Source organism: Pan paniscus, chromosome 8, assembly GCF_029289425.2.
Source record: "Pan paniscus chromosome 8, NHGRI_mPanPan1-v2.0_pri, whole genome shotgun sequence".
Classification (NCBI taxonomy): domain Eukaryota; kingdom Metazoa; phylum Chordata; class Mammalia; order Primates; family Hominidae; genus Pan; species Pan paniscus.
The window spans coordinates 17,749,434-17,821,522 of NC_073257.2; the positions used below are offsets into that span (position 1 = coordinate 17,749,434).

Here is a 72,089-nt window from a genome sequence, read left to right on the forward strand (position 1 = left end):
GATTTGACGTCATGCTTTGTAGCAAGCACTTTTCAGAATCCACCTTTCCTAACTGGAAAGGTGTTCGTCCATGGTTTCCTGGCACTATTTTTACTTCCTCAGGTTTTCAAAAGCTACCAAGGATATGAGATGCTCTCAGGGAGCTCATGGTTTATTGGATAAGAGGTGGGCAGATGGCAAATTGTTCCCCTGTGATCCCTGCCTCCTGGTATTTATGGCCCTGTATAATGTGTATAATGCCCTCTCATCAACTGTGACTAGTACTTGTGTCTTTATTCTAAACAATTGACTATTGTAAAGAAGAGTGATATTATTTCCATCATTAGGAAATACAAAATTGTAATTTCCATTGTGCTAGGAAACTCTACTGTTTTCTCAGTTTTCAAACTTTGATAAAATTGGTGGCAACATAGGAGAGGCTCACATGGAGAGGAGCTGAGTGGGGCCTCTGGTCACCAGCCAGCTCAAAACTGAGGCTTTCATTCAGACAGTCCAGAAGAAACCAAACCCTGCCAGTTCCCCCCTGAACTTGGAAGCAGGTTATTCCCCTCTAAGCCTTCAGGAGACCCTGCTTTAGACTTATGCCTTTACTGCAGCCCATTGAGGATCTGAGCAGAGGTACTAGATCAACTCTACATGGCTGCACACAAGTCACTACAACCTTAGCAGCTTAAAACCTACACAAGGTGACAGAGTGCAAATGGCAATTATAATACAGCAAGGCACCCAAGGAAACAGAAGGACACGTGCAATTCTGGAAGAAGAGGCAGAAGGAGTGCCAGAAAATATGTTGCAATGGCCTCCATGGAACACATTCAAGAATTATATGAAAGTGTATTTCATTCAAAAATAAATAGTGAGTAGCTATAATGTGCAAGATACTGTTGTTGGCATTAAAAACAGACAAAAATCGAAGCCTGCATTGAACTCACTTTCAAGGAGACAGAAACAGACAAAAAACTAATAATTACATAGAATGAAAACCATGTTGTATGATAGGAAGCACCGTGAAGGGAAAAAAGTAGGGAAAGGTGTAGAGTATGGAAAGAGGGCAGGGACAATTGAAATTACAAATAGCTTAATAGCTTAAGCAGGGGATCCTCACTGAGACAGAGACATTTAAGAAAAGACCTGAAGGAGTGGAGGAAGCCAGCCTTGCTGACAGCTGAGGGAAAAGGGCTTCAAGCAGAGGGATCCTGAAGGGCATAGTCCCTGTAGCCAGGGAAGGCCACGTGTGATCTGGGAACAGCAGGATTAGGAAAGAGGTCAGAAAGGAAGGGAAGGCCATGTTTCGGCAGAGCCCTATAGGCCACTGAAAGCATTTGGCTTTCACTCTAGGACAGATAAGAAGACACTGGATGAAACTGAGCTGCTGTGTAGAGAGTAGAATGTAGGTTGGTAAGGGATAAAAGTGGAAAACTAGTTAGGAAGCTACTTAATAACCAATGTAGGAAATTGAGTAATTTGGAACAGGATGGTTGTAAAGCAGGTGAGGAGAAGTGGTCAGATTCTGGGTAATTTTTAAGGTGAACATCGGAGGCCTTGTTCACAGATTTTATATTGGTTATGAGAGAATATTAAAAGGCAAGAATCACTCCCCAAATTTAGTTCTTTATGATGGAAAGAAAGGAATCATTGAGACTGTGAAAATTTAAGGTGGAGCTAAATTGCATGGAGATTAAAGAAATTTTTTTCTGGGGCATCCTGAGCTTGAAATGCCCATTAGACCCTCAAGAGGAGGTGCTGAATGGACAATTTGTCATTCCAGTCTGAATTATTGGGGAAAGGTCTGAACTGGAGTTCAGATTACAGCCTGCTGAAGGTTCAGATGATTGTTAGCATTTTGTAACAAAATTTTTTTTAAATTAAGGTATGTACATTGTTTCCTTAGATACTATTGCTCACCTAATGTATTACAGAATAGTGTACGCATAATTTTTATATGCAGTTGAAATTTAAAAATTATGTAATTCATTTTTGTGCTATTTTTTATGTTGGTGGTCTGGAACCCAACATTTAATATCTATAACGTATGCCTGTGTACTATGTCTTCATTATCTCTTGTCAGAGTTTTTGACTAAATTGTATTGTGTCTGGTCCTAGTATAGCTATCACAGCTCTTTTTTGATTACTACTTTCATACAATACCTATTTCTGTCTTTCATGTTCACATTATTTATGTCCTCACCTAAAGTGAGTTTCTAGTTCAGAACATAGAGTTAGGTCCTAGATTTTTTAAAATCCATTCTGCAAATCTTCCTTTGAATGTGAAAATTTAAGCCAATTTCATTCAATGTACAGTTATGAGACACACAACAACATTCTGATAAAGGATGAAACACAGAAACAATGGTGGCTTCCCCCAGTTAAGTAGGTGTCATCCCTGGGATTCAAGGTTGACTCAACATACACAAATTAAAAATGTGATTCATCACATTAACATAACTAAAGACAAAAACCACATAACCATCTGCATAGATGCAGGAAAGGCTTTTGATAAAATTCAACACTACGTCATGTTAAAAACTCAGTAAACCAGATATTGAAGGAACATGCCTCAAAATAATAAGACCCATATATGACAAACCCGCAGTCAATATCATACTAAATGGGCAAAATATGAAAGCATGCCCTTTGAAAAGTGGCACAAGACAAGGATGCCCTCTGTCACCACGCCTATTCAACGTAGTATTGGAAATCATGGTTAAGAAATCAGGCAAGACAAAGAAATAAAGGGCATCCGAATAAGAAGAGAGAAAGTAAAACTACCCCTGTTTGCAGATGACATGATTCTATATCTAGAAAACCCCCTAGTCTCATTCCAAAAGCTCTTTAACAAACTGATAAACAACTTCAGTGAAGTCTCAGAATACAAAATCAATGTACAAAAATCACTAGCATCTCTATACACCAACAGCTGTCAAGCCAACAGCCAAGTCAGAAACACAATCCCATTCCCAACTGCCATAAAAAGAATAAAATGCCTATGAATACATCTAATCAGGAAGGGGAAAGATCTCTACAATGAGAACTACAAAACATAGCTCAAAGAAATCAGAGATAAAACAAACAAATGGAAAAAACATTCTATGCTCATGAATAGAAAAAATTATGTCATTAAAATGGCCATACTTCCCAAAGCAATTAATAGAGTCAATGCTATTCCTATTAAACTACCAGTGGCATTCTTCACAGAACTAGAAAAGAACTATTTTAAAATTCATATGGTACCAAAAAAGAGCCCAAATAGCCAAGGCAATCAAAGGAAAAAGAACAAAGCAGGAGGCATCACACTTCAAACTGTACTACAGGGCTACAGTAACCAAAGCAGCATGGTACTGGTACAAAAACAGACATATAGACCAATAGAACAGAATAAAGAGCCCAGAGGTAAGGCCACACACCTACAACCATCTGATCTTCAATGAAGCTAAGAAAAACAAGCAATTGGAAAAAGACTTCCTATTTCACAAGTGGTACTGTGATAACTGGCTAGCCATATTCATATGATTTAAATCAGACCCCTTCCTTACACCATATTCAAAAATGAACTGAAGGTGGATTAAAGACTTAAATGTAAAACCCCAAATTATAAAAACTCTAAAAGACAACCTAGGCAATACCATTCTGGACACAGGAACGAACAAAGATTTCATTACAAACACACCAAAATCAATTTTTATAGTATATATATTTTTAAATATATATTATAATAATTGAAAACAAAAGTGAACAGGAGTAGCCATTCTTATGTAAGTTGAAAGTGACTTTGAACTGAAAACAGTAGAAAAACACAATCTATCCTAAATATACATGCATTCAACTCTGAAGCATCCAGATTCATGAAACAAATACCACTAGACATATGAGAAAACATTTGCTGCTATACTTCCACAGGCATAGATAACCCTGACAGGTCATCAAGGCAGAAAGTTAAAAAGAAACTTCAGATATAAACTAGCCTCTAGACTAAATGGATCTAATGGGTATTTACAGTACATTATACACAACAACCACAGAGTATATATTTTTCTTATCTCTATGTGGAACATTCTGCAAAATCAACCATATGCCTGAGCACAAAGCAAGTCTCAATAAATTCAAAAAATTGATGTTATATCAAGTATCTTCTCAGTCTACAAGAGAATAAATTTAGAAATCAATACCAAGAAGAACTGTCAAAATTATACAACTACATGGAGGCTAAAAACTTGTCTTCAATGACTTTTGGGCAAACATTAAACAAAGGCATAAGTCAAAAATATATTTTGAAAACAATGAAAATAGAGACACAACTTACAAAAACTTCTAACATACAGCAAAAGCAGTGCTAAGAGGTAAGTTTATAGTGTTAAATATCTACATCAAAACGACAGAAACAGGCCAGGCATGGTGGCTCATGCCTGTAATGCCAGCACTTTGGGAGGCCAGGGTGGGTGGATCACAAGGTCAGGAGTTTGAGACCAGCCTGGCCAAGATGGGTGAAACCCCATCTCTACTAAAAATACAAAAATTAGCTGGGCGTGGTGGTGGGTGCCTGTAATCCCAGCTACTTGGGAGGCTGAGGAACGAGAATCACTTGAACCCAGGAGGCAGAGTGTGCAGTGAGCCGAGATCGTGCCACTGCACTGTAGCCTGGGCAATAGAGCAAGACTCCATTTCAAAAAAAAAAAAATAGAAACATCTCAAATTAACCACCTAATGTCACACCTCTAATAACTAGAAAAACAAGAACAAATCAAACCCAAAGCTAGCAGAAAAAAAAAATAAGAAATATTAGAGGAGAACCAAATGAGATTGAGACTAAAACAATGATGCCAGAATCAAAGATATTAAAAATATGTTATTTGAAAGGTTAAACAAAATTATAGACTGCTAGTTATATTAACCAAAAAAGACAGAGAAAATTCAAATGAGCAAAATCAGAAATGACAAAGGCAACATTGCAACTGTTAGAACAGAACACAAAAACTAACAAATATTGCTATGAACATCTCCGTGCACACAAAATAGAAAACCTGAAGAAAATGATTGAATTTTTGGAAATACACAAGTTCTCAAAATTGAACCAGAAATAAATAGAAATTCTAAACACACCAATAATAAGCAAGCACATTTAATCAGTAAAAGAGCAAGAACAAAAAAATCCCAGGACGAGATGAATTCACAGCCAAATTTTATGAGATGTACAAAGAAGATCCGAAACAAACCTTCCTGAAGCTATTTCATAATATCCCTCATTATAGGAAACAAGTGTCACCTTGATACCAAAATCAGGCAACAACACGACTAAAAATGAAATATAAAGGCCAATATCCCTGATGAACATGGATGCAAAAACTCTCAACAAAATACTACCAAACTGAAACAAAGAGCACATTGAAGATATAATTTATCATGATCAAGTGGGTTTTCTTGCAGGAATAAAGGATGTTTCAACATTCACAAATTAATAAATTTGATTCACCATATAACTAAGATTTAAACAAAAACCATATGATCATCTCAAAAGAGACATAAAAAAGCATTGCATAAAATCCAACATTTCTTTCTCATAAAACCCTTAACAAACTTTGTATTGAAGACATATCTCAAAATAATAAGTCATACATAACAAACCTTCAGCCAACGTCTTCCTGAATAGGAAAATGTTGAAAGCATTCACCCTACGAACTGGCAAAAGACAAGAATGTCCATTGTCACCACTCTTACTTAACATAGAACTGGAGGTCCTCACCAGAAAGCCCAGGCAGTAGAAAAAAATAAAAGCCATCCAAGTTGGAAAAGAGAAATTCAAATTATCAATTTTTTTCTGATGACGTGATTTTATACCTATCAAACTATAATGACTCCTTCAAAGGACTGCTAGACTTGATTGAAAAAAAAAACTTCAATAAAATTTGAAGATACAAAATCAATGTAGAAAAATCAGTAGCATTTCTATACACCAATAATGTTGAAGCTAAAACCCAATTAATAATTCAGTCCCATTTGCAATAGACAAAAACAGAATAAAATATCTAGATATAAATAAAATTAAGCAGGTGAAAGATCTCTACAAGGAGAAATACAAAATACTGATGAAAAAAATCATGGATGAAACAAGCAAATAAAAAGATTACCATGCTCATGGATTGGGAGAATCAATATCATGAAAATGATCATACTGCCCAAAGCAAACTACTGATTCAATGCAGTTCCTAACAAAGTACCAACATTATTCTTCATATAATTAAGAAAAATCTAAATTTTATAAAAAGGCAATCCTAAGCAAAAGAACAAAGTCACAGGTATCACTTTACCTGACTTCAAATTATACTAACAGACCATAGTAACTAAAATAACGTGGTACTGATACAACAGTAGACACGTGGATAAATAAGAATAGAGAACCTAGAAATAAAGCTACATACATACAACAAACTGATCTTTGACAAAGTTAAAGAAAAACAAACAATGAGAAAAGGACACTGTAACCATTAAATGGTATTGAGAAAATTGGCTAGCCAAAGCAGAATAATGAAACTAAACCCCTATCTCTTACCATTGGCAAAGTTAAGTCAACGTGGATTAAGGACCTACAAGGAAAATCTGAAACTATGAATGTCCTAGGAGAAAACCTTGGAAAAACTCTTCTGGACATTGAGCTAGGCCAAGATATAATGATGAAGATGCCAAAAAGGAAATGTAACAAAGACAGATAAATGGGAATTAAACTAAAAAACTTATGGGCAGCAAGAGAAATAATCAACAGAAAATCTACAGAATGGGAAAAATATTTTCAAATTTAGGCTCCAACAAAGGACTTTTATTTAGATTCTATAAGGAACTCAAACCAACTCAACAAGTAAAACACAAACAATCCCATTAAAAACTAGGCAAAAGACATGAACAGACATTCATCGAATGAAGACATACAAGCAGCTGACAAATATACAGGAAACTGTTTTTAATAGTCATCAGAAAAATGCAAATTAAAAGCACATTGAGATATCATCTTGCACCAGTCAGAATGACTATTATTAAAATGTCAAAAAACAACAAATATCAGTGTGGATGTGGAAAGAAGGCAAAATGTGCATATACATACTAATATGCATATATATATATACTAAGTGTACATACATATACTAAGCATATATGCTTATGGAATACTAAGCATCCACTAAAAAGAGTGAAATTAAGTCCTTTTCAGCAGCATGGATGGAACTAGAGGATATTATTCTAAGTAAACTAACTTACAAGCACAACAAAATACCACATATTCTCATTTATAAGGGGAAGCTAAACAATGTGTACACACGGACATAAACATGGAAATAATAGACATCAAGTACTTCAAAAGGGAGAAAGGTGGAGACAGGGGCAAAGATGACAAAACTTGCTATTGGGTACAATGTTCACTATTTAAGTGATGTGTACACCAGAGGCCCAAACCTCACCAGTATGTAATGTGTCTATATAACAAACCTACACATGTGCCTATTTAATCTAAAATAATTTTTAAGACTTTAATAAGAAATAAAAATCCGAAAGTCTTTCCTTACTAATATCAATGCCTGTAATTCTTCACAGTTTCTGTCAGTTTATTTTCTTCCTCATAATGAACACTGTTTTCCTGTTTCTTTGTAGCTTTGTTATTGTTTTTATCGCACATTTGAAAAACAGCCACATTTCATAATCCATATATATTCTGTGTCATGACAATGATCAGCTAATATGCTTGGCATATTCTTAGTCTCGATATCAGCTCTACATGAAAACTTAAGGTCTTCTCAGTTCTTTTCTGAACGTGCATCTGCCTAGACTCTGTGTGCCCTATTTGATTTCTCCAAATACCCAATGGCTTTTGAATACCTTATCATGTCAAAAATTCACAGCTCAGCTTCTCCTAAGTGCCATAGATGGCCTATTGTATGTCTCTTCCCCCTAATCTCTTGCCAGTGGCATCTGTGCATCTATAGTCACCCTGCATCTCTACTGAGCCACTCTATAAATAAATGAGTTTATTTTAGTTCATTTCAGATTGTTTTTTGATAATTCCATGGGAGATTTGAGAGCTTTCTAATCTACCATCCTGCTGATGACACTCTGTGTGAAAATTTTTAAATGGCTCCATTATATTCCATTGCTTCAATGTATAGTAATTTACCTAATTATTTTCTTTTATTGTTCCTTTTAGGAAGAAGTGAATAGAAGAAAAGAGGGTGTTGCAAATCAAAAGCACATAGGGATATCATCTTACACCAGTCAGAATGGCTATTCTTAAAATGTCAGACAACAACAGATATTGGTATGGATTCTTCACAGATGTTAATCATTTTCCTTTTTTGTTGTTTTTTTTTTTTTTTGAGACAGTCTTGCTCTGTCGCCCAGGCTGGAGTGCAGTGACCCAATCTTGGCTCACTGCAACCTCTGCCTCCTGAGTTTAAGCAATTGTCTTGCCTCAGCCTCCTGAGTAACTGGGATTACAGGTATCCACTACCACTCCAGACTAATTTTTGTATTTTTCTTAGAGACAAGATTTCACTTGATTGGTCTCAAACTCCTGACCTCAAGTAAACCTACCGCCTTGGCCTTCCGAAGTGCTGGGGTTACAGGCGTGAGCCACTGCCCCCGGCCTAATCATCGTGTTCTAGTCTGCCCTCCAATGGGAGAAACAAGTGAAATTATGCCATGTGAGGATTATTCACCAATTTATTTTAATTACTTTTTTCTTTATAACATTTAATAAGATCACAAATTATATAAAATAGTTATCAGCTTTTTGGGAAGTTACTTTTGCTGGTTTCTTATAAAACTGATGGAAGATACAAACACTATTAAAGAACTGTTTGCATGTTGCAAATGATGTCCAAAGTCCAAACATTGTTAATAATTAATACTCCAATAAACATCATGTCAGAATTTCTGTTTTCTTTTCCCTTTGAACCTTTGCAGGATTGCCACATCATCAGGACCACACCTTCATCAGGAATGAATATTCCTACTACAATTAAAGAAGAAACAAAATTAATTTGCTGGTGAAAAACGTAAAAAGAGAAATTTTCTTTGGTTTTGTTTAATTTCTTTATTGAGGGTCACCACTAAAAAAAATGCTCACTGGTCATTCTTTTGAATACTGTCTGAGAGAAAGATGTAAGATGGTTGATTATTTCAAATGACAGAAGATAAAGATGGGATATCATCATGGCATGAACAAAAACAAGATTTGTAGCTGGAGGTATTTTATAGTCTAACATGATCACCAATCATTCTATAAACCTGTTGGATGAGTTTATTAGACAGACAGAGAGAGAGATTGATTGATTCTGAATAGAAAATTTCACTTTAGAAAAAAATATTTTGACTATATAATAATGTATGTAAAAATTCTCTTTGATAAGAAACGAGTGAACTGGATTCAATTTTCCTCACAGCCTGTGTAATACACCATCACTTGCTTCCTCCTACATGCCATTGATTAGCCCCAGGGAGCAGTGCAGCATTGCCTGCCCATTTTTTTACATAACCCCTGAATATAAATGCCAGATGTTGCTGAAGGAAACAGGATCTGCTTTGTGAAAGAAGTGGCAAGCAATGGATCCCAAATATCAGCGTGTGGAGCTAAATGATGGTCACTTCATGCCCGTATTGGGATTTGGCACCTATGCACCTCCAGAGGTAATAATCACATTTTCAGCATTGAGCATTTAAAAGAGCAAAGCTAGAATAAGTGAACGATGACCTGGGTTGTTCAGCTTTGTGTTTCTGTTACCCTGAGTGACTCACGTGGTCTGTCTTACTGGGCTAGAGCTATTCTATGTTCAAAGAGAAAAGGTAGTCAATGTTTGTTTTGCACTGAGGTCTGTCATATGGTAATTTACTGCTTATTTTTATTTTATACACTGTTTCTATATGCTGTTTCTGTGTATTTCCCAGCTTGGCAGAATATATAAAATTCAACAGTGAAGAACACTGCCTGGCAGTTCCCTTTCTAAGAGATGACTGCAGTGAGAATGATTTCTCCATTTATTTCTGTGGTTGAAGAAATCTTTTATTCTTCTACTAGACGTGATCAAAAGAAACATTTGTGGTAACAGCACCTAAAGATGGGGTGTATGAAAACTGTTGGGAGAGTACTGCTGAGCTGCCGCGTGGCCTTGAGCATGACACAGTAATACTGGTCCTGGACTTAATACAATGCCCTGTACAACTCTCACCTCTAGGAAAATTATCTGAAAGGAAAAATAACTTTATTCTAAGGAAAACCTAGAACCTCACAAGAAAAATTTTAAATTTTTGGTCCGTGTTAATATGCATCAGATTTGTATCAAAGTGATAGGGGTGGTCCTCTGACACGGAAGTGGGCAAAATGGAGACATTTTTTCTAGACTGAGCTATTTCTACACTGGAAGAAAACTTGTATTCCAAGACTACTAAGTGTGTTAATAAGGAGTAGTCACATAAAATTTGTGTCTAAATTTGATCAACTATACGTTGTAAGAATTTACAGAGAAACACCTTGAAGACCATCGACAGGAGTGGTTCACTTTGTAATGCAAATTGGCATGAAGGAGAAGTAAGGAAAAGCACAACACGGAAGCTCTAGCCTTGGTAAACCTTGAGTGCCTGCACAGCAAACAGAGGATCAGGGTTGGCATCAGGGGAAGGTAGTGCAACCTGACATCTAGTTCCTTTTAATTTCACTAGAAAAAGAAAGCTTCTGAAAAGCTTATATTAAAATAGAAAATTGTTTCATTTACGGTTTTGTCATTTAAAAAATATACCTTTCAAATCTTTATCCAAATTTGGTAGATAAGTCAATAATTTTAAATTTCACTGAAATTATATCGTTTCTAAAAGAGTTGATCTTATTTTTTAGGGATAAAGCGTACCTTACTAATCTCTCATAGGTCGCAGTTAATTTCTTAGGTATAAATCTACATCCTTGGAATGTATGTCTTTACTCCTAGCATTTAGTTCTGTCATGCACACAGAATGGCTAATGGCTGTGTAGAAAGGAGCTAACACAATAGACTGCCACCCGTAGATGCGCCTGTTTTCAAAGTTGGAGCCTGGCTGGTATCTGAGAAGTTGAATTTCTCACCCCTTCCTAACTGATAAGGGTAGCATCTATAATTAACTGGTTGTACAAAGTGTGGGGTTTCTGTATACCTGCTTTCTTTACAAGACCGGAAGTTTGGTGTGTGCTATACAGACTGGGTCAATTTAACCAGCACCCAGTTAAAATCTTGGGAATTGAGTCTCCAAATAGCATCCCTTGTAGTCAACATTTCCCCTAGGTTGCCAAAATGTGATGCTGGAGGAAGTCAGTGTGTTTCCTGAAACATCACTGAGAGACGAATCATAGGAACTTACACCGTATTCTTACCATAATTTCTTCCATGTGCCTTTTTCCATGTGTTAATTTCACTATATTAAAAATAATTAGGAGTGTGTATGCAGTGACTCATGCCTGTAATCCCAGCACTTTGGTAGGCCAAGGCAGGTGGATCCCTTGAGCTCGGGAGTTTGAGCCTGGGTAACATAGGAAATCCCATCTCTACCAAAAATACAAAAACTTAACCAGGCATTATCGTGCCTGTCTGTGGTCCTAGCTATTTGGGAGGCCAAGGTGGGAGGATCACTTGAGCCCAAGGTAAAGAAGGTGGGGGTGGGGGCAGATTTTGTAGTGAGCCAAGATTGTCCCACTTTACACCAGCCTGGGTGACAGAGTGAGACTCTGTCTCAAATAATAATAACTATTTATAAGTTGAGTCTTGTTAATTTTTCTAACAAATGACTGAATCTGAGGTTGTTGTTGGGAAACTCCATGCTAGTGATTAACCAGTAACTGCCTGGGACTGAAGAGGTCCAGGGATACCCAATCTTTATTACTAACCAGGAAAGACTTCAGCAAATTGGGATGGGTTTATCACCCCACATATAGAACCAACCCAAGACACGAGGATAATGTGATTTTTGTGAAGGTCAGTGCTGGTGCCTGAACTACTGATAGGGATGTGCTGGGAAGGGAAGAGCGTGGTCCCTTTAAATGATACAGAAAGCGGGAAGGGAAGTGCTGGCTAGAGGAGGACGTGGTCCCTGGCTACGGCTCCACCGCCTCGGACCTAGGTGAGGACAGGCATTTTTGTTTTCCTGCCCAAAAGTTGCATTTCCCAAGACCACCCTGGCCTGCCATGCCCCCATCCTGTGCCTATAAAAACCCCAAATCCTAGCAAGGCAGAGACAGAACCGGATGGACTTTGAGAGGATCACATCGGCAGAGGAACACACAGGTGGCTAGACATCTAGAGAAATGCACCAAAAGGCACCAGTACGCCAGCGGGCCACCTACTGGCAGAAGCAGAATGACGCTGAGTTTGGCTGGGGCTGTCAGAAGACAGTCCAGGCTGCTGAGCAGCCGGACTCTAGGGAAAACGTTCCTACTCCATCCCCTTCTGACTTCCCTCCAAGCTACCTCCACTCAATGAAACCCTGCACTCATTCTCCAAGCCCAGGTGTGATCCGATCCTTCCGGTATACCAAAGCAAGAACTCAGGATACAGAAAGCCCTCTGTCCTTGCCATAAGGTAGAGGGTCTAATTGAGCTGGTTAACACAAGCCTGTAGATGGCAAAACTTAAAGAACAAAACTAAAAGAGCACCCTGTAACACATGCCCACTGGGGCTTCAGGAGCTGTAAACATCCACACCTAGACACTGTCAACGGGTCAGAGTCCCACAACCTGCCCCCATCTGTATGCTCCCCTAGAGGTCTGAGCAGCGGGGGCCTGAAGAAGCGAGCCACACCCCCACTGCACACCCTGTGAGGACAAGGGAACTTTTCCTGTTTCACTACCTCTCAAGCACATGGATCACCAAATACTACCTTTCGTTGCTCCTTCAGGTTCCGAGGAACAGAGCTGTGGAGGTCACCAAATTAGCAATAGAAGCTGGCTTCCGCCATATTGATTCTGCTTATTTATACAATAATGAGGAGCAGGTTGGACTGGCCATCCGAAGCAAGATTGCAAATGGCAGTGTGAAGAGAGAAGACATATTCTACGCTTCAAAGGTACTGTGCCTATGATGAGCATGTATGCACATGTATTTAATGGGATTGTGTGGAGATGACAATTCTGTAACTGGTTCAGTAGTTGTAGGTGAATTGTGCTTATTAGTTCCAATTTATTCACACATATTCATGTATTAAAGCTAAAATAAAAGGCAGAGAATGATGATGCCTTTCTCATCATTGTTGTGTTCAAATTTACTACTTGAAAGTTACTTTAGGTTTTGAGCCTCAGCTCAGATCAGTATAATTATTTTATGAATTCATATTTTAATTTCAACAGGTTTTGGGGTACAAGTGGATTTTGGTTACATGAATCAATTCTATATTGGTGATTCTGAGATTTAAGTGAAGCTGTCAGGCGATCACTGGACATTGTACTCACTATGTAGGCTTTTATCCCTCACCTCACTCCCAACCTAACCCACTCTGAGTCTTGAAAGTTCATTATATAATCTGTATGTCTATACATCCTCGTAGCTTAGTTCCCACTTATAAGTGAGAATGTACAGTGTTTGGTTTTCCATTCCTGAATTACTTTACTTAGAATAATGGCCTCAAGCTCCAAGTTCCTGCAAAATATATTATTTCATTCCTTTTTATATATACACTATTCCATGATGTATATATATATACCATATTTTCATTATTCATGCATTGGTTGATGGGCACTTGGATTGGTTTCATATTTCTACAATTGTGAATCGTACTGCTGTAAACATGTGTGGGTATGTGTTTTTTATATATAATGACTTCTTTTCCTTTTGGTAGATACCAGTATTGGGATTGCTGAATCAAATGGTAGATCTACTTTAAGTTCTTTAAGGAATCTCCATACTGTTTTCCATAAAGATTACACTCATTTACATTCCTACCAGCCCGTAAAAGTGCTCTTTTTACTACATTCATGCCAACTTCTACTGTCTTTTCAGCTTTTTAATTATAACCATTCTTGCAGAAGGTGATATCTCATTGTGATTTTAATTTGTACTTCCCTGATTATTAGTTATGTTGAGCATTTTTTCATATGTTCGTTGGCTGTTTGTATACTTCTTTTGAGAAATGTCTATTCATGTTATTTGCCCACTTTTCAACAGGGTTATTTGTTTTTATCTTGGTGACTTGAGTTCCTCGTAGATTCTGGATAATCAGTCCTTTGCTGGATGCATAGTTTGCAAAAACTTTCTTCCATTCTGCAGGTTGTCTGTTTACTCACATGATTATTTCTTTTGCTGTGCAGAATCTTTTTAGTTTAATTAGGTCCCATTTATTTTTGCTTTTTGTGCATTTGCATTTTGGGGTCTTAGAGACAAATTCTTGGCTGAGGCCAATGTACAGGCCAATGTTAAGAAGAGTTTTCCAATGTTATCTTCTAAAATTTTTATGGTTTCAGGTCTTAGACTTAAGTCTTTGATCCATCTTGTGTTGGTTTTTGTATAAGGTGAGAGAGGGCTTCCAGTTTTATTCTTATACATGTGGCTTAACAGTTGTCCCAGCACCATTTATTGAATAGGGTTATTTTCCCTAATTTATATTATTGTTTGCTTTGTTGAACAAAGATTAGTATTTGCCCTAATTTCTGTGTTCTCTATTCTGTTTCATTGATCTAAGTGCCTATTTTTTATACCAGTACCATGCTGTTTGTATAACTATAGTCATGTAGTATAATTTGAAGTCTGGTAATGAAATACCTCCAAATTTCTTCTTTTTGCTTAGTATTGCCTTGGCTATTGAGGCCCTTTTGTGGTTCCATATGAATTTGGAATATGGCCATTTTTATACTATTGATTCTTTCTATCCATAAGCATGGGATGTGTTTCCATTTGTTTATGTATCATTTCTTTTTAGTAGTGTTTTGTATTTTTTTGTAGAGATCTTTCATCTCTTTGGTTAAGCATATTCTTAGGGATTTTATTTGCAGCTGTTGTAAATGGAATTCTTAATTTGACTCTCAGCATGGTTGTTGTTGGTGAATAGCAGTGCTACTAATTTCTGTAAACAGATTTTGTAACCTGAGACTTTACTGAATTTGTTTGTCAGAGGAGCTTTTTGGATGAGGCTTTGGGGTTTTGTAGGTATATGATCATATTACTGGCAAACAGCAATACTTTGGCTTATCCTTTTCCAATTTGGATACCCTTTATTATTTTTACCTTGCCTGATTACTCTGGCTAGGACTTCCAGTACTATGTTTAATAGAAGTGGTAAAAATTGGGTGTCCTTGTCTTATTCCAGTTTTCAGGGGAATGCTTTCAATTTTTCTCCATTCAGTATGATGTTGGCTATGGATTTGTTATATATGCATTTTATGCCTAGTTTGTTGAGGGTTTTTATCATAAATGGATGTTGGATTTTATTAATTGCTTTTTTGCATCTATTGAAATGATCATATGGTTTTGGTTTTTAATTCTCTTTGTGTGGTATATCATATTTATTGGCTTGTATATATTATAGCATCTCTGCACCTATGGGATGAAACCCACTTGATCATGATATATTTTTGATGTGCTGATGGATTTGGTTAGCTAGTATTTTCTTGAGGATTTTTGCATCTGTATTCATCAGGGAGATTGGTCTATAGTTTTCTTTTGTGTGTGTGTGTGTGTGTGTGTGTGTGTGTTATGTCCTTTCCTGGTATTGGTATTTGGTGATACTGGCTTCATAGAATAATTTAGGCAGGATTCCCTCTTTCTCTGTATTTTTGAATACTTTCAGTAGGATTGGTACCAGTTCTTCTTTGAACATCTCCTGTGGAGATAGCAACTTTGGCTTTCAAGCTATTCCCCTCCCCATCCACCTGCAAGGCCAGGTGCCAGCCTTCTGCATTTGTCTGCAGCACACTTCCTGCTTTCCCCCAGGGTTCTGGCCAAAGGGGCTCATTCCCACTTGAGATAATATTAATATCATGAAATTCAGTTAGGAGCTTCTTTCGATCTGTGACATGTGGCTGAACTCCCCAAGTTCAGGTTGGCTGACTTTGCTGATGTCCCCTGTGAGATAAAATAAGAAATGGCTTCCCTCAGTCCATGCTGGAGACTGGTAATACCTTTGTGACACTTGTCACCGCCGCTTCTACTTTATTTCTCACCTCTCCCTAAATCAGCTTTGGGCCTGGGTAGGGTTAAGGCCTTACCCATGGCCTGAATTCTCAGATTCCCTGGTGGGGAAGAGTATTCTGGAGGCAGTTTCTCCCCTTCTCACACTCTGGGCACTTACAGTTTTTCATCTGTCTCACAGTGTTGGCTGTAGCCTGCCACTTCTTTCAAAGGGTCTGTGAATTTTCACTTTTCCTATTAAGTTCCTGCATTGCTTCTTGGAAAAAAGTTTGCAGTGTGAATCTCTATATGCTATTCTGTCTTTCCAAGTGGGAGAGGCATGCTAACACTGCCTCCAATCCACAATCTTGGGAACAAAAAACTCAGACCAGGATGGTTTAACATAGACTACAGATTCATAGAGACCTATAATCATATTTTAGTTTTTCTTATGTCTGGGATGACTTTCTTCAATATCTTATTCTGAATCTCAATTGTCCTTTTCATTGAAGAGTGTGGGAGGCAGGGAGATGCAACATAAGGATATTATGAGTATGAAACAACAGATAACAGAAGTATCTTGAATGATGCTCAACACATGTCAGCACGTAAAAACTTTTTGCTCTTCAGTTTCTAAACAGGAATGCTTATTCTTGCCCATCGGGTTCAATGGATGAGAAAAATTAGACTATTCAAATGCTTTATAATTTCTCTCAAACACAATTCAGATCATCAGAATTACTTGATATCAATTTTTACCTATTGAAAATTTTAATTCCATTGTTCAGCAGTTGTACTAACTATATATGCAATATGTAGTAGCTTTCATATAGGTAGGTCATATCAAAATAAAACAAAGGGAATTTTTGCCAGAGGTCATCTGTTTGGAACGGTGAAAAATGTCTAAATATTAGGTGAAGCAAACTAATAAAACTAGCTCATGTTTTTATTCAACATAAATCCTTTATTTTACCATGCAGCTTTGGTGCACTTTCTTTCAACCACAGATGGTCCAACCAGCCTTGGAAAGCTCACTGAAAAAACTTCAACTGGACTATGTTGACCTCTATCTTCTTCATTTCCCAATGGCTCTCCAGGTAGGGAATTTGTGAGATCAACTTCTCTTCTGTTCTCAGCATGACCATCCTTTATGATGGTTGAATTGAACTTCTTCTAAGGAGGGTGTAGGTGTTATTACATGGTAGAAGAATCCTAAGTATAATGCCTAAGCCATTTTCTTGAAGAGTAAAACCTTCCTTCTGTAACGTATGATGACAACAGAAGACAGTACATCAACCTCAAAGCCTCTGCTTCAAAAATTCAAGAAAATAACAACAGCCACCTTCAAGGCTCTGTCTTAATTAGGGTTCCTGAGTCCATCTCTTAGGATCTTCACAGATACAGAGATCCATGCAGCTGTGGTACCCCAAAAAAACTGCTGCACATGTGGTGTACAGTGAGTTTCCATTATCTTTCCCCATTTTAAGCTGAAGTAGATTTGGTGGAACTCACTCTGGGTGAGTTTTAAAAAGGAAACCATAATAGGACCTGAGAATCCTTGCCTTTTTCACTAAGGCTTGTTTCACAATGGAGTTTGTAGCTTTGCCTAGTCATGAATTTCGGTTGTGCATAACTTTTAAATTTATAGAAAAAAAACTCAGGCTAGTTTATTTAAAAAAGAGTTTATTGCATGATGCAAATGGGTAGTCACTGCCATGAATACATTTCAAGATTTGACATAGACTCTAAAAATGTGAACTTTTCTCCATGATTATCTATGAACTCCAAGAAGTTTTCTGGATTTTTGTCCCAGCCTTTTTGATTGTTGGCAATGATAGCTTTGAGGCAGCTCAATGCTCATGGTGATTAACATAAAAGAACCTCCGTGGGTCTTACAACTTTCAAATTAATACTGAAAAGAACTTCCATTTGAACATGCTTAGTTTATGATCCTGCTCATGGACTATCAAGTCTTCAGGGGGATAAGGAACTCTTATTGTATCACCTGGATCAAGAATACAATCCCTTATTGCTGGATATCAAGGGCTGTTTGAGTCAAAGAGAGGCATTTCCCCAGAAAAAATTATAGGATCAGACAACAGTAACAGAAGTCGACTGTGAACCCCCATTAAAACCTGTAAAATGGTTATTAATATATATAATGGAAGTAGGAGATTAAAGGAAGCCTGTCTCCTAAATACATTCCTTAAAACTCTGTACGTGAAACACTTGGCCCACATCACTTTCTAGAACATTTCAGCACCTACCTCACGGTGGATTATTATTCTAAAATGTACATGGGAGCATGCCTATGGGTGGAAAAGTTAAATTGTGACACTAAAATGACTGCTTCTACTTCAGCCAGGTGAGACGCCACTACCAAAAGATGAAAATGGAAAAGTAATATTCGACACAGTGGATCTCTGTGCCACATGGGAGGTGAGTGCTTGGAGGACAGAGCACAGAAAAGGAAGACAAGAAGAGGTAAACCTGTTCCCCAGCTTTCATATGCAACATTGGAATATGCAACATTGGAACTAGAAATTAAGAAGCTTGACAAAGGAAGTTTTGCTGAGTGGTAGGGAAGAATACATGACTGAAATGGAATAGCAGGAAATGAAGGAGATAAACTGGGGACAAGGAAGACAGGTATCCCTCCCGCTCCATGGACATTTATCTCTCCAGCTTCCTAAAGAGGATACACAAATTCTTCTTGCTGTCACTATCCTTCTGTTATCTGTTATAATTTTTTCTCTTGAGAATCACTGCTATTTTCATTGTCATATCTTAACAGTTGTTGCTTTAACAGTTCTGTCTTGCATTTATCATAATCTGCAGCCAACTGCACAAATAATTCCTCACAACCCCTTTCTCCCCAGGTCATGGAGAAGTGTAAGGATGCAGGATTGGCCAAGTCCATCGGGGTGTCAAACTTCAACCGCAGGCAGCTGGAGATGATCCTCAACAAGCCAGGACTCAAGTACAAGCCTGTCTGCAACCAGGTGAGCACCCTCAGCCTCCTCTCCTTTCTCTTCTCAATGTCCATCTTCCTGTCCTACTGCCTGGCTTCCATTTGTTTTGTTCCACTTACATTTGTGAAACAGAAGATTCTAGAAAGCAAAACATCTGTCTAGAAGAAAACGGAAGACCCTTAATTGCACCTCTCCTTGGAGAAGTCTTAATGAAAATGGTACAGAGACCTTCATGCTAAATTGTGTGTACTATTTTTGGGGGGAGGTGAATTTCATCAAGGAGGACTGAAATGGTTAATCAAAACTCAGGGAGAAGGTGGACTTATCTCTAAGGTATGAAAGACCACCAGAGAGTGGATTGGTAAAGATGATTTGGAGTAGAATGTATATAATTATAGAGGCCATAAAAACATGGGATGAGCAATAAATCAGGAGACAGTGAGAATAAGAGAAGATAGGTACTACGAGTTTAAATAGGGTTTAGATGTCTGAATGCTTTTTCTTGTCATCTCTGTTTTCATAGTTCTTGAGCAGGTACTAAAAATTAACTGGAAACAATGAAAGTCATCCAGGTTAGGGAGAGGAAGTTACCCGTTTATGAGAGTTGCTTGAGAGATAAGCTGAAAGGATGTGGCGTGCTACCCCCACCCCTGCCTCGTGTAGAAAAGCCTGCCAATGTTGCCTCATTTAGACCCAGACTCCAAAACGGGAGTCTTATAGCTGGATCACCTAGGAAGAGAGGTTCTAAAGCATAAAAAAGAAAGCATTTCATTTTGGGACACTTATTTGCAGCTGGAAATGGGGGAATGGGCTAACTGGCTAAACTACTATCTTGTCCATCCTGCCTTCATTTCAGTCCTTCCACATTGCTATTTGGTGTTTGGACTGTGCTAGAAGAACTGTTTTATACAGGCTGCTATTCAATAAATTTGTTAATACCATACCCACACCAAAGGATTTAACACTGAAAAGATTAAGGTAATTTTGGAAAATTCTAAAAGTCACTTTTCACTCCTGAGATGTAGGTGGTCAGGAGAAATGAGGAACACTGTAGAAGCCATATGCAAGATGCACAGATGGCATTGTGTTTGTTGTGGACTGTTGATGTTAACAGGATGGAAGAAGTCAAAACTGAACTTTATAAAATAGGGTATAAGAAAATAAAGATGTCCCTGTACTTACAGGTGCTAAGAAACTAGACTTGAAGAACTTGTCTGTCTCAGAAATTGAGAAATTGTTAGCAATGGTTGAACTAAGCTCATCAACTCCTTGGCATTTGCAGCCTACCTGTGCAATCATAGGACATGAAATAAAGGAAGGACTTGAGAAACTCCATGATGTGATAATGAAGAGAAAAATATTGCAGTAATATAAAAAGATGAATATGATACCTTTTCTATATATGTAGAATAGATTTTCTCTGGTCTGGTTTTGACAAATGCAAGACTGTCTACAGCCTAGTTTTCCTGTATGCCCTCCTGGCTGCTATCAAAGCTTCATTTCATTGAACAATCAGATGCCCAACTCTGTGGCTTTGTGGAAGATGAGTAAATGCAGTAATGCTTGAAATGGTCTCTTCTCCCTAGCCCACAAATATTTTGGTACTATCATTTTGGGAAGTCAAGCAAGTATAGTAAATTAACCAGAACACAATTGTGGAAATTTGATGCAAAGTTAGTGAAATAAAACTTTAAAGAGTGAAAAAAAAAGTTAACTATTTATGGAGATAACTAGTTATGGTGGATGAAATCAACACTGAGGAAAATTTAGCAGAACATTGAGCTGAACTTTTGACTGTCCACATCTTATTCTGATGCACTGCTTTGCTTTCTGTCATCAAATCAACTGTTTAGAAGCATTTATTCTGCGTATGGTTCTGTTCTCTTACTCTTTTACTACTTAGAGTCAATGAGTACAGGTCTACAGTTGAAACATGTATTTAAAATTTATGTATTTGGTAATATAATACAAAATCATGATTTTCAATTAAAAAGGAATTAATGTGGTTTTAATATTAGTTTTACTCAATTTTTATTATGACAACTTTCAAATTTTAGAGAAATTTGAAGGGATAATACAGGACATCTACATGTTATCATCTATTTCCAAAATTGTTGACACTTTGCCAACCTGGCAAGTATATAGGCATATATGAGTATATCTGCATAAATACAGGTAGTATTTGTTGAATCTCTTCAAAATATATTCCAATGATCACAATTCACCTCTACAGACCTTTCAAAGCATGGCATAGGAATGAAGATATTCTCCCAGTAACAGTGCAATTATTATATCTAAGGAAGTAACAATAATGCCCTCATATCATTGATTATCCAGTCAGTATTCATATTTCCCATTGTTTTATTGAAAGATCTCTTATACCTCTATTTTAACCATAAATAGAAGATGAAAAAATTTAAAGATACCATATAATAAGATATTAAGTACCTGAAATTATACCTAATAAAAGATGTGTATGACCTCTAAGGAGAGAATTATAAAACAATGAAGAGTAAATAAATAAAAGATGTATCATTAAAAAAACAAACAAACGAAAAAAATCCAATTGTGACTTTCAGTTTGTTGTACTTTGGTCAGTTAACTTGTTGTTCCAAGTTTTTAAAATGTAAGTTTGTGTAGATTAGAAGTTATACTTGAATGCTTTATATCATAGAAGTTAAACATTTTTGGTGAGAAACTGCCTCTACATTGCTGTATCCCTGAAATTATACCACGGTAGGCAGCATGAAATGACAGATTGTCCCACAATTAGTGATGCTGATTTTGATCACTTGGTTAAACAAGTGGTAACCAGATCTAATTTCCAGAGACATGTGTTCTCCCCTTTGTAATTACTGGTAATCTGCTGGGTGAAATAAGAGGGAAAGTTATATTACACAGCAAATTTTCACATGATGATTGAGTATACATCAATGATGTTTTAAATTTTTGTATTGTATTATTGTATTTGTTCTTTCCTTGGGGCTTTAAAGTAATTACTTTCAATTTTAACTACAAGTTTTACTATTCTTTATGTTTTATTATAAAAAAATTTTTTTCATGAAGTCAAGAAAAGAAACAATTACTGCTCTCAGATATGCCAAAAGCTTAACTCCTTCCCTTTAATTATTCATTTCCTAGAAAAAAAATTACTGTAATGATCACTGTATTAGTCCATTTTCATGCTACTGATAAAGACACATCCAAGACTGGGACTTATAGTTCCAATATGGCTGAGGAGGTCTCACAATCATGGCAGAAGGCAAGGAGGAACAAGTCACATCTTACATAGATGATGGCAGGCAAAGAAAGAGCTTGTGCAGGAAATCTCCTCCTTATAAAACCATCAGATCTCATGAGACTTATTCACTATCTCAAGAACATCATGGGAAAGATCTGCCCCCATGATTTAATTATCTCCCACCAGGTCCCTCCCACAACACATGGGAATTATGGGAGCTAAAAGATGACATTTGGGTGGGGACACATAGCCAAACCATATCATGCCACCCCTGGCCCCTCCCAAATCTCATGTCCTCACAATTCAAAACCAATCATGCATTCCCAATAGTCTTCCAAAGTCTTAACTCATTTCAGCATTAGATCAAAAGTCCACAGTCCAAAGTCTCATCTGAGACAAGGCAAGTCCCTTCCACCTATAAGCCTGTAAACTCAAAAGCAAGTTAGTTACTTCCAGGATACAATGGGGGTACAGGCATTGGGTAAATACAGCTGTTCCATGTGGGAGAAATGGGCCAAAACAAAGGGGCTACATGACCCATGCAAGTCTGAAATCCAGCAGGGCAAATTTTAAAGCTTCAAAATGATCTCCTTTGACTCCATGTTTCACATCCAGGAGTCAATGGAACTCCATTTACATCCATGCTGATGTAAGAGGTGGTTCCTATGTTCTTGGGCAGCTCCACCACTGTGGCTTTGCAGGGTACAGCCTCCCTTCTGGCTGCTTTCATGGGCTGGCATTGAGTGTCTGCAGCTTTTCCAGGTGCACAGTGCAAGCTGTCAGTGGATCTACCATTCTAGGGTCTGGAGGATGGTGGCCCTTTTCTCACAGCTCCACTAGGTGGTGCCCCAGCAGGGACTGTGTGGGGGCTCTGACCCTAGAGCACTGCCCTAGCAGAAGTTCACCATGAGAGGGCAGGCCTAGTAGTAAACTTCTGCCTGGACATTCAGGCGTTTCTATACATCCTCTAAAATCTGAAATCTAGGTGGAGGTTCCGAAACCTCAATTTTTTTTTTTTTTTTTTTTTGAGATGGAGTCTCACTCTGTCACCCAGGCCCAGGCTGGAGGGCAATGGCGCGATCTCAGCTCACTGCAACCTCTGCCTCCCGAGTTCAAGTGATTATCCTGCCTCAGCCTCCTGAGTAGCTGGGATTACAGGCACGTGCCACCACGCCTGGCTAATTTTTGCATCTTTAGTAGAGACAGGGTTTCACCATGTTGGTCAGGCTGGTCTCAAACTCCCGACTTTGTGATCTGCCTGCCTCAGCCTCCCAAAGTGCTGGGATTACAGGCGTGAGCCACCACACCCAGCCCCATACCTCAATTCTTAAATTCTGTGCACCCATAGGCTCACTACCACATAAAAGCTGCCAAGGCTTGGGACTTGCACCCTGTGCAGCCATGGCCTGAGCTGTACCTTGGCCCCTTTTAGTCACGGTAGGAGTGATTGAGATGCAGGGCACCAAGTCCCTAGACTGCACACAGAATGGAGACCCTGGGCCCAGCCCATGAAACCATTTTTTCCTCCTAGACTTCCACCTCCCTCTGGGCCTGTGATGAGAAGGGCTGATACAAAGGTCTCTGACATGCCTTGGAGACATTTTCCCCATTGTCTTGGTGATTAACATTTGGCTCCTTGTTACTTATGCAAATTTCTGCAGCTGGCTTGAATTTCTTCTCAGAAAATGGGTTTTTAATTTTTACTGCATCATCAGACTGCAAGTTTTCTGAACTTTTGTGCTCTTTGCCTTTTAAAACTGGATGCTTTTAACAGCACCCAAGTCACTTCTTGAATGCTTTGCTTAGAAATTTCTTTGACCAGATATCCTAAATCATCTCAAGTCCAAAGTTCCACAAATCTCTAGGGCAGGGACAAAATGCCATCAATTTCTGCTAAAACATAACAAGAGTCACCTTTGCTCCAGTTCCCAACAAGTTCCTCATCTCCATCTGAGGCCACCTCAGCCTGGTTACTATCAGTATTTTTGTCAAAGACATTCAACAAGTCTCTAGGAAGTTCCAGACCTTCTTATACTTTTCTGTCTTCTCCTGAGCCCTCCAAACTGTCAGAACCTCTACATGTTACCTAGTTCCAAAGTCACTTCATTTTCAGGTATCTATCTCTCAGCAACGCCCCACTCTACCATATTAGTCCATTTTCATGCTGCTGATAAAGACATACTCAAGAGTGGGGGAAAAGGAGTTTAATGGACTTACAGCTTCACATAGCTGGGGACACCTCACAATCATGGCAGAAGGCAAAGAGGAGCAAGTCATATATTACATGGATGGCAGCAGGCAAAGAGACAGCTTGTGCAGGGAAACCCATTTTTAAAATCATTAGATCTTGAGAGACTTATTCACTATCATGAGAACAACACAGGAAAGACCCATTCCCATGATTCAATTATCTCCCCTAGGCCCCTCCTACAGCATGTGGGAATTATGAGAGCTACAAAATGAGATTTGGGTGGGGACACACAGCCAAAACATATGAATCACCATTGGTGAAGGCAAATACTTTTGATCACTCTGTCTTTTAACCACTCAACACTAGGAAGACGTGGATTGTTTTGCTATAATTTGTGATTCATTTTATTCATTGTTGGGTTTTGATGCTCAAATCTATACAAATATTACTGGGATTCCTATAAAACTACTTTTCTCTTTGAAACCTGCCCTTATGAGTCTTTAAAGAAATTCTTACATTCTGGCACAATTTGATGTTCAAAGCTCAGAATCTTAACCTATCCCAAGTCTAGAATTGGCCATGTGCACTTCTAGTGGTCAAAGGTTGTTAGAAACTGGCTCTGGTTCATAGAGTTGCTAATGCTCAGAAATAACATTTCTATATATACTTTTAGACCAGCAATATAAACTGTATTTTTATAAAATGATCATTACTTGACAGTAATATTCTGTTCAAATTTAATGTTATACTTTATTCAGCTTATTTTAATTTTTATATTAACATATCTGTTTTGAATTATCTGATGCTTTTCTCTCTTGATCATCTAAAAGGTAGAATGTCATCCTTACCTCAACCAGAGCAAACTGCTGGATTTCTGCAAGTCAAAAGACATTGTTCTGGTTGCCCACAGTGCTCTGGGAACCCAACGACATGAACTATGGTAATAAGAGCATCAGGAAGTTTACCTAAAATGCCATTTTGATGAAAAATTTTAGTTATAGCATACTCAGTCTCCTAGAGTTCACTCTCAATGGGTCAGGGTAAGGGGATAATTTGCATTTCTTATGAGATCCCAGGTGATGCTGCTGCTGTTCAGGGGCCTCACTTGAGAGGCTCTGGTGCAGAATGTACACCTTAGTCTGTTTAGGGAGCCTCCTACCAAACTGAATCCAGCCTCAAGACTTCAGCATTTCTGGCTTTCCTTCCAGGGTGGACCCAAAGTCCCCAGTTCTTTTGGAGGACCCAGTTCTTTGTGCCTTAGCAAAGAAACACAAACGAACCCCAGCCCTGATTGCCCTGCGCTACCAGCTGCAGCGTGGGGTTGTGGTCCTGGCCAAGAGCTACAATGAGCAGCGGATCAGAGAGAATGTCCAGGTGAGGAGTTGGGTGGGCATCAGGGCTCCTGCACGGTGTCCTTCACATGTGTGCTTCTTGTAAGGTCCTCAGGACACCCTTGGACTAAGTCCACTTCCTGGGCATTTCCTATGCACAAATGCTTTGTGTGCGTAAGGGTTTTCTACTCTACCACAGGAGGGGCAGCATGGGTGGAGAGAATCAGGATGGGACCAAAACCAGGAATTTTGGTTTCAACAGAAAGTTGGCAACTTAACTCTATCCCTCTGCTAGGGACATCACCTTTTCTTCATTTTCTGAAGTGAGGAGATCGGTTAGGTGTTCTCCAATCTTCAAAAATCATTGCAGATTTTTCATGTCCTTGTTTACTCAGTATAAATTTCATATATTTATTCTCTTAGAATTATTTGTTGAGTGCCTGTTGAAATCTTTGGGTATTTTATTAGGTTGCATGTCTTTTTCTGTGTGTAGAAGACCATAATTATACTAAGTAAACTTATTAAAGAAAACCTCTCTACATAGAGGTTTAATACAAAACCATTTATTTAACTGACAATTCCATGGTTTGAAATTTAGCCTAAGCTCCACCTGAACTCAGTCTAGTCCTGTTTCTGGCTGGGCTTTCTCACATGTGTGCAGGGCAATGAGGCAGCTCTACAGAATTAATCCAGAATTCATATTCTGGATATTCTTTAAGAGCTTCAAATGTATTGTTGAAATAGCCTCTCCCAAAATGTACCCATATTTTGATTCCCTTTATGGTGGTTTTAATAAGCAAAAGTTTCTACTCTTAATGTAGTCAAATTCTTTATGACATTTTCTCATGGTTGCTAATATCATGACTTTTTCTATATTGGAAACATGACAATATGTTACTATATTATATAGTAAAATATTATATAGTAATACAAAGTAATATATTATTTTCTATTAGTATCTTATAAAAGTATTAATATGCTTTTATAAACTGGGATAGTAATTTGATTTTTAATATGTGAAATAAGAGTACAAATGTACATATACATAATCTTCACTTGATACTAAAATGTCCTACTAAGAATTATTGAAAAGTCCATATTTGCTCACTTATCTTGATTTTTCATCCTAAGTGTCCATAAGTACTTCACTGACATTTCCCCTCTTTCCGAGTTAACTTTCCTGTACTGTCTAAGATTATGTTGAATAGAAAGTCTTACTACCATAATAGTAACAGTATTTTTCTGACTTATTCTCTTATATAATAATGGTTTGGCTAGTCCTGAATGAGTCTTCTGTTACATAACATTCAGTATTATCAACTTCAACAAAAGGGCTAATATTTTGTTCTCTGGCTGAAATTGCTGTGAAACTACAGATCAATTTGGTGAGAACTGATTGAGACTTCCAGTTTACGACCATAGGCCATATGAATATTCAGTTATTTATGTGATATTTTAATATGTGCTTCAATTAGTTACATAGCATTCTTTATTAAGGCATTTGTGTATGTTTTCCTAGATTTATTCATAGAAAAGTTATACTTTTAATAGTCTTTGGATAACTTTTGAGAATTTTCTAATCTATGCAAATATTCTAAGAATACAATGAATACTTCTTACCTAGACTCATCAATTGTTAAATTGATGACATTTTTATTCTCTTTTCCTCTCATTCTCTGTATCATTAGAGTATTCCATTAAAATTTAGTAATTTACATATATTGAACCAGCCTTGCATCCCAGGGATGAAGCCCACTTGATCATGGTGGATAAGCTTTTTGATGTGCTGCTGGATTCGGTTTGCCAGTATTTTATTGAGGATTTTTGCATCAATGTTCATCAAGGATATTCGTCTAAAATTCTCTTTTTTGGTTGTGTCTCTGCCTGGCTTTGGTATCAGAATGATGCTGGCCCCATAAAACGAGTTAGGGAGGATTCCCTCTTTTTCTATTGATTGGAATAGTTTCAGAAGGAATGGTACCAGTTCCTCCTTGTACCTCTGGTAGAATTCGGCTGTGAATCCATCTGGTCCTGGACTCTTTTTGGTTGGTAAGCTATTGATTATTGCCACAATTTCAGCTCCTGTTATTGGTCTGTTCAGAGATTCAACTTCTTCCTGGTTTAGTCTTGGGAGGGTGTATGTGTCAAGGAATTTATCCATTTCTTCTAGATTTTCTAGTTTATTTGCATAGAGGTGTTTGTAGTATTCTCTGATGGTAGTTTGTATTTCTGTGGGATTGGTGGTGATATCCCCTTTATCATTTTTTATTGCATCTATTTGATTCTTCTCTCTTTTTTTCTTTATTAGTCTTGCTAGCAGTCTAACAATTTTGTTGATCCTTTCAAAAAACCAGCTCCTGGATTCATTAATTTTTTGAAGGGTTTTTTGAGTCTCTATTTCCTTCAGTTCTGCTCTGATTTTAGTTATTTCTTGCCTTCTGCTAGCTTTTGAATGTGTTTGCTCTTGCTTTTCTAGTTCTTTTTATTGTGATGTTAGGGTGTCAATTTTGGATGTTTCCTGCTTTCTCTTGTGGGCATTTAGTGCTATAAATTTCCCTCTACACACTGCTTTGAATGCATCCCGGTTCAATATACGCAAATCAATAAATGTAATCCAGCATATAAACAGAGCCAAAGACAAAAACCACATGATTATCTCAATAGATCCAGAAAAGGCCTTTGACAAAATTCAACAACCTTTCATGCTAAAAAACTCTCAATAAATTAGGTATTGATGGGACATATTTCAAAATAATAAGAGCTATCTATGACAAACCCACAGCCAATATCATACTGAATGGGCAAAAAACTGGAAGCATTCCCTTTGAATACTGGCACAAGACAGGGATGCCCTCTCTTACCACTCCTATTCAACATAGTGTTGGAAGTTCTGGCCAGGGCAATTAGGCAGGAGAAGGAAATAAAGGGTATTTAATTAGGAAAAGAGGAAGTCAAATTGTCCCTGTTTGCAGATGACATGATTGCATATCTAGAAAACCCCATTGTCTCAGCCCAAAATCTCCTTAGCTGATAAGCAACTTCAGCAAAGTCTCAGGATACAAAATCAATGTGCAAAAATCACAAGCATTCCTATACACCAACAACAGACAAACAGAGAGCCAAATCATGAGTGAACTCCCATTCACAATTGCTTCAAAGAGAATAAAATACCTAGGAATCCATGGAATACTATGCAGCCATAAAAAGTGATGAGTTCATGTCCTTTGTAGGGACATGGATGAAATTGGAAACCATCATTCTCAGTAAACTATCACAAGAACAAAAAACCAAACACTGCATATTTTCACTCATAGGTGGGAATTGAACAATGAGATCACATGGACACAGGAAGGGGAGCATCACACTCTGGGGACTATTGTAGAGTGGGGGGAGGGGGTAGGGATAGCATTGGGAGATATACCTAATGCTAGATGACGAGTTAGTGGGTGCAGCACACCAGCATGGCACATGTATACGTATGTAACTAACCTGCACAATGTGCACATGTACCCTAAAACTTAAAGTATAATAATAAAAAATAAATAAATTTAAAAAATAAAAAATAAAAAAATAAAATAAATAAAATTTAGTAATTTAGTATTATGTTAGCAATGAGTGACATCTTTTTGATATTTAAATTCTTTCCAATTTGAATACTGAGACCCTCTTCAAGCAACTACTTGTGTTCTTTGAGCATGATGTTATTAGGATTTGGACAATTACTGTCTTGAATTTTATTGAAAACAATTGTTTTTCACATTATAGCTGTTTGTCAAAGATGGAAATACAGATGAATAAATTTGGATTTCAGTATTTCTACATCTGATGTGAAACTGTATAATGCTGCAGACAAAGAGGATCTCAACAGATACTAGAGATGAAATAAAGTTAACCTTGTGTGTACATGACTGGTTCATGTACTTGTAAGATTCGGAAGAATCTGGAGAAAAATTTTGAAACTTATAATTTAGACAGTTTGATGGTGATACAATTTGGATATTTGTCTCCTTCTAATCTCATGTTAAAATGTGATCCCCAGTGATGAAAGTGGGGTCTGGTGGGAGGTGTTTGTGTCATGGGGGCAAATATAGAAATATAGAAATCCAACAATATCCATCTGTATTAGTCCGTTTTGTGCTGCTGTAAAAAAATACTTGATGCTGGGCAATTTATACAGAAAAGAGCTATATTTGGCTCACAATTTGCAGGCTGTACAAAAAGCATAGCACCAGCATCTCATTCTGGAGAGGCTTCAGGAAGCTTTAAGTTCCAACATTAGGCCATTCCTTTGCACCCATACCTGATCATAGGCTGTTAGAAGCAGTCACACTATCTCTTGAATGTTTTCCTGCTTAGAAATTTCTTCCACCAGATACCCTTAGTCATCACTAAGTTCAGACTTCCACAAAGTCCTGGAATGGACACGATGCAGTCAAGTTCTTTCGTAAGGTATAACAAGGGTGATCTTTGTTCCAGTTTTTAATAAGTTTCTCATTTTGATCTTAGACCTCATTAGCCTAAACTTAATTGGCCATATTTTTAATCAGCATTTTGGTCAGAATCACTTAACCAATGCCTAACAAGTTCCAGACTATCCCTTTTCTTCTGAACCCTCTCGACACTTCCAAACTGTGCTAATTATCCAGTTCTAAAGCCACTACCACATTTTCAGACATTTTTAGCAATGTCCCACACCTGGTAACAATTTTCCATATTAGTCCATTGTGCACTGCTATAAAGTACCCGAGGCCAGATAAAATATGCCAAAAGTTGTTTTGACTTACCATTTTGCAGACTGTACAAAAATCATGGCACCAGCATTTAGTTTTGGTGAGGCCTCAGGAAGCATTTACTCGTGGTAGAAGGTGACAGAGGAGGAAACATATCAAATAACAAGAGATGAAGAGGGAAAAAAAAGAAAATGTCAGGCTCCTTTTTAAACCAGATTTCATGTGAACTAATGCAGTGAACACTCATTACCATGGGGAGGGCACCCAGCCATTCATGAGGGATGCCCCCATGGCACAAACACCTCCCACCAGGACCCACTTCCATCACTGGGGAATTACATTTTAACATGAGATTAGGAGGGAACAAATATCCAAATTGTATCACCATCAAACTGTCTGAATTATACATTTCAAAATTTCTCTAGATTCTTCTGAATCTAAGTACATGAACCAATCATGTGCACATAAGGTCAACTTCGTTCCATCTTTAGTTTCTGTTGAGATCTTGTCTTCAGTTTTGTGCAGTTTCAATATATAATATCTAGGAATAGATTTATATTTTATCTGATATTCTTTAATCACTTGAGAGTTTAGAGATGGTCTTTTATAACTTTTGGAAACTTATCAAGTATTTTACATATTGCCTCTATACCCTACTGTGTGATATACTTGGCTATTCCAAGTTGACAATTATGCAATCTAAGAATAAAAATTTTCTACTTCTTTGGTAGGTTTTTGAATTCCAGTTGACATCAGAGGATATGAAAGTTCTAGATGGTCTAAACAGAAATTATCGATATGTTGTCATGGATTTGTAAGTAACTTCGGAAAATGGGTTTCCCAGTTTATTTTTAGAGGAGGAATGTCAGATGGGTGTTGAAAGTGACCTCAATACCAGGAAGACAGAGGCCAGTGCAAGTGAGAGGTGAGACAGGAACTCTCTGGAACTCTCCTTCTGGATTCACTCCAGAGCTCTGTTCTCTGACAGGGTGAGTGGACCCAGGGACAGCATGGGTCAACCTGTGCCAACCTGTGCCTCTGCTCTCCTGACTCCATGGAAATTTCCAGAGCAGCCAATATTATTGCTTAATCTGCAACTTTCATGTAGGCCTGGCATTTCTGCCATGGCCTAGTGGACAGTAGATATTGCCCATATGGCTTGATTAATGTTTTTCCAAATCTGTACTTATAGCTTTTTCTTCCAAATCCACTCAGTTCCTTATCAGATAAAAAACATTTCCAACAACATTGGTGTCCATGCCAGAAATTCTCTTCTCTTCCATATGGAATTGCTCACTAGATCATGTCAATTCAGTATCTTTAATTGTTTCAAATTTCTTTCTTCCTTCTCTTTAGACATTTGCTCATGACCCTAAAACTGCATTTTGCCTCCAGGAAGTCTGCCCTTAGTAGGCAATAGAACTCTTGGCTTTAATTTTTGCAGTATGGAAATCTCAATGCAGAGTATAAAGAAGCTTTAGAGAAGATAGATTAAAAATCAAGGGAAGAGCCAGCCTCAGTGGCTCATGCCTGTAATCCCAACACTATGGGAGGCCAAGGCAGGTGAATCACTTGAGGTCAGAAGTTTCAGACCAGCCTGGCCAAAATGGCAAAACCCTGTCTCTACTAAAAATACAAAAATTAGCCATGCATGGTGGCACACACCTGCAAATCCAGCTACTAAGGAGGCTGAGGCAGGAGAATTCCTTGAACCCGGGAAGCAGGGGTTGCAGTGAGCCAAAATTATGCCACTGCACTCCAGCCTGGCCAACAGAGCAAGACTCAGTCATTAAAAAAAAAAAAATCAAGGGAAGAGTTGGAAAGTCCCATCTTTGGGGATAATATATAGCTGACAAAAGATCTTACTCTTTCTATATGCTCCAAGGTTCTAGGATTCACAGAAAGGCACTCATGTGATGAGGGCAAAACAAGTTATGTCACTGCCTGCAGTGGAGATGTTAACAAGTAATAGACATGAGATAATGTATTAAAAAGGATAAGCACAGCAGCACATCATAAGAACTCAAACATTTTTAGATATCATTGTTTATATCTTTATTAGTTTAGAGGAAAATAGTAAAATAGAAAATCATGAAAAGGAAAGGAAGAGTGGCAAACATCAGTAATTCTCACCAATCAATTATTCAATATTAATGAATCATTTATTCATTCTATTTTGTGTGATTTTCACCTAAAGATTGCCCTTAGCATATTGTAGGGTTTTGAATATGGAACCCCATATCACATATGACAATTTACATGTCTGAATCAAAGAAAATATTTTCCATATGGTAAGCAGCTAGTCAGTAATGAATACATTTTTTAAAAGGATATGTGATTGCTACCAATAACATTTAACCCTCAAAACTTTTTATTAGTGATGATATTTCTATTCAAAACAATGCAGGATGAGTTCCTGCTTTCATTGAGAATTTGAAATAGAAAATGTCAGAATATCTCTTTGCTCTGTTGACAGATATGGAGGACTATGTTTGAATAATTGACCCTGTGTAGTTTGTGTGATAAATTCCAGGCAAGGGAATATAAGTTGAAAATTTTCTTATTTTGAAAAAAAAAAAAACACATTATAAACTCATGTTCATGAAAGACATATTCTACAAAGAGTCCGAAAATAAACTTCTTAACATTCACACTAATGGAAGCTTCATGTAAATTCACTTTGCTACCAGCTTTTTAATGGAGTCATTTCATCCATATTTATGTACTATCCTTTCTCTTTTCAGCCTTATGGACCACCCTGATTATCCATTTTCAGATGAATATTAGCATAGAGGGTGTTGCACGACATCTAGCAGAAGGCCCTATGTGTGGATGGTGATGCAGAGGATGTCTCTATGCTGGTCACTGGACACACGGCCTCTGGTTAAATCCCTCCCCTCCTGCTTGGCAACTTCAGCTAGCTAGATATATCCATGGTCCAGAAAGCAAACATAATAAATTTTTATCTTGAAGTAATTGAATGTTTTTCCTTAAAGATTCTTTTCCTACTCCTTTCTCTGTTACTTGTGTGTTTCTTTTCCTTCTAGTTCTTTAGGGCCAAAAACTGATTTGCCTGTAAGTTTGGGGAAGAGAGTAGATGATAACCAACATTTTATAGACATTTTTGAGGTGAGAGTAGGTGGAGTTTTCAGCCTCTAGAGGAGGAGCAAGTGACGTATTTGTTAGTCTGTCTTTAGCTCTTCCAGAAAGAAGAAAACACACAGCATAGAACCTGAACGTGAGCCATATTGACAGGATGACCAACAATTAATGGCCTCCTTCCAGTATCACAAGAATGGGAGCTCCAGCAACCTAGGGGTGCAGCATCCCTGTGGGGTAATGGTTAGGGAGGTGGGAGGGCACATCCAGGAGAAATAATTAGGAGTCAGATATGGGAGAGGTGAGAAGGGAGTTGAGCACATTCTGCTTGGGAAATACAAACACACGCTCTTTTGTTAATTACGTCTTGTGCATAAAAGGAAACTTCCCACATCGTTTTAAGGCTGAGAGCCAGGCCTTGACCTCCTCTGTGTGCCCAGTATCAGCAGTGACCTTGCTTGGCTGTGATGGAGCAGGACATCAAAGACACCAGTGACTGGCCACATTCTCCTGAATATCAGCTCCATTTAGAACAAATATTAGATTCTAAAAATATACTCTTAATTTGTTCTACTCAGTCTTTTGAAATATTTCATACATTCAAAAAGGCACACTTACTAATATAAAATATCTGAAAGCCATTACGTGTTGTCAAATTAATTTCAAAATTGCAAATACATCTAATTATCCAAAATTTCAAAACTCTTCTGTAAACAGTGTATGTCAATAGCATGATGCTTTCAAACTTTGTAATAATTATTCCTGAAAGTTACTAAAGACACCTAATTGTTCGTATAGTTTGTAGGGGTACAAATTTAATCAGCTAGTCAAGAAAATAAAATTTCATTCCAGACAACTTTTTGAAAAGTTGGGACAATGTTATGGGCTACTGGCCAAAGCACTTTGAGACTGACAGGTGTTTATGACCTGTGCACATTTTCCAGTGCTTTTACCCTCCACTGATTTAACCCCATTAGAGGGGTTTCCTTAAGCCATGTCTTTCAGCTGAGAAATATCCTGCCAAGTTTTGTAGTTTACAATATTTCCTAAAATGATTTATTTCTTAGAATTGGAAGAGGCCATAAACTTTGGAAGACCCTTGGGTGATCTTTAGACTAGTTTTCTGTCTTCACTCATTTCCTTGATGATGTCAAATATTCTCATGGCTTTAAATACAACCTCTAGGCCAAGAAACCACAAATCAATATCGGCAGGTCAGGTTTTTCTCCACAACTCCAGAATGAAACATCATATTGTCTGCATCTCTACATTAGTGCCTAATGGACTTTCACACTTAGCATCACTCAAACAAAGCTCATTTCAATTGCTGCCTTCCTGTTCCACCTCAATGTTCCTAGACTAAGTAATGATTATTTCACATCTTGTAAAGTTGATTGACATAATCAAAAATTAATGTTTTTTTAACTTATTAGTCAAGTATGTAATGCTAAAGAATTTCAGATTTTCTTAGTATGCATGACATTATTTTCCCCAAGAAGTGAATAATTAGAGGTCATTTATAAATAGTAAATCTAAAAAAATAGAAAATAAATAAATAGTAAATCTGCTACAGGCTTATTCTACTTGTTTACCCTTCATTTTCACAGAAATCTTATTTTGAAAAGAAAGTTTAGGCCAGATGCGGTGGCTCACACCTTTAATCCCAGCACTTTGGGAGGCCAAGGTGGGCAGATCACGAGGTCAGGGGATGGAGACCATCCCGGCTAACACGGTGAAACCCCGTCTCTACTAAAAATATAAAAAATTAGCCAGGCGTGGTGGCAGGCACCTGTAGTCCCAGCTACTCAGGAGGCTGAAGCAGGAGAATGGTGTGACCCCCAGGAGGCGGAGCTTACAGTGAGCAGAGATCGTACCACTGCACTCCAGCCTGGGTGAAAGAGCAAGACTCCGTCTCAAAAACAAGCAAACAAAAAAAAAGTTACTTGGAATTTTTTAAAGCTTAAACTGGGAACACACAGAGGTTACAGAATTTTGTTACATCCAATTCCCCATTTCATTATATTTTTTCTATAAGAAATGCTAAAGTGAGGCTGGAACAGTGGTTCATGCCTGTAATCCCAGCAACTTAGGAGGCCGAGGTGGGCAGATTACTTGAGGTTAGGGGTTTGAAACCACCCTAGCCAACATGGTGAAATCTCATCTCCACTAAAAATGTGAAAATTAGCCAGGTGTTGTGTCATGCACCTGTAATCTCAGCTACTCAGGAGGCTGAGGGAAGAGAATTGCTTGAACCCGGGAGGCGGAGGTTGCAGTGAGCCAAGATCAAGATCACGCCATTGCACTCCAGCCTGGGCAACAGAGTGAGACTCCGCCTCAAAAAAAAAAAAAAAAAAAAAGGAAGAAAAAGAAAAAGAAAAAGGAAGAAATGCTAAAGTCAGTACTTCAGGCTGAAATAAAAGACAGTAACTCAAACCCATAAAGATGTATAAAGACTGCTTGTCTCTATATATAGGACAAAATATGAAAAAAATGTATTTTTGAAGTTCACATTTTTACTCCATTTATCTCAAGATTTGAAATATAAATGTATGCAAATAACACTAAATTAATATGTACATAATGTGTAATCTCACTGACAAAAGTAATGTGAGATGAAGATAAAGAAACACTGTGGAAAGGTTTATGAAATACTGGTAGATTGGTATTGATTCAAAGTAAATTGGTATTGATTCTAAGCAAATTGTTATAACTTTATAAAGTTGTATGTTATCCTCACAGCAACCACAAAGAAAATAACTATAGAATATACTTAAGAGGAAATGATATGGGAATCCCAATGTCACTTCTAAAAGTCATGCAAACACACCAAAAAAATAGTAACTGTGGATATGAAGGACAAAAAAGCTATGGACAGAAAGGAAAAACTGAAAATAGCAAAAGTCACATTTTCCCTGTCACTAATTCAATCATGCATCACATCACACCTCTTCTGAAAGAGGCTTTATTAGGCAATTTCATCTTTCTTTGTGCAAAGATGAGGGAGTATAATTACATGAACTTGGATGGCATAGCTTACTATTCATTAAAGCTATATGATATAGAATATGGGGCTGCACACGGTGTTTCATGCCTGTAATCCCAGCACTTTGGGAGACTGAGGCAGGTGGACCACTTGAGGTCAGGAGTTTGAGACCAGCCTGGCCAGCATGGTGAAACCCTGTCTCTACTAAAGATACAAAAATTAGCCAGGCATGGTGGTACACACCTGTAATCCCAGCTACTTGAGAGGCTGAGGTAGGAGAACCGCTTGAACCAGGGAGGTTGCAGTGAGCCGAGATGGCACCACTGCACTCCAGCCTGGGTGACAGAGTGAAACTGCGACTCAAAAAAGAAATTTATAGAATAAAAATATGGAGAGCTGGGATTACAAGCGCCTGCCATCACGCCCAACTGATTTTTGTATTTTTAGTAGAGACGGGGTTTCACCATGTTGGCCAGGATGGTCTCGATCTCTTGCCCTCGTGAACCGCCCGGAGGAGGGAGTCTTTAAGGATACTGTAAGACGCCCTATAGGAAGAAACCACAGTGTCTACACAGGTAAATAAGAAATTCAAATGATCTGAAAAACAAATTAAAAGTAAGAACCAGGGGAGGGCAGCCAAGATGGCCGAATAGGAACGGCTCTGGTCTACAGCTCCCAGCATGAGCGACGCAGAAGACGGGTGATTTCTGCATTTCCATCTGAGGTACCGGGTTCATCTCACTAGGGAGTGCCAGACAGTGGGCGCAGGACAGTGGGTGCAGCGCACCGTGCGTGAGCCGAAGCAGGGCAAAGCATTGCCTCACTCGGGAAGCACAAGGGGTCAGGGAGTTCCCTTTCCTAGTCAAAGAAAGGGGTGACAGACCGCACCTGGATAATTGGGTCACTCCCACCCTAATACTGTGCTTTTCCAATGGGCTTAAAAAACGGCACACCAGGAGATTATATCCCGCACATGGCTCGGAGGGTCCTACGGCCACGGAGTCTAGCTGATTGCTAGCACAGCAGTCTGAGATCAAACTGCAAGGCGACAGCGAGGCTGGGGGAGGGGCGCCTGCCATTGCCCAGGCTTGCTTAGGTAAACAAAGCAGCCTGGAAGCTCGAACTGGGTGGAGCCCACCATAGCTCAAGGAGGCCTGCCTGCCTGCCTCTGTAGGCTCCACCTCTGGGGGCAGGGCACAGACAAACAAAAAGACAACAGTAACCTCTGCAGACTTAAATGTCCCTGCCTGACAGCTTTGAAGAGAGCAGTGGTTCTCCCAGCACACAGCTGGAGATCTGAGAACAGGCAGACTGCCTCAAGTGGGTCCCTGACCCCTGACCCCCGAGCAGCCTACTGGGAGGCACCCCCCAGTAGAGGCAGACTGACACCTCAAACGGCCAGGTACTCCTTTGAGACAAAACTTCAGGAAGAATGATCAGACAGCAGCATTCACGGTTCACGAAAATCCACTGTTCTGCAATTTCCACTGCTGATACCCAGGCAAACAGGGTCTGGAGTGGACCTCTAGCAAACTCCAACAGACCTGCAGCTGAGGGTCCTGTCTGTTAGAAGGAAAACTAACAAACAGAAAGGACAGCCACACCAAAAACCCATCTGTACATCACCATCATCAAAGACCAAAAGTAGATAAAACCACAAAGATGGGGAAAAAACAGAGCAGAAAAACTGGAAACTCCAAAAAGCAGAGTGCCTCTCCTCCTCCAAAGGAACCAGCAACAGAACAAAGCTGGATGGAGAATGACTTTGACAAGTTGAGAGAAGAAGGCTTCAGATGATCAAACTACTCTGAGCTACAAGAGGAAATTCAAACCAAAGGCAAAGAAGTTAAAAACTTTGAAAAAAATTTAGACGAATGTATAACTAGAATAACGGATACAGAGAAGTGCTTAAAGGAGCTGAAGGAGCTGAAAGCCAAGGCTTGAGAACTACATGAAGAATGCAGAAGCCTCAGCAGCTGATGTGATCAACTGGAAGAAAGGGTATCAGTGATGGAAGATGAAATGAATGAAATGAAGGTGAGAAGGGAAGTTTAGAGAAAAAAAATAAAAAGAAATGAACAAAGCCTTCAAGAAATATGGGACTATATGAAAAGACCAAATCTACGTCTGATTGGTGTACCTGAAAGTGACGGGGAGAATGGAACCAACTTGGAAAACACTCTGCAGGATATTATCCAGGAGAACTTCCCCAATCTAGCAAGGCAGGCCAACATTCAGATTCAGGAAATACAGAGAACGCCACAAAGATACTCCTCGAGAAGAGCAACTCCAAGACACATAATTGTCAGATTCACCAAAGTTGAAATGAAGGAAAAAATGTTAAGGGCAGCCAGAGAGAAAGGTCGGGTTACCCACAAAGGGAAGCCCATCAGACTAACAGAAGATCTTTCGGCAGAAACTCTACAAGCCAGAAGAGAGTGGGGGCCAATATTCAACATTCTTAAAGAAAAGAATTTTCAACCCAGAATTTCATATCCAGCCAAACTAAGCTTCATAAGTGAAGGAGAAATAAAATCCTTTACAGATAAACAAATGCTGAGAGATTTTGTCACACCAGGCCTGCCCTAAAAGAGCTCCTGAAGGAAGCACTAAACATGGAAAGGAACAACCAGTACCAGCCACTGCAAAATCATGCCAAATTGTAAAGTCCATCAAGGCTAGGAGGAAACTGCATCAACTGACGAGCAAAATAACCAGCTAACATCATAATGACAGGATCAAATTCACACATAACAATATTAACTTTAAATGTAAATGGACTAAATGCTCCAATTAAAAGACACAGACTGGCAAATTGGATAAAGAATCAAGACCCATCAGTGTGCTGTATTCAGGAAACCCATCTCACGTGCAGAGACACACATAGGCTCAAAATAAAAGGATGGAGGAAGATCTACCAAGCAAATGGAAAACAAAAAAAGGCAGGGCTTGCAATCCTAGTCTCTGATAAAACAGACTTTAAACCAACAAAGATCAAAAGAGACAAAGAAGGCCATTACATAATGGTAAAGGGATCAATTCAACAAGAAGAGCTAACTATCCTAAATATATATGCATCCAATACAGAAGCACCCAGATTCATAAAGCAAGTCCTGAGTGACCTACAAAGAGACTTAGACTCCCACACAATAATAATGGAAGACTTTAACACCCCACTGTCAACCTTAGACAGATCAATGAGACAGAAAGTTAACAAGGATACCCAGGAATTGAACTCAGCTCTGCACCAAGCGGACCTAATAGACATCTACGGAACTCTCCACCCCAAATCAACAGAATATACATATTTTTCAGCACCACACCACACCTATTCCAAAATTGACCACATAGTTGTAAGTAAAGCTCTCCTCAGCAAATGTGAAAGAACAGAAATTATAACAAACTGTCTCTCAGACCACAGTGCAATCAAACTAGAACTCAGGATTAAGAAACTCACTCAAAACTGCTCAACTACCTGGAAACTGAACAACCTGCTCCTGAATGACTACTGGGTACATTACAAAATGAAGGCAGAAATAAAGATGTTGTTTGAAACCAACGAGAACAAAGACACAACATACCAGAATCTCTGGGACACATTCAAAGCAGTGTGTAGAGGGAAATTTATAGCACTAAATGCCCACAAGAGAAAGCAGGAAAGATCCAAAATTGACACCCTAACATCACAATTAAAAGAACTAGAAAAGCAAGAGCAAACACATTCAAAAGCTAGCAGAAGGCAAGAAATAACTAAAATCAGAGCAGAACTGAAGGAAATAGAGACACAAAAAACCCTTGAAAAAATTAATGAAACCAGGAGCTGGTTTTTTGAAAGGATCAACAAAATTGATAGACTGCTGGCAAGACTAATAAAGAAAAAAAGAGAGAAGAATCAAATAGACGCAATAAAAAATGATAAAGGGGATGTCACCACCAATCCCACAGAAATACAAACTACCATCAGAGAACACTACAAACACCTTTACGCAAATAAACTAGAAAATCTAGAAGAAATGGATAAATTCCTGGACACATACACTCTCCCAAGACTAAACCAGGAAGAAGTTGAATCTCTGAATAGACCAATAACAGGCTCTGAAATTATGGCAATAATCAATAGCTTACCAACCAAAAAGAGTCCAGGACCAGATGGATTCACAGCCGAATTCTACCAGAGGTACAAGGAGGAACTGGTACCATTCCTTCTGAAACTATTCCAATCAATAGAAAAGGAGGGAATCCTCCCTAACTCGTTTTATGAGGCCAGCATCATCCTGATACCAAAGCCTGGCAGAGACACAACAAAAAACAGAGAATTTTAGACGAATATCCTTGATGAACATTGATGCAAAAATCCTCAATAAAATACGGGCAAACCAAATCCAGCAGCACATCAAAAAGCTTATCCACCATGATCAAGTGGGCTTCATCCCTGGGATGCAAGGCTGGTTCAATATACACAAATCAATAAATGTAATGCAGCATATAAAAGAACCAAAGACAAACACCACATGATTATCTCAATAGATGCAGAAAAGGCCTTTGACAAAATTCAACAACCCTTCATGCTAAAAACTCTCAATAAATTAGGTATTGATGGGACATATCTCAAAATAATAAGAGCTATCTATGACAACCCACAGCCAATATCATACTGAATGGGCAAAAACTGGAAGCATTCCCTTTGAAAACTGGCACAAGACAGGGATGCCCTCTCTCACCACTCCTATTCAACATAGTGTTGGAAGTTCTGGCCAGGGCAATCAGGCAGGAGAAGGAAATAAAGGGTATTCAATTAGGAAAAGAGGAAGTCAAATTGTCCCTGTTTGCAGATGACATGATTGCATACCTAGAAAACCCCATTGTCTCAACCCAAAATCTCCTTAAGCTGATAAGCAACTTCAGCAAAGTCTCAGGATACAAAATCAATGTACAAAAATCACAAGCATTCTTATACACCAATAACAGACAAACAGAGAGCCAAATCATGAGTGAACTCCCATTCACAATTGCTTCAAAGAGAATAAAATACCTAGGAATCCAACTTACAAGGGACATGAAGGACCTCTTCAACGAGAACTACAAACCACTGCTCAATGAAATAAAAGAGGATACAAAGAAATGGAAGAACATTCCATGCTCATGGGTAGGAAGAATCAATATCATGAAAATGGCCATACTGCCCAAGGTAATTTATAGATTCAATGCCATCCCCATCAAGCTACCAATGACTTTCTTCACAGAATTGGAAAAAACTACTTTAAAGTTCATATGGAACTAAAAAAGAGCCTGCATCACCAAGTCAATCCTAAGCCAAAAGAACAAAGCTGGAGGCATCACACTACCTGACTTCAAACTATACTACAAGGCTACAGTAACCCAAACAGCATGGTACTGGTACCAAAACAGAGATATAGATCAATGGAACAGAACAGAGCCCTCAGAAATAATGCCACATATCTACAACTATCTGATCTTTGACAAACCTGAGAAAAACAAGCAATGGGGAAAGGATTCCCTATTTAATAAATGGTGCTGGGAAAACTGGCTAGCCATATGTAGAAAGCTGAAACTGGATCCCTTCCTTACACCTTATACAAAAATTAATTCAAGATGGATTAAAGACTTAAACATTAGACCTAAAACCATAAAAACCCTAGAAGAAAACCTAGGCAATACCATTCAGGACATAGGTATGGGCAAGGACTTCATGTCTAAAACACCAAAAGCAATGGCAACAAAAGACAAAATTGACAAATGGGATCTAATTAAACTAAAGAGCTTCTGCACAGCAAAAGAAACTACCATCAGAGTGAACAGGCAACCTACAGAATGGGAGAAAATTTTCACAACCTACTCATCTGACAAAGGGCTAATATCCAGAATCTACAATGAACTCAAACAAATTTACAAGAAAAAAACAAACAACCCCATCAAAAAGTGGGCAAAGGGTATGAACAGACACTTCTCAAAAGACATTTATGCAGCCAAAAGACACATGAAGAAATGCTCACCATCACTGGCCATCAGAGAAATGCGAATCAAAACCACAATGAGATACCATCTCACACCAGTTAGAATGGCAATCATTAAAAAGTCAGGAAACAACAGGTGCTGGAGAGGATGTGGAGAAATAGGAACACTTTTACACTGTTGGTGGGACTGTAAACTAGTTCAACCATTGTGGAAGTCAGTGTGGCGATTCCTCAGGGATCTAGAACTAGAAATACCATTTGACCCATTACCATATCCCATACCATATCCCATTACCGGGTATATACCCAAAGGACTATAAATCATGCTGCTATAAAGACACATGCACACGTATGTTTATTGTGGCACTATTCACAATAGCAAAGAATTGGAACCAACCCAAATGTCCAACAATGATAGACTGGATTAAGAAAATGTGGCACATATACACCATGGAATACTATGCAGCCATAAAAAATGATGAGTTCATATCCTTTGTAGGGACATGGATGAAATTGGAAATCATCATTCTCAGTAAACTATCGCAAGGACAAAAAACCAAACACCGCATGTTCTCACTCATAGGTGGGAATTGAACAATGAGAACACATGGACACAGGAAGGGGAACATCACACTCTGGGGACTGTTGTGGGGTCGGGGGAGGGGAGAGGAGTAGCATTAGGAGATATACCTAATGCTAAATGATGAGTTAATGGGTGCAGCACACCAGCATGGCACATGTATGCATATGTAACTAACCTGCACATTGTGCACATGTACCCTAAAACTTAAACTATAATAATAAAATAAAATAAATTTAAAAAATTTAAAAAAAGAATAAAAATATGGGTCCCAGGCTACAAACCTGTACAGCATGGTCCTGCACTGAATACCATGGGCAAGTGTAGCACAATGGATAGTATTTACATATCCAAATATATTTTAACATGGAAATGGTACAATAAAAATAAGCTATTAAGTTATGCAACTGCTGTTGTATATGTGGTTTGTCATTGACCAAAATATTATGTGTGCTGAGAAGGGAGGTGGTCTGAGAGGGTAGTGAGCCTGAGGAGGAGCTGTTCTGAGAGGGGCGTGATTCTGAGGGGGAGGGGGTCTGAGGCAGGGCCCCGGGTCTGAGGCAGGTCCAGGTGAAGGGGCGTAGGTCTGAGAGAGGAGGTCGGCTGAGAGGGGTGTGGGTGTGAGCAGGGATGGCCACCGAGGGGGCTTGGGTCTGATGGGGGAGAGCAGAAGAGGCAGGCATTGGTCTGAGGGGGGAGGTGGACTGAGGGGCATGTGGGTCTGTGAGAGGCATGGGCTTAAATGGATTAAATTTCTATTTCAAAAGCAAATCGATTGGCAGAATAGATTTTACAATTATAGGATCAAAGTTTAGTCAAAAACTGTGACAAAATATAAACAAGACATTAAATATAGGCATACCCTAGAAATATTGCAGCTTCGGTTCCAGACTACCCCAATTAAGCAAATAACCCAATGAGTGACAAAAGTTGTTTGAATTCCTAGTGCCCATAGAATGTTTACACTGTATTGTAATCTGTTAGGTATACAATAGCATTCTGTCTAAAGAAAATATACATGCCTTAATTTTAAAATACTTTATTATCAAAAGAGCCATCAGCAAAGGAAAATCTCTTTGCTGGTAGGAAGTCTTTCCTTGATGTTGACTGCTGACTGATTAGGGTAGTTATTGAAGGTTGGAGTTTCTGTGACAATGTCTTCTTCTGAAGGCAAAAATGAAGTCTGCTGCACTAATTGATGCTTCCTTTCCTGAAATATTTCTCTGTCACATTATGCTGTTTGATAGCCCATTACCCCTAGCAGAACTTACTGCAAACGCCATCAATTCTGTAATCCTGCCACGGCTTTATTAAGTATGTGTATGCAATATTCTAAATGCTTTGTCATTTCAACAATGCTCACAGCATCTTCATCAGGATTAGAATCCATTTTACCAAACCCCTTTCTTTGCTCATCCGTAAAAAGCTACTCTTCATTTGTTAAAATTGTATCATGAGATTACAATTCCCTAACATTCAAGCTCCAATTCTAATTCTAGTTCTCTTGCTATATCTACCACATCTGCATTTAATTTCTCCACTGAAGTCTTCAATCCCTTAAAGTCATCCAGAAGAGTTGAAATCAATTTCTTCCAAAACTCCCATTAATGTTAATATTTGGCCCTCTTCCCATGAATCATGAATGTTTCCAATGGCATTTAGAATAAATCCCTTCCAGGTTTTCTGTTTACTTTGTCTACATTCTTTGTAGGAATCACTATCTATGGCAGCTATAGCTTTATTAAATATATTTTGTGAACAGCAAGACTAGAAAAAAAATATCAGAATTACTCCACAATCTGGGAGTCACAAAATGGATGCTGTGTTGGCAGGTAGAGACAACAGTAATCTCTGTATACGTCTCCAACAAAGCTCTTGGGTGATTAGGTGCATTGTCAACAAAAAACAAGCAATATTTTCATAGAAATTTTTCTGAGCAGTGAGCCTTAACAATGGAATTAAAATATTCAGTGAGCTATTATTTAAAGAGATACACTGATATCCAGGCTTTCTTGCTGCATTTACAGAACACTTGCAGGATAGATTTAGCTTAAATCTTAAGGGCCCTAGGATTGTTGGAATGTAAATGAGCATTGGCTTCACTGAATATCACCAGTTGCACTATCTCATAACAAGAGAGTCAGCCTGTCCTTTGAAGATTTGAAGCCAGCTATTGATTTCTCTTGAGACGTAAATGTCCTACATGGCATCATCTTTCAATAAAAGGCTATCTTTTCTACATTGAAAATCTATAGTGTAGCTACCTTCATTAATGATCTTGGTAAGTCTGGATAACTTGCTACAGCTTTTCCAGCACCACTTGCTGCTTCACCTGGCATTTGTTACAGAGATGGTGTCTTTCCCTCAATCTCAAACCAATCTCTGGTAGATCCCATGTTTTCCTCTGCAGCTTCCTCATCTCTATCAACCTTCCTAGACTAGAAGAGTGTTAGGGTTTGCTCCAGACTAGGCTTTGGTGGAAGAGAATGCTGTGGCTGGTGGACCCACACCATCAAAACTTTCTCCATATCAGCAATAAGGCTGTTTTGTTGCTTTCTAATCATTTGTGTATTTACTGCGGTAGTATTTGAATTTAAGAACGTTTCCTTTGCATTCATGATTTGGCTAAAAATTAGGGCAACAGGCCGGATGTGGTGGCTCACACCTGTAATCCCAGCACTTTGTGAGGCTGAGGCGGGCAGATCACAAGGTCAGGAGTTTGAGACCAGCCTGACCAACATGGTGAAACCCTGTCTCTACTAAAAATACAAAAATTAGCCAGGCATGGTGGTGCATGCCTGTAATCCCAGCTACTCAAGAGGCTGAGGCAGGAGAATCGCTTGAACCCGGGAGGTGGAGGTTGCAGTGAGCCAAGATCGTGCCACTGCACTCCAGCCTGGGTGACAGAGCGAGACTGTCTCAAAAAGTTAGTTCAACAGACCTAGCTTCCAGCCTATCTTAGCTTTCAACATGCCTTCCTCAGTAAGCTTAATCATTTGTTTTCAAGTTAGAGATGTGCAATTCTTCCTTTCACTTGAACACCTAGAGGCCATTGTAGGATTACCAATTTGCCTAATTTCAATGTTGTTGTTTCTCAGGGAACAGGGGAGGGTTGGTGCTGAGGAGAAGGAGAGACACTAGGAAACAACCAGTTGGTCGAACATTCAGAAAACATTTATCGAATGTTCACCATGTTATCTGGTCATAGTTCATGGCTCCCAAAAACAATTATATTAACATCAAAGATCACTGATGACAGACCAGTAAAACAGGTAAAATAATAAAGTATGAAATATTTTAAGAATTACCAAAATTCGACCCAAGGACATGAAGTGAGCATGTGCTGTTGGAAAAATGCACCCGTGGACTTGCTCAAAAGGTATGTCACTAATCTTGAATTTGTTTAAAAAAAAAAAAATGTAATATCTGCAAAGTACAATAAAGTAAAGAATAAAATGGGGTATCCCTTTTTGATAAATGGGTCAAATCATGAAAAATATAACACGTGTAACGGTTCATTTTATGTGTCAACTGGGATGTATTAAATGGTACCTCGACTACCATTACAAAATGGTAAAGCATCATTTTGGGGTGTATCTGAGGATAATCCTGGAAGATGCTGGCATTTGAATTAATGATTAACTAAGGAAGTGCCACCATCACCACTATGGGAAGGCACAATCCTATTGGCTGAGGGCTCAGAAGATAGCAGAGGAAAGGTGAATTTGGTCTCTTTCTCTTTTATGGAGCTGGGACACCACTTTTTTCCTCCCCTTTGACATGAGAGCCCCAATTTCAGTGGTCTTTGAACTCTAGGACATCTACCAGTGGCTCCCCGGGCTTCAGGCTGAAAGATCAAGTATTGGCTCTGCTGGCTCTCAAGGCTTCATATATAGACTGAGCCATGCTACTGGCTCCCTGCTTCTCCAGCTTGTAAATGGTATATGGTGCCTCCATATGCCTCCATAATTATATGAGCTAATGCTCCTGATAAATCCCCTCTCACATACACATACATACACACACACACACCAACACACAATTGGTTCCGTTTCTCAGGAGAACCCTAACTAATAGATTTTGGTAACAGGAGTGGTTCTAGAGGAACAGGAATCTAAGTATAAGTTTTCTGTACTGGTTGATTGGTTGTGGGGTTTCTAGATTGTCTCCCTAAGATTAGACTTGAAAACACTGAGGACTATTTTCAGTAATACAGAAAACAATGATAGTCCATGGCCTGAATTGTTTATAGAGATGTACAAGACATCTGCAATCATACTCTACTTAATGACCCATAGGAGGCAAGGAAATTGGTGACTCTACATGAGATACTTTTTCACATTAGTGGAAAAACTAAAGAATATAATTAGTTGGTTGGTGGCACCTAATGTTGCCAGACAGTGTTAAGGGAAAGACAAGGATGAGCTCATGGGTGAAATTCCCAGATCAAGCAATGCATGGGTTTGTTGGGAAGGAGAATCTTATGTCCTGTAGCCACAGGGCTAAAATCGCTGAAAATCAAACACAAGTGACAAAAAAAAAAGCACAATGAAAGGTGAAAAAAAGATAAATTGGACTTCATAAAAATTGAAACATCTTTGCATGAAAAGAAACTACAAAGAGAATCCGAAGGCAACCCACAGAATGAGGAAAATATTTGCAAGTCCTATTTCTGATTAAGCTGAATTTGACAGAATTACATAAAATAGTTTATTGGATTACATACATGGGAAGGTCAAGACATTATTAGACTTAATTCCAAGTTGTCTTCAAAAACATCCTCCTTTTTTCTCTTGTATCTCTGCATTTTATAGCTTGCTTTTTGTCCCAGCATTTACATTGGTGGAAAATATGACCATGGGACAGTTCAAGACTCAAGGTCATTAATACATGAGAGTTCTCTAGACCTTCCAGTATCCACTGGGTCGGGGGACTGAAAAGAACATTGATTGACACTGTTATGCTCTTTTATCTGCCTTTGGACCATCATATGTCCAAAGGTATAAGAAACTGGTTGTCTACCCTGGGTCAAAACTGCAATCCAGTATTGCTGAACTTTAAGGTCAGGTAACTACTGCCTTTCCCAGTGAAAAGCATTTCCACAAAGCAACATACAGGGAGCAAGAAAAAGTAACTTAAGTGAACTAGGAGACCCCATAAGAAAATGGTATTTATTAGTACATATAATAGATGCAAGATGTTAGATAAACCTATCTTCTAAAGACAATTCTATATGTAAAACACTTTGCAAACACCAGTATCTGAATCATCACACCACTTTCCTCATGGAGGTTTAATGACCCAGGCCTAGATTTAGCTGGGAATACAGCTATAGGTGGGGACATCAATTTATGATGGTGGTAAAACCACTGCTTCTAAGTATTCGTTATTCTTTTCCAAGTGTGATATTGGCCCTTCAATTTCCCACAGTGGAGTCGAGTTTCAGATGTAACTTTTAGTAAGAATTTAAAGATAGTTTGGAGAATCACAGAGAACAAAACAGAAAATAACTTAGAACTACCCAATGTGGCCATGCTCAGAGCTCAGTTTCATTTACTTCAAATATTTACTGAGCATTGACTATGCATTAGGTGAGTGCAAAAGTAATTGTGATTGAGCAATTGGACTTGGCAGCCTGTCTTGACACACCACTGTGCTGAGTGTTTGAGGAAGTGTTTCAACAGATGGCTGGGGTTAGTGTGTGTCATCATATTTGAGCGAGGATTAAGAGAAGGCAGGCTGCTTTGCTGAAGCTATGTGGTCTTCAAGTGAGAGTTGCAGGCAATAGAACTACTTTCCTTTTGGAGTAAAAGGAGGAATTCATTTTCAGTAGCCACAAGAAAAGTATTTTTTTTTTCCAGGGTGGCTGGCAAAATGGCCAAATAGTAACAGCTCCAGTCTGCAGCTCCCAGTAAGATCTACACACAAGGCGGGTGATTTCTGCATTTCCAACTGAGGTACGTGGCTCATCTCACTGGGACTTATTAGACAGTGGGTACAGCCCACAGAGGGCAAGCAAGCAGGGTGGGGTGTCGCCTCACCTGGGAAGTGCAAGGGGTCTGGGAACTCCCTCCCTTAGCCAAGGGAAGCTGGTAGGGACTGTGCCTTCAGGAATGGTGCATTCTGGCCCAGATACTACACTTTTCCCACCACCTTTGCAACCCACAGACCAGGAGATTCCCTCGGGTGCCCATGACACTAGGGCCCTGGGTTTCAAGCACAAAACTGGGCAGCCAGTTGGGCAGACACTGAGCTAGCTGCAGTTTTTTTCATACCCCAGTGGTGTCTAGAATACCAACGAGACTGAACCGTTCACTCCCCTGGAAAGGGGGCTGAAGCCAGGGAGCTGAGTGGTCTAGCTCAGTGGATCCCACCCCCCAGAGCCCAGCAAGCCAAGATCCACTGGCTTGAAATTCTCACTGCCAACACAGTAGTCTGAAGTCAAGCTGGGATGCTCGACCTTGGTGGAGGAAGGGGCATCCACCATTACTGAGGCTTGAGTAGGCAGTTTTCCCCTCAGTGTAAAACAAAGCCACTGGGAAGTTCAAACTGGGCAGAGCCCACTACAGCTTGGCAAAGCCACTATAGCCAGACTGCCTCTCTAGATTCCTCCTCTCTGGGCAGGGCATCTCTGAGAGGCAGCAGCCCCAGTCAGGGGCTCATAGATAAAACTCCCATCTCTCTGGGGACAGAGAACCTGGGGGAAGGGGCTGCTATAGGTGCAGTTTCAGCAGACTTGAAAGTTCCTGCCTGCCGGCTCTGAAGAGAGCAGATCTCCCAGCACAGTGCTTGAGCTCTACTAAGGGTCAGACTGCCTCAAGTGGGTCCCTGACTCCCATGCCTCCTGAGTGGCAGATACCTCCCAGCAGAGGCCAACAGACACCTCATACAGGAGAGCTCTGGCTGCCATCTGGCAGGTGCCCCTTTGGGACGAAGCTTCCAGAGGAAGGAACAGGCAGCAATCTTCGCTGTTCTGCAGCCTCTGCTGGTGATACCCAGGCAAACAGGGTCTGCAGTAGACCTCCAGCAGACCTGCAGCAGAGGGCCCTGACTGTTAGAAGGAAAACTGAAACAGAAAGCAATAGCATCAACATCAACAAAAAGGACGTCCACACAAAAACCCCATCCAAAAGTCACCAGCATTAGAGACCAAAGATAGATAAATCTACAAAGATGAGAAAAAAAAACACAGCAAAAAGGCTGAAAATTCCATAAACCAAAACGCCTTTTCTCCTCCAAAGGAGCACAACTCCACGCCAGCAAGTGAACAAAACTGGACAGAGAATGAGTTTGACGAATTGACAGAAGTAGTCTTCAGAAGGTGGGTAACAGCAAACTCCTCCAAGCAAAAGGAACATGTTCTAACCCAATGCAAGGAGGCTGAGAACCTTGAAAAAAGGTTAGAGGAATTGCTAACTAGAACAAACGTTTAGAGAAGATCATAAATGACCTCATGGAGTTGAAAAACATAGCATGAGAACTTCGTGAAGCATACAAAAGTATCAATAGCTGAATTGATCAAGCAGAAGAAAGGATATCAGATTGAAGATCAACTTAATGAAATAAAGTGTGAAGACAAGATTAGAGAAAAAAAGAATGAAAAGGAACAAAGCCTCCAAGAAATAGGGGATTATGTGAAAAGACCAAACCTACATTAGATTGGTGTACCTGAAAGTGACAGGCAGAATGGAAACAAGTTGGAAAACATCCTTCACGATATTATCCAGAAGAAGAGTCCCCAACCTAGCAAGACAGGCCAACATTCAAATTTAGGAAATACACAGAACACCACAAAGATACTCCCTCGAGAAGAACAACCCTGAGACATAATCGTCAGATTCACCAAGGTTGAAACAAAGGAAAAAATGTTAAGGGCAGCCATAGAGAAAGGCTGTGTTACCCACAAAGGGAAGCCCATCAGACTAACAGCTGATCTCTCTGCAGAAACCCTACAAGCCAGAAGAGAGTGGGGGCCAATATTCAACATTCTTAAAGAGTTTTCAACCCAGAATTTCATATCCAGCCAAACTAAACTTCATAAGTGAAGGAGAAATAAAATTGTTTACAGAGAAGCAAATGCTGAGAGATTTTGTCACTGCCAGGCCTACCTTACAAAAGCTCCTGAAGGAAGCACTAAATATGGAAAGGAAAAACCAGTACAAGCCACTGCAAAAACATACCAGATTGTAAAGACCACCAATAGTATGAAGAAACTGCATCAACTAATGGGGAAAATAATGGGCTAGCATCATAATGACAGGATCAAATTCACACATAACAATATTAACCCTAAATGTAAACAGGCTAAATGCCCCAATTAAAAGACAGAGACTGGCAAATTGGATAAAGAGTCAGACATATCAGTGTGCTGTAATCAGGAGACCCATCTCAAGTGCAAAGACATATATAGGCTCAAAATAAAAGAGACGGAAGAATATTTACCAAGCGAATAGAAAGAAAAAAAAAAGCAGGGGTTGCAATCATAGCCTCTGATAAAAGAGATTTTAAACCAATAAAAATCAAAACATAGACAAATAAGGGTATTACATAGTGGTAAAGGGATCAATGCAACAAGAACTAACTAACCTAAATATATATGCACCCAATACAGGAGCACCCAGATTCATAAAAGAAGTTCTTAGAGACCTTCAAAGAGACTTAGACTCACACACAATAATAGTGGGAGACTTTAACACCCCACTGTCAATATTAAACAGATCAACAAGAGAGAAAATTAACAAGGATATTCAGGACTTTGAACTCAGTTCTGGACCAAGCAGACCTAATAGACATCTACAGAACTCTCTACCCCAAATCAACAGAATATACATTCTTCTTAGTACCACATCATACTTATTCTAAAATTGACCACATAATTTGAAATAAAAGACTCCTCAGCAAATGTACAAGAATGGAAATCATAACAGTCTCTCAGACCACAGTGCAATCAAATTAGAACTCAGGATTAAGAAACTCCCTCAAAGCCACACAACTACATGGAAACTAAACAACCTGCTCCTGAATGACTACTGGGTAAATAACGAAATTAGGGCAGAAATAAATAAGTTCTTTGAAACCAATGAGAACGAAGACACAATGTACCAGAATCTCTGGGACACAGCTAAAGCAATCTTTAGAGGCAAATTTATAGCACTAAATGACCACAGAAGAAAGCAGGAAAGATCTAAAACTGACACCCTAACATCACAATTCAAAGAACTAGAGAAGAAGAAACAAATTTAAAAGCTAGCAGAAGACAAGAAATAAGATCAGAACAGAACTGAAGGAGACAGAGACATAAAAACCACACACACCCCCAACCCCGCCAAAAAAAAAAACAAACACACACACACACACACACAGAAAACACAAAAACAAACAAAAAACAATGAATCCAGGAGCTGGTTTTTTGAAAAGATCAACAAATATACAACTAGCCAGACTAATAAAGAATCAAATAGATACAATAAAAAATGATAAAGGAGATATCACCATTGATCCCACAGAAATATAAACTACCATCAGAGAATACTATAAACACCTCTATGCAAACTAGAAAATCTAGAAGAAATGGATAAATTTCTGGACACATATACCCTCCCAAGACCAAACAAGAAAGAAGTTGAACCCCTGAATAGACCGATAATAAGTTCTGAAATTGAGGCAGTAATAGCCTACCAACCAAAAAAAAGACCAGGACAAGACAGATTCACAGCCAAATTCTACCAGAGGAACAAAGAGGAGCTGGTACCATTCCTTCTGAAACTATTCTGAGCAGTGGAGAAAGAGGGACTCCTCCCTAACTCATTTTACGAGGCCAGCATCATCCTGATACCAAAACCTGGCAGAGACATGACAAAAAATTCGGGCCAATATCCCTGATGAACATCGATGCAAAAATCGTCAATAACACACTGGCAAACCAAATTCAGCAGCACATCAAAAAGTGTATCCACCACAATCAAGTCGGCTTCATCCCTGGAATACAAGACTGGTTTAACATATGCAAATCAATAAACATAATCCATCAAATAAACAACCAATGACAAAAACCACATTATTATCTCAATAGATGCAGAAAAGGCTTTCGATAAAATTCAACAGCGCTTCATGCTAAAAACTCTCAATAAACTAGGTATTGATGGAACATCTCAATAAGAGCTATTTATGACAAACCCACAGCCAATATCACACTGAATGGGCAAAAGCTGGAAGCATTCCTTTTGAAAACTGGCACAAGACAAGGATCCCCTCTCTCACCACTCCTATTCAACATAGTATTGGAAGTTCTGGCCAGGGCAATCAGGCAAGGGAAAGCAATAAAGGATATTCAAACAGGAAGAGAGGAAGTCAAATTATCTGTTTGCAACTGACATGATTGCATATTTTAAAAAGCCCATTGTCGCAGCCCAAAATCTCCTTAAGCTGATGAAACAACTTTAGCAAAGTCTCAGGATACAAAATCAATGTGCAAAAATCACAAGCATTCTTATACACCAATAAAGGCAGAGCCAAATCATGAGTGAACTCCCATTCACAATTGCTACAAAGGGAATAAAATACATAGGAATACATTTAAGAGGGATGTGAAGGACCTCTTCAAGGAGAACTACAAACCACTGCTCAAGGAAATGAGAGGACACAAACAAATGGGAAAACATTCCATGCTCATGGATAGGAAGAATTAATATCATGAAAATGTCCATACTGCCCAAAGTAATTTATAGATTCAGTGCTATCCCCATCAAGCTACCAATGACTTTCTTTGCAGAATTAGAAAAAACTACTGTAAATTTCATATGGAACCTAAAAAGAGCCTGTACAGCCAAGACAATCCTAAGCAAAAAGAACAAAGCTGGAAGCATCATGCTACCTGACTTCAAACTATGCAAGGCTACAATAACCAAAACAGCATGGTACTGGTATCAAAACATATATAGACCAAAAGAACAAGAACAGAGCCCTCAGAAATAACACCACACATCTACAACCATCCGATCTTTGACAGACCTGACAAGAACAAGCAATGCTGAAAGGAATCCCTATTTAATAAATGGTGTTGGGAAAACTGGCTATATGCAGAAAACAAACTGGACCCCTTCCTTACACCTTATACAAAAATTAACTCAAGATGGATTAAAGACTTAAATGTAAGACCCAAAACCATTAAAACTCTAGAAGAAAACCTAGGCAATATCATTCAGGAGATAGGCATGGGCAAACACTTCATGACTAAAACACCAAAAGCGATGGCAACAAAAGCCAAAATTGACAAATAAGATCCAATTAAACTAAAGAGCTTCTGCACAGCCAGAGAAACTATCAGAGTGAACAGGCAACCCTGGGAGAAAATGTTTGTAATCTATCCATCTGACAAAGGGCTAATACCCAGAATCTACAAGAAACTTAAATTTACAGACAAAAAAAAAAAAATCAGAAAGTGGGCAAAGGATATGAACAGACATTTCTCAAAAGACTACATTTATGCAGTCAAACATGAAAAAAGCTCAACATTACTCATTAGAGAAACGCAAATCAAAACCACAATGAGATACCATCTCATGCCAGTTAGAATGGCAATCATTAAAGTCAGGAAACAACAGATGCTGGAGAGAATGTGGAAAAATAAGAATGCTTTTACACTGTTGGTGAGAGTGTATTAGTTCAACCATTGTGGAAGACAGATTCAACAAGCATCTAGAACCAGAAATACCATTTGACCTAGCAATCCCATTACTGGGTATATACCTGAAGGATTATAAATCATTCTACTAAGACAACACATGCACACATATGTTTATTGTGGCACTATTCACAATAGCAAAGACTTGGAACCAACCCAAATGTCCATCAGTGATAGACTGGATAAAGAAAGTGTGGCACATATACATCATGGAATACTATGCAGCCATAAAAAAGCATGAGTTCATGTCCTTTGTAGGAACATGGATGAAGCTGGAAACCATCATTCTGAGCAAACCATTGCAAAGACAGAAAAACCAAACACCACATGTTCTCACTCATAGGTGGGAATTGAACAATGAGAACACTTGGACACAGGGTGGGGAACATCACACACCGGGGCCTGTTGTGGGGTGGGGGGATGGGGAAGGGATAGCATTACGAGAAATACGTAACGTAGATGGATTGATGGGTGCAGCAAACCACCATGGCATGTGTATACCTATGTAACAAACCTGCACATTCTGCACACATATCCCAGAACTTAAAGAATAAAAAAAATTGTGGTTTTTGCATTGTTGGAATTTGCTGTTTGATACTAGAATACATTCTTAAATAAATGTGATTATATTATGTATCATTTTAATGGGCATTTCTCACTTTATTTTGCTAGTGACTTATTACCTGCTGTTTATTTTATGTTTATTTTAGACTGGAAATTACATTAGACAAAAAGCAAATTCGAGTGATTTTCTTATTCGAGTTCAAAATGGTTTGTAAAGCAGCAGAAACACACAACAACAAAAACACACTTAGCCCAGGAACTGCTGACTAATATACAGTGCAGTGGTCGTTCAAGAAGTTTTACAAAGACAAGAGCCTTGAAGATGATGTAGTGGCCGGCCATCGGAAGTTGACAACTACAAATTGAAAGCAATCAAAGCTGATCCTCTTACAAGAAGTTGCCAAAGAACTCAACATCGATCATTCTACAGACGTTTAGCATTTGAAGCAAATTGGAAAGGTGAAATAAGTGGTACCTCATGAGCTGAGCAAAAAATCAAAAGAACCATGAAGTTTCATTTTCTCTTATCCTATGCAACAACAATGAAACAGTGCATGATTTGATTGTAACATGCAACAAAAAGTGAGTTTTATAAGACAACTGATGAGGATCAGCTCAATGGTTGGACCAAGAAGCCCCAAAGCACTTCCCAAAGCCAAATTTGTACCAAAAAAGGTCATGGTCACTGTTTGGTGGTCTGCTGCTGGTCTGATCCACTACAGCTTTCTGAATCCCAGCAAAATCACATCTGAGAAGTATGCTCAGCAGATATATGAGATGCACTGAAAACTGCAATGCCTATAGCAGGCACTGGTCAACAGAAATGGCCCAGTTTTTCTCCACAACGCCCAGTCGCACGTTGCACAACCAACACTTCAAAAATGGAAGGAATTGTGCTACCAAGTTTTGACTCATTCACCATATTCACCTGACCTCTCACCAACCACCTACCACTTTTTGAAGCATCTGACAACTTTTTGCAGGGAAAATGCTTCCTCAACCAGCTTGATACAGAAAATGCTTTCTGAGAGTTCATAGAATGCTGAAGCATGGATTTTTATGTTATAGGAACAAACTTATTTCTCATTGGCAAAAATGTGTTGGTTGTAATCGTTCCTATTTTGATTAACAAAGATGTGTTTAATACTAGGGAGTTTTTCTCGGTGTGGTAGAGTTGGAAGAATCAAAATAATTATGAAAACACACCATGAAATAAGTGAATAAATCAAATAATTACTAATAATGACAATTCTTAAGAAACTGAAACAGAGGGTTGAGAAGGAGACAGATAATGGGGACTGGGAAGCTACGCTGAATAGAGTGACACAGGGATGAAGACCTCACTGAGAAGATGAGACTGAAGCTAAGAACAAAATGATGAGAGAGAGGGGGTGACATGGTGCTCTAGGGAACCTCTGCTCAGACAGGTACTATTCTTGGTGTGACTCAAGTACTTTCCTAAAGGAGAACTTGACAAGGACACGGTCATATTGTTGCGGGGGGAAGGGGAGTGAGTCTCAGGAGATTCGATTTGGAGCCAATGCCTCTGCTGGACTTCTCCCGGGACGTGGGAGAAGTAAGCCAGAGACAGGAGATGAGACTTGGCAGTGTGATTTAGACTTGCGCATGCTCTTAACCATGACAACTGCTTCTGGTTCCAGAAATGTAGTGTCGCACTTAAATGTGCTCCCCTACCCATTACACCTAAAAACAGTAAAAGTCTCTGAAATGTTGAGAAAAGAAGGCAGACTGTCTAGGGACCTAGATCCCAGGACTGAAGAGATGACTGGGAAGCAAGTCCTCTGGATCTTTTTGCCTCCTGTATATCCTGGACTGGGCACTGAGGAGGCTCATGACCTAGAAACACCAGTGGGCACAGTCAGCAAAACAAAGCAAACAAAGGTGGAGAAACAGGATGAGGTGGCTGTCTCTGGGCAGGAGGGTCAAACATGGCTAATGAAAAATGTAAGATGGTGCAGCCACACTGAAAAACAGTGAGGCAGTTTAACAAGTTAAACATACACTTATTCTAGATCCCAGAAGTTCCATTCCTAGACAACCACCCAAAAGAAAAATGTAGATTCACAGACTCCTACACAAATGTTCATTGTACCAATACTATTCATAATAGCCAAAAACTAGAAACAATCTAAATTCCGTTCACTGGTGAATAGAGAAACAGAACGTGGTACATCCATACAATGGAACAAATACTTCTCAATCATAAGGAGCAAACTATTGGTACAGGCAGGAACAAAAATTAACCACAAATATTTTAATCAAGTAAAACTCAAATATTTAAAAAATTATTGTTTGACTTGATTTTTATAAAATTTCTGGAAGAGGTGAAGCCTTATATACAGAAAGTAGGTTACAGGTTACTTAGAGCTGGTGTTGGGAGGAGGGATTGCCTGCAGATGGGCACAGAGAATTTTTTTGGGGTGATGAAAGTGTTTCAAAATGAGATTGTGGTTATAGAGACAAAAAGGGAAATCTTACCTCTTTATCCTTTGAAGTTTCACTGAAAATGAACAAAAAAAAAATTATGAGGAACGAAAAGGCATATAAGTGTATTTTTATGTGTATAGAATGGAAGAATTGCAGAAGAATCATGACCCAATAACCCGGGTGAGGTCCAGGTGCTCATATACCTCACTTCATGGGAGAAGGGGAGGTGGGGAAATAGGTGGTATGGGAGTCAATGATTTTCAGGAGAGATGAATGGACCTGGGAGGCAAAGATCATCCTGTAGTCTATTTACTTTGGATGTTGGGAGCACAGAACAAATAACAATTTGGGACAAAGTTGGTTTAGGCTGTAGATGTTGGTGTTTAATTTTCAGTCTCTTCCTCTGTTACATAAGTTCTAATCTTCTTTGGTTAATGAAATTTCAGGGAAAGATTGAACGCAAATGTGTTCTTCTTTGTGAGTCCAGTTTCTAGGTAAAGAAACTTCAGAAAAGAGCCTAATCTTGTACTTCTTGGGAGACAGAGGGAGGAAAGGTGGGAGGAGGGGAGGGGTATGGTAGGGGAGACCCTGAGCCTGCTGTCTCAGTTCAGCCTGTCAAAGCTCCCTACCTTGGGGTATCATTTTCCACTTTGTAGTATGATTTTCTGAGCCTTAACACAGGGATGATTGCAGAACTCTAGACATTTGCTAAAATTCATTGAACTGTATGTTAAAAATTGGTGAGTTTCATGATATGTAAATTACACTTCAATAAAGGCGCTGGCAAACAGCAGTAAGTATTCTTGTTGTTACTGTTCTGATAACCTCAGCATTTGTCTAACTTTCTGCGGCATGAAAAACAGGAATGGAGACAATTTTAGGCAGGAGGAGCTGCACAGCAGAGTTCATTTGGTCTGGGGGATGGTGGGTAGGGGTGCCCTGGGGCTGAGAGCAGGAGGATCTGCTGTCTTTAGTGGGTTCTGAGTACTCCCTACTGCTCTCTTACATGCTGGGTGTCTCCTCTTTTCCTACAGTTCACACACATGGAACACCCAAGGCTAGGAAAGGAGAAAACTTGGGGTGCTGATGGCAGCAAGCTTTTCCGTATTAAAGGGAGCTGTGTTCTCTGAAGTGGGAGTGTCTTCAGCTGTGGCTTATCTCCCTTCAGCAAGCACAGGTCCCATGGCATAGATTCTGAGGAAGACCTTGGTGAAGAATGCGCACTCCTAGCTCAGACCAAACTCTGCAACCTTAGCAAAGCTGGATATTCCATCTGTTGCATTCTTCTGATCACGTGTTACAACCTACAAATGGTAGAGCCATTGGCACTCAAACACCTGATGTTTTTCCCTGGTGTAATCCATGCCCCAGAGACAGGAAATTCTCCCTTGGTCTTCCAGGCCACAGTTTGGGAAGGTGTTTATCCCTGGGACCAGGGGCTTCAAAATTCAGCAATAATTACTGATATGATTTGGATATTTGTGCACTCCAAATCCTATGCAGAAATGTAATCCCCAGTGCTGGAGGCAGGGCCTGGTGGGAGGTGACTGGATCATGGACTGGATCACTCATGAATGGTTCAGCACCACCCCCTTGTGATTAGTTCTCGCTGTGAGTTCATGGGCACCTGGCTGTGTAAAGTGTGGCACCTGCCCCCTCACTCTCTTGTTCCCACTCTTGTGGTGTGAGACACGGGCTCCCTCCTTACCTTCCGCTATCACTGTAGCTCCCTGTGGCCCTCCCCAGAAGCAGATGCCAGCACCATGCTTCATGTCCAGCCTGCAGACCATGAGCCAATTGAACCCCTTTTCTTTATTAATTACCCAGTCTCGGGTATTCTTTCATCATGATGCAATTGCCCTATTACCATCACTCCCATGTCCTAGTTTCAAGGAAGGCTGTTGTTTTAGTCCCAGCCCAAGCGAACATGTGAAGATATAGCCTCACAAAGTGAATATGGAACTCTTATTCTTACATGCCTGACTTAAAAAAAATAGTGTAAACAGTAAAGTTTCCTCTTCAAAGTTTTCCTTGTGAAAGAATAAATCATAAATGTTAGACATGATAGTTTCTTTTAAAGACTAACTTCCTTCAACCCTCCTTGCTTTATGCTAATAACTTTGTTAAGCCCTAGGCTATACAGCTGTTAGACATGCTCACAGGCAAGTTGTACATCCTATGTCCTTGTACCTTAACCAAGATATTTGTGTTGGACGTGCTCATAGGCATGCCCCAGCTCACAGCCTATGCCCCTTTCTTATTTGGGAATATTACTTTTCTACCTATTTTAAAAAGCTTAAAAGTAGCCAATCGGGTTTTAATTTAGATTGTGAGGTCTGGCTCCAGCCAGCGGAGACAGGACGGACACAGCAATAGGGACCTCATGCGTAAGGAATAGATACCCTGATGTCTCTTTATTCTATGTGTGCCCTCACCATTGCTCCATCTGCAAGGGGTACCCTTTCTGCAGAAAGTAAAAATTGCCTCACTGAGAGAACTTTTTGTCTGAATGCTGATTTTTCTTTGTGGCACAAAAGAAGAAACATTTTGCATTTCTAACACTAGGAACACTGATTTCCATGTAAAAAAATACTCAGTAAATATTTCTGGAACTGAATTTCAGGTAGGATATCTAACCCCACCTATTAATCCTAACCTCTGGCAAAGGTGGCTTCAATCTTGTGAATGCTTAAGAAGCCTTAATGAGATTTAAGGAACAAATCTCAGGAACAAATAAGTTTATATGTGTTCTAGTTATCTGCCTCAGTGAACACCGTGACAATTACATAACCCAGCATTCTCGTCCCATCAGCCTGAACTACTTAAGGTGGCGGATTTCATTGATAACCTCCCAGAGGATGCAGGGCCAGGGTCATCCTGACTGACACTCCTGTCTGCTCAGTGCCCCTCCTCCTCCCTCTCCTGCTCTGCTGTAGCCCAGGAGGGCAGCCTCTTCAGCCCAGGGTACTGCCTTCTCTGCCCACAGCCTTCCAGGTGGGCTTGGCCACTGTGAGGTGCTGCTGAGAGCAGAAAGGGAAGCCAGAGTCCAGGTGCCTTTCTTCCCTTCTCTGGGGGACACAGCAGCAGCTTCCATCCCTCCAGTCATCCTGGCTGCCTCCCTCAGGCCCTCCATGGCTGCTGCTTCTTCCAGGGACCCCGGGATCTGCCTCCAGCACTGCCTCCTCTGCTTCTCTAGCCTAGGAGGGTAGCGACTTCCTGTGTTTAAAAGCCTCTGGGTTGCTTCATTGTTCCCTACTGGCTTCCAGATACTCCCACCATCTGATGACACATCCTGTTTAAATAAGCAGCATGGATTTTTATATCCTGGTTCATGACTGATGCTGCTACCTCAAGATGTCCCTGGTCATCTCTGAACCTCCTCAGGGCTGCCACCCTGCACCTGTCCACAAGCGGCCATGCGTGAACTCCCCCTGTGGCCACCATGCCGGCCTCCTGTGCTGCTGTGTTCTCTGTGACTAGAGCATTTGTCACTCAGCTGGGCATAGCTGTACCCTGTTGAGGAAGACCCTGCTGTTAGTCCCAGCCCTGAGGGGAGGGATGACGAATGCTTCGCTGCTCTGTTTGAGTGCAACATGGGCCTCTCAATTTCCCACTGCAAAATAACAGTGTTGGATGCAACCTTTCATAAGGATTTAGAGATAGTTTGCAGATCACAGAAAATAAGAACAGAGCACAGAAAAACTTAAAAACCCCACTGTGGCTATGCTTAGAACTCAATTTCATTCATTCCGCAAATATTTATTGAGCACTGACCACATACTAGGGAGCTTTTCTAGGTGTGGTGATTAGTGTTGGAGAAATCAGTCAATAAATATGAAAACACACCACAAAATAAGGGAATAATTCAGGCAATTGCTCTGGTCACAATTGTTCTGAAGAAACTAAAACAGAGGAGATGGAGAAACACAGTGGGGACTGGGGAGCTACTTTGATTAGAATGACACAGGGACAAAGACTTCACCAAGAAGTTGAGACTGAAGCCAAAAACCAATCATGAGATAGAGGAGGTAACACGAGGCTCTGGAAAACCTCTGCACAGGTAGATACAAGCCTCTATGTGACTCCCACATTTTCCTAGAGAAGAACTTGACAAGGACATGGCCATCTTGTTGCAGGGGCAGGGAGTGAGTCTCAGGAGATCTCAATTGAGTCTGCACCTTTGCTTGGGATGCAGGACCTGGGAGAGGTAGCCCAGAGCAGCATGAAGGCCTTGGCTGGGGTGGGGCAGGCCTGGGAGTGAGGGGCAGTGAGCAGCCCCAGAACACTATGACCCTGCTGCTATGGCCTCCCTTTGCCCTGTGCAATGAATGGAATCTTTACATCCCCACCAAAGTCATATATGAAGCTTTAAACCCCAAGGTGATGCTATTTGGTGGTGGGTCCTGTGGAGGTGATTAGGTCGTGAGGGTGGAACCCTCATGAATGGGATTAGAGCCCCTTTTAGTCCATTTATTATTGCTATAAAGGAGGACTTGAAGCTGGGTAATTTATAGAGAAAAGAAGTTTATTCAGCTCACAGTTCTGCTGGCTGGAAGTTTCAGGACTGGGATTCCGGTGAGGGCCTCAGGCTGCTTCCAAGTGTGGAAGAAGGTGAAGGGGAGCTGGTGTGTGCAGAGATCACGTGGTGAGACAGGAAGCAGGAAGGAGGGGAGGGGCCAGTTTCTGTTTAACAACCAGCTCTTATGGGAACTAATAGACTAAGACCTTACCCCTCCCCAGAGAGGGCATTCATGTATTCATGAGGGGCCAACCCCATGACCCCAAACCTCCCATTAGACTCCACCTCCAACAATGGGGATCAAACCTCAACATGGGATTTGGAAGGGACAAACCTCCACACTACACCAGTGCTTCCAATAAAACAGCCCCCAGAGAGATCGCATGCTTGTTTTGCCACATGAGGACAGTGAGAGGACAGCTGTCTGTGACCCAGGATGCAGGCCCCGCCGGACCCTGAATCTGCCAGCACCTTCATCTTGGGCTTTTATCCTCCAGATCTGTGAGATATCTCTTTTTTGTTTGTAAGACACCCAGTCTACAGTACTTTGTCATAGCAGCCTTAATGAACTAGACTCCTAATCAGAAGGTGTGGTCTTCACCAGAGTTTTCAGAGGGCATTTTGAGAATCCTGAAAGGTGATCTTTTTGGCTCTGTGCTTGTGTGGAGTGGTGAAGGAGGAGTGAGGTGTGTTTCCCTAGCGAGTTCAGAAGCATATCTCTTTGTTGCTTGACAATGGACTTTCACTTATTCGGGGAGGATTATATGGGTGTGTCTTAGTCTGTTTTCTGTTGCTATCACAGAATTACCTGAGGCTGAGTGACTCAAAATAGGTTATTTGGCTCAGTCTTGGAGGCTTGAAAGTCCAAGTGCATAGACTAGTAGACATCTACAGAACTCTCCATGCTAAATCAGCAGAATACACATTCTTCTCAGCACCACATTGCACTTATTCCAAAATTGACTACATAGTTGGAAGTAAAGCACTCCTCACCAAATGTGAAAAGAACAGAAATTATAACAATCTGTCTCTCAGACCACAATGCAATCAAACTAGAACTCAGGATTAAGAAATTCACTCAAAACCACTCAACTACATGGAAACTGAACAACCTGCTCCTGAATGACTGTTGGGTACATAACGAAAAGAAGGCAGAAATAAAGATGTTCTTTAAAACCAATGAGAACAAAGACAACATACCAGAATCTCTGGGACACATTAAAAGCAGTGTGTAGAGGGAAATTTATAGCACTAAATGCCCACAAAAGAAAGCAGGAAAGATCTAAAATTGACACCCTAACATCACAATTAAAAGAACTAGAGAAGCAAGAGCAAACACATTCAAAAGCTAGCAGAAGGCAAGAAATAACTAAGATCAGAGCAGAACTGAAGGAGATAGAGACACAAAAACACTTTCAAAAAAAAAAATGAATCCAGGATCTGGTTTTTTGAAAAGATCAACAAAATTGATTGGCCACTAGCAAGACTAATGAAGAAAAGAGAAGAATCAAATAGACACAATAAAAAAAGATAAAGGGGATATCACCACCGATCCCACAGAAATACAGACTACCATCAGAGAATACCATAAACACCTCTACGCAAATAAACTAGAAAATCTAGAAGAAATGGATAAATTCCTGGACACATACAACCTCCCAAGACTAAACCTGGAAGAACTTGAATCCCTGAATAGACCAGTAACAGGCTCTGAAATTGAGGCAATAATTAAGAGCCTACCAACCAAAAAAAAGTCCAGGGCCAGACAGATTCACAGCCAAATTCTACAGAGGTACAAAGAAAAGCTGGTACCATCCCTTCTGAAACTATTCCAATCAATAGGAAAAGAGGGAATCCTCCCTAACTCATTTTATGAGGCCAGCATCATCCTGATACCAAAGACTGGCAGAGACATAACAAAAAAAAAGAATTTTAGACCAATATCCCTGATGAACATCAATGCAAAAATCCTCAATAAAGTACTGGCAAACCGAATCCAGCAGCACATCAAAAAGCTTATCCACCAAGATCAATTTGGCTTCATCTCTGGGATGCAAGCCTGGCTCAACATGCAAATCAATACGTGTAACCATCATATAAACAGAACCAAAGACAAAAACCACATGATTATCTCAATAGATGCAGAAAAGGCCTTCAACAACATTCAATGGCCCTTCATGCTAAAAACTCTCAATGAATTAGGTATTGATGGGACATCTCTCAAAATAATAAGAGCTATTTATGACAAACCGACAGCCAATATCATACTCAATGGGGAAAAAACTGGAAGCATTCCCTTTGAAAACTAGCACAAGACAGGGATGCCCTCTCTCACCACTCCTATTCAACATAGTGTTGGAAGTTCTGGCCAGGGCAATTAGGCAGGAGAAAGAAATACAGGGTATTCAATTAGGAAAAGAGGAAGTCAAATTGTCCCTGTTTGCAGATGACATGATTGTATATTTAGAAAACCCCATTGTCTCAGCCCAAAATCTCCTTAAGCTGATAAGAAACTTCAGCAAAGTCTCAGGATACAAAATCAATGTGCAAAAATCACAAGCATTCCTATACACCAATAACAGACAGAGAGCCAAACCATGAATGAACTCCCATTCACAATTGCTTCAAAGAGAATAAAATACCTAGGAATCCAACTTACATGGGATGTGAAGGACCTCTTCAAGGAGAACTACAAACCACTGCTCAACAAAATAAAAGAGGACACAAACAAATGGAAGAACATTCCATGCTCGTGGATAGGAAGAATCAGTATCGTGAAAATGGCCACACTGCCCAAGGTAATTCAGAGATTCAGTGCCATCCCCACCAAGCTACCAATGACTTTCTTCACAGAATTGGAAAAAACTACTTTAAAATTCATATGGGACCAAAAAAGAGCCTGCATTGCCAAGATAACCCTAAGCCAAAAGAACCAAGCTGGAGGCATCATGCTACCTGACTTCAAACTATACCACAAGGCTACAGTAACCAAACCAGCATGGTACTGGTACCAAAACAGAGATATAGATCAATGGAACAGAACAGAGCCCTCAGAAATAACACCACACATCTACAGCCATCTGATCTTTGACAAACCTGACAAAAACAAGAAATGGAGAAAGGATTCCCTATTTAATAAATGGTGCTGGGAAAACTGGCTAGCCATATGTAGAAAGCTGAAACTGGATCCCTTCCTTACACCTTATACAAAAATTAATTCAAGATGGATTAAAGACTTAAATGTTAGACCTAAAACCATAAAATCCCTAGAAGAAAACCTAGGCAATACCATTCAGGACATAGGCATGGGCAAGGACTTCATGTCTAAAACACCAAAAGCAATGGCAACAAAAGCCAAAATTGACAAATGGGATCTAATTAAAGAGCCTCTGCACGGCAAAAGTAACTACCATCAGAGTAAACAGGCAACCTACAAAATGGGAGAGAATTTTTGCAATCTACCCATCTGACAAAGGGCTAATATCCAGAATCTACAAAGAGCTTCAATTTATAAGAAAAAAAAATCATACAACCCCATCAAGAAGTGGGTGAAGGATATGAACAGACACTTTTCAAAAGACAACATTTATGGAGCCAACAGACACATGAAAAAATGCTCATCATCACTGGCCATCAGAGAAATGCAAATCAAAACCACAATGAGATGCCATCTCACACCAGTTAGAATGGCAATCATTAAAAAATCAGGAAACAACAGGTGCTGGAGAGGATGTGGAGAAATAGGAACACTTTTACATTATTGGTGGGACTGTAAACTAGTTCAACTATTGTGGAAGACAGTGTGGTGATTCCTCAAGGATCTAAAACTAGAAATACCATTTGACCCAGCCATCCCATTGCTGGGTATATACCCAAAGGATTATAAATCGTGCTGCTATAAAGACACATGCACATATATGTTTATTGTGGCACTATTCACCATAGCAAAGACTTGAAACCAACCCAAATGTCCATCAATGATAGATTGGATTAAGAAAATGTGGCACATATACACCATGGAATACTATGCAGCCATAAAAAAGGATAAGTTCATGTCCTTTGTAGGAACATGGATGAAGCTGGAAATCATCATTCATGAGCAAACTATCACAAAGACAGAAAACCAAACACCACATGTTCTCATTCATAGGTGGGAATTGAACAATGAGAACACTTGGACACAGAGTGTGGAACACCAAACACTGGGGCCTGTCGTGGGGTGGGCGGAGTGAGGAGGGATAGCATTAGGAGATAGACCTAATGTAAATGACGAGTTAATGGGTGCAGCACACCAACATGGCACATGTATACATATGCAACAAACCTGCACATTGTGCACATGTACCCTAGAACTTAAAGTATAATAAAAAAAAAGATATTCAGATTTAAAGAAAAGTTGAAAGAGTAGACCAAGGAATACTTATTGTTAGACTATTATCACATTTAATACTTTTCCTTGTTTTCATTGAAACAATAAAAATAAGTGCATACATCTTTAGTTTCCTCAGCCTGCATCTCCTATGGATAAGGACACTTTCCTGCATAACCACAACACTATTGTCACACCTTAGAAAGCTAACAATTTCCTAATATTGTCTAATAAACAACCTATGTTCCATGTTCAGATTTCCCCAGTCTTCCCCCAAAATGTCCTTTTAGCTTTTAAAAAAGAATCAACTCAGAATCCAACCAATGTTCATGAATTGGTTGTGTCTCTTTTGGCCTTTTAAATCTAGAATAATCCCTCCTTTTTGGGTGTATATGTTTCATGTCATTGACCTTTTTGAAGGATCTAGGACAGTTGTCTTGTAGAATGCTTCACAATCAGCATTTGCCTGTTTCTTTGTTTGCTTTCTATTTTGGGGGGTTTTTTCAGTGAATATTTTGAAATATACCTACAGAAATGTGCTTAAGTTATAAATGTGTGGGTTTGTGAAAGTTTACTTTTCAGCCTCTGGGATTTTAAACTTTTGGCTACTTTGCAAACCCTTATCTCTGCACTTCTTTCTCCATTGCCTGTAGAGAACACCTATTGCCATGACAATTTCATGGCACTTTCCTACAGATCAGAGTGCTAAGGCTGGGCAGCATCCAATTTAGGCAGTTCCATTGTACTTATCTCAGATCCCCCACTGGGGTTTCAGTTAAAGAAGTTATTGTTCAGTTCCCCTTCTAAAAATGTTGCATTATATAATTATCCTGGCCTAGGAGATTTGGGTTTTTATACCATGTGAATGAATTGGCTATCAGGAAAGTCATTTTAAAGCTTTTGGTGATCTAATTCAATTGTTAAAACTGCTTTAATAACTAGGTTGTAGAAGACACAATATAGCAGGTCCTTGAGTAATGTTTTGCTCAATGTCTTTTTGTTACAATGTTAATGAGGAAAAAAAAAATCAATTCCTGGCTGGGGCCACTGTCAGTGGAGTTCACACTTTCTCCCCATGCCAGCGTGGGTTTTCTCTGGATGCTGCGGTTTGCTCCCACATTCCAAGGATGTGCACATGAGGTTAATTGGTCCCATTCTGAGTGACTGTGGGCATAGATTATGAGTGCACCCTGCCATGGGATGGTGTCCTGTCCAGGAGTGCTTCCTGCCTTGTGCCCTGAGCTGTTGGGATAGGTTCTGGCCACCCTTGGTCCTGAACTGTAATAAGCAGGTTGGAAAAGGAACAAATGAATAAATGCAAATTATTGTAAAATAACAGTTTGTAAGGTCTACAATAATCCCACAAATGCATGACAATAAACGATATGGTATGAAAGTGCAAAAAAGAAAAAAACATTTCTGATAACCCTGAGTTGCCTTTTCCTCATGAATTGCAGAGTCTTTACTGAACTTTTTTTGTTTGGTTAAATTCCCTATCAGAGTTTAAGCTGTATCCAGCTCCTCATAGTTTTCCTGTAAATAACTTTCTTCCCTTCCAGCAAAATGTTTTAAAACAAATACTGCCTTTTCTCAGTTGATACTTTTACGTGGAAGGGCTCAAACATCCTTTATTTTTCTGGAAAGTAACTCACTTGGTGCAGGAAAAAAGAAATTCATTATCCCCTCATCATCCCACCTGGTGGTTCCTTCTAGAGAAAACCTGCCAGGATTTTCTTCAATGCAGGCAGAAGAGTGACTTGAGAGTTGAGATTTGCTGAGAGGAGAGCAAATCTTGCTCAGTTCTTTAAGGTCTCAGTTACCCATGTTTCGCCGCATAGGTTAGCAGCTGTTACTGTTTAGTTTGGCTTTCATGAGATACAAAACAGGGAGCGAGTGAGATGGAGAAACAGTCCACCAATATTCAGAAACATGGAAAACTGGGCAGGAAAGGTGCTCAAAGAAATAAAGTATTATGATACAGATCAAGAAATATCACAAAGAACTAGCTCACACTCCAGGGAAGATCTGGGATATCGACTTCTGTAGATCTGTAAGATTTCATGCGTCTCATCACTTTCCAGCTCCCTTGGCTTTATCTAACTTGTTCCCTTCAACTAAACAAACAAAACTACAAACACAGAACATGTGAACCTTGCATTTCCTTTAGGACACAATGGGATAAGAAAAATAAACTACAAAAGTCTCATTCTCTGAGAATACTCAGGTGAAAAAGAAAGGAGAATTAAAATAAATGTAAATGAACAGGTTAATATCTCTACTCTTGTAGCTATAAAGATGGTATCAAGTTATGAGTAAGAAACCCACTGTGCTGGGCCCCTATTAACTTATAGGGCTTATTTAGGGGTTACTTACAGGGCGATCCACTGTCAGCAGGCTGGATAGGAGAACTGTAATCGCTTGCAAAAAAGCTTGCAGTTTATATAACACCATCACTTAACTCCCTCCCACCAGCGACCTCCAAGTAGCAACCCTCATTTCTTAGGATAAGTTATTGCTGTCATGTGCGCCTGTCTTACAAGGTATGCCTAAGTTATTGTTGTCAGGTGAGTCTACCCTGCAGGTTATGCCTAAATTATTGCTGCCAGGTGAGTCTACCTTACACGGTATGCCTACATTATTGCTGACAGGTGCATCTGCCCTACAGGTTATGCCTAAGTTATTGTTGTCAGGTGTGTCTACCTTACAGATTATGCTTACGTTATTGCTGCCAGGTGTGTCTCCCCTACAGAGTATGCCTAAGTTATTGTTGTCAGGTGAGTCTGCCTTACAGGGTATGCCTACATTATTGCTGACAGGTGCATCTGCCTTGCAGGGTATGCCTAAGTTATTTCTGTCAGGTGTGTCTACCTTACGGGTTATGCCTAAGTTATTGCTGAGAGGTGTGTCTACCCTACAGGGTATGCCTAAGTTATTTCTGTCAGGTATGCCTACCACCCAGCACCAAAGACAATGGAACCAATCCAGGGAGAGAAATGGATCAGGCCTCTGATTCATGAAAAGCAATGCAAAGAGAAGATGCCAAGACAGCAACTCTGGCAGCAAATTCAAAAGACAGGAGAGGTTGCTCAAGTATGAGCTGCATGAGGATTCAGGACAGGGTTCTTCACAATCTTCTGCTTTGCAAACGTTCCCCTGACCAACAATTGATGACTTTAGGAAACTGACACTGGTGTGTGGGTGTCGTGGTGGTGATGAGAATGACCAATGCTTGGGTTCCTAAATCTAAGAGTCAGAAACAGAACCAGATGACAAACCAGGGTTTGAAAGGAATTTGGGCCAGGCAGGTAAAAAGACCACAGGAAACATTAAGAACAGAAAAATAGTCCTAGCTTTCACACCACAGCAAGCACAATGGAGAAATCTGGAAGTGGCATCCATATCAGAAAAGGCTCCCTGAAACCATACAGTGCAGAGACAGGGAGAAAAGGGGACAGAGGAACAACACAAGCTCCGTGGCGCAGCTGCCCCCGGGTGTCCCTGGTGTATCACAGGCATTTGGATTAGGATGCACAGTACGTGGTGCATGAAGATTGTTGCCCAAAGGAATGAATGTCCATCTGGAAGAGGAGGGTTCTTACCCCGGCAGCTCCCCTGGGGAGCTTTCAAGAAATGCAAATGCCTGGGCCTCACCCTGGGAGACGCTGAATCAGGAAGCCAGAGGTAGGCTTTTTTTTTTTGAGACAGAGTCGTGCTCTGTTACCCAGGCTGGAGTGCAGTGGCACGATCTCGGCTCACTGCAAGCTCCGCCTCCCGGGTTCAGGCCATTCTCCTGCCTCAGCCTCTCAAGTAGCTGGGACGACAGGCGCCCGCCACCACGCTCGGCTAATTTTTTGTGTTTTATAGTAGAGACGGGGTTTCACCATGTTAGCCAGGATGGTCTCGATCTCCTGACAAAGTGATCCACCCGCCTCGGCCTCCCAAAGTGCTGGGATTACAGGCATGAGCCACCACGCCTGGCCGTAGGCTCTTTATTTTTAAACAAAACCAATAAAAAGCTGAAGGAAACCAAAGTATTTCAGCCTAATATGGGTCTTTCTTTGACATATTTTGAGGTGGCTTTTCAGAGGGACTGCCAACAGAAACAGCCCTGGAAAGCTGGCTTTGGCATGGGAGAGTTGCATCTGGATAGAATCTGCCTCGATGCAGCCTGGCTTCCTCAGAGGCCCTCCCTTAGAGCTAGGGATGATTAACTGAGAGTCTGATACCTTTAAAGACCTGAAACCTTCACGTCTTCTCTCTGAGGGCTGCTCCCTATGAGGTTTCAGCTACACAACAAGACCACCTTTGCTAGGCAGGCTTCCTCTTCTCTCCCTCTCATAACTTATTTGCCCACCATAGCGTGTTTTGTGCCATGCTCTCCACTCTCATTCTTTTGGTTAACCTCAAGATACTACATAAACTTCTGAACCCAGTTGAGGGAGGGGTTGGGTTAATCACCCTGATTCTGTCCTTTGCACACTAATACCTTTGTATGCCTGTTCTCTTATTAATCTGCCTTTTGCCAGTTAATTTTCCAGTAATACTTTTTCAGAGGCAAAGGGGATGGTTTCCCTCGGTCCCTACAAAACCAACAAACACAAAAATGTGTGCTATTTTGACCTGTTGCCAGGGTTTCAACCTTGCATTAGAGTTTCAGTAAACCTGTTTTTTCTTTTCTAGGATTCTTAGTCCCTGTACTTGTGCTAACTTCAAGTTCCTTCGGTGGATTTTAGTTCATCTCAGCTGTGCTGAAGGAGAAACAAGGCCACACAGTCTTGTCACCTCTGCTCTGGGTGTGAGGACAGCATGGAGATCATCAGGTCAACGCAAGTAAGATGAGGACTTGGGCCAGGAAGCAGAGAGAATGCTGGGCCGCTGTCCTTTTCTTCATGGGAGGGTGTTTAGAGAACATTCTCTGGTGACAAGGACTCTCTTCTTGCCCAAACCCTAGTCAGGCTCCTCTGGGCTCCTTTTTCAGTGAGGCCCCATTTTGGGGTGTGTCCCAAGACCCCAGTTTTAGCAAGAATCCTGTTACCTCAATTCAGCCAGAATCCCCCACCCTTGATGTCTATCAATCACCCTCAGCCTCAATATCTGGCCAGGTTCTTTGTCCCTCACCATCCCCAAGGAATTTGTGGCCACCCTGAGCTGCCTTCTACAGGAATCCTGTTAGGTTGGTTGAGTCAGAATGCCCCTTACCCTGGGCACTTTGTCCTAGTGATCCTCCATCCCCTGCCCCCACCCTGCTTCTTGGCTTTCCTTTAGTTGCACACTCCTGTTTTCAACAGTCATGCCCAGAATTTTAGCCAAGAA

General features: G+C 39.8%; 1 protein-coding gene and 1 pseudogene across 1 annotated transcript; both read left to right on the plus strand.

Annotated features, from left to right (window-relative positions):
* Positions 1-8,065: 8,065 nt before the first annotated feature.
* AKR1C4 (aldo-keto reductase family 1 member C4) lies at positions 8,066-33,856 on the plus strand. The gene is made up of 10 exons (XM_008953105.7): positions 8,066-8,293; positions 8,941-9,663; positions 12,892-13,059; positions 17,072-17,188; positions 18,453-18,530; positions 18,971-19,093; positions 25,326-25,435; positions 25,704-25,869; positions 31,288-31,370; positions 33,301-33,856. The coding sequence occupies exons 2-10, from the start codon at positions 9,580-9,582 to the stop codon at positions 33,341-33,343; spliced, it is 972 nt and encodes a 323-aa protein (XP_008951353.3). The 5' UTR covers positions 8,066-8,293; positions 8,941-9,579; the 3' UTR covers positions 33,344-33,856.
* LOC103783225 (ADP-ribosylation factor-like protein 4A) lies at positions 19,399-20,458 on the plus strand (annotated as a pseudogene).
* Positions 33,857-72,089: the final 38,233 nt, after the last annotated feature.

Bases quoted from the DNA above. Each gene is read 5' to 3' on its own strand.
- AKR1C4 (XM_008953105.7), top strand. From the start codon at position 9,580: ATGGATCCCAAATATCAGCGTGTGGAGCTAAATGATGGTCACTTCATG. The intron at 13,060-17,071 runs GTACTGTGCCTA...TTTACCATGCAG, and splicing joins ACATATTCTACGCTTCAAAG to CTTTGGTGCACTTTCTTTCA. The intron at 25,870-31,287 runs GTGAGGAGTTGG...CTTCTTTGGTAG, and splicing joins GGATCAGAGAGAATGTCCAG to GTTTTTGAATTCCAGTTGAC.